Source organism: Hydra vulgaris, chromosome 03, assembly GCF_038396675.1.
Source record: "Hydra vulgaris chromosome 03, alternate assembly HydraT2T_AEP".
NCBI classification, from domain to species: domain Eukaryota; kingdom Metazoa; phylum Cnidaria; class Hydrozoa; order Anthoathecata; family Hydridae; genus Hydra; species Hydra vulgaris.
The window spans coordinates 45,642,626-45,705,000 of record NC_088922.1 but is presented as its reverse complement, the minus strand read 5'-3'; the positions used below and the strand labels follow the sequence as shown (position 1 = coordinate 45,705,000).

Below are 62,375 nucleotides of genomic sequence, written 5' to 3'. Positions count from 1 at the left end.
TCCTTATTTGCTCGATTGATATCTGTAATTATCTTTTTACATTTTAGTAATCGTTTTTAGTTTTAGTGTCACACAAAAATGGATTCCATGATCATAGCAAACTTGATGAAGCTGTTGTTAGAGCCGGCCGCATTTAGTGCAAAGACTTGCCCCATCCATAGTTTAACCAATGCTATATTGTTCAGGATCAATGCCTAAGGTCATTAATTGATAATTTTTTGCAAATGGGTTTTAGCATTGCATTCTTTTCCCATTTTGATCATACCAAGATTTTGATTTGTATTTGTTGGGTCCAAAAATATGGATGTTTGTAACTTTAATTTGTTTAAATGTTGCCTCATCACTCACAAAGGTAAACTTTTCTTCAATGAATTATATCAGCAGTCACATATGTCTTCAAAAATAAAGGTAAAAAATTATTTCGGCCGGAATTCCGACGTACTCCCAAGTATGACTTCAAATTTCAAGTTCGCTTCTTGAATTTCAACTTAAGTTGTTAAGAGATCAAACTCTACAATTGCGCAAAGATGTGAACGAAATAGCCAGTATTCTTAGCCAACATTTTCATTTTGTATTTGCTCTAGAAGAAAAATCCAGTTGAATTGCCATATTTTAAAATAGAATCAACTAAGTCATACAATCTAACAAACAAAGGCCTCTTTCCTGTTGTAATAGTATAACACCTTGAAAAGTTAAACGAAAATAAAGCGTTAGAAAAATGCATTACAGCATTATTATATCAACTCTTTTTAATTTTCATAAATAGTTACACGCAAACATGACTCTTACTTTTAAGGGCAGTAGTAAAATAAGATCCGACAAATTACTTTTAAGGGTGGTAGTAAAATCCGACAAATTACCGGCCAACACCTATAACGTCAGTTTTTTGCAGAATATTTGAAAGAATAATTTGTGATAAAATAATGCATGATATTGTACAAAACAATCTCGTAAAAATCAACATAGCTTTGTTCCTTTTTACATTTTGTATAAAGAATATACTTAAAACCAACTGATGAAATGAAGAGCAATCTAAGCAATAATACTTCAGTTGTTTATTTCGAGAAAAAACCTTTGATATGGTATCATACCTAAAATTAATGTACAAAGTTTAAAATTATGGTTTTTTAACAAAATTAACCAAATAGCTTTGCAATTTTTTATCTAACAAAAGAGTGGGTTTGGGTCAGCATACATCAGAGTGGAAAGAAGTTTTAAGCGGAGTTCCTCAGGATTCGGTTTGGTGCCAATTTTGTTTGTTATATATATATTAGTAACTTACAAGATAAATTAAGATTTCCATTAAAACCATATGCCAATGATTGTAAATCAATTGCTTTAATTCAAGATGATATTATATTTATGTAAGAATGGGAAGATGTATAAAGAATGGGAAGATGTATGAAGAATGGGAAGACGTATGGAGTAAGTGCTTTAATGAAGAAAAGAAGAACAGGGTTATGCTCTACGGGAAAAAATTCAAATGTTTTATGACAAATAAGATTTATACTAATGAGCGTATTGGACTAGTAAATTAAAATAGAAAGTGAAAGTAAACTACAAGAAACTGAATTAGAAAGTGATTTATGTATTTTCATGACAAATAAGTTAAAATGGCACATATAAGTAATAAAGCAGCAAATAATGCTAACAGAATTTTGGGTATGGTTTGTAGAGCTTTTAAAAATTTGGATGAAAATATTATATACGTCACTTGTAAGGCTAAATTTAGAATATTCTATTTTGGTTTGGAATTCTTACCAATAACAAGATAAAACTCATTTTGAAAAGGTACAAAAAAGAGCAACCAAAATGTTTCCTTTCTTAAAAAAATTGAAATATGAGAATAGACTTGAAGTATTTAATGTAGAATTGTTAAATACCTATTACAGATATTCACAATAGTAAATGGTTGCGACAATTTTTTGTTACAAAAACCTTTAACTTTAAAATAACATGTGATAACTAAAAATCTGGACAAAGTTTGTTAAATATAAAAATACAAAGGAAAAATTTTATATAATTGCAATCACTTCTATTTTGTTGCAAATTTAATTCTTAAAATTTATTATTAAAAAATGATTTATTTGAAATATTTAAAAATGAAAAAAAAAAGCTTATTACAAAGACTCCCTTAGAAAACGAGTGTACGCATTTTTGGATTTGCATCCGGGTGACAACAAAAGCTATATTGCAAATCATTTTCAAATGGAGAACATACCAAAATCTACTATTTATAATATACTTAAAAGAAAGGGGAATAATATAGGACCAGAAAGAAAAGTCGGAAGTGGTCGCAAAGTAATAAAGATGCCTGCAAAAGAGATAAAGCGCCTTAAAAAATCGATTGACCAAAAGGATTTTATTTCACAGCGTGGTCTTGCAAAACGATTTCAAGTATCACAACCGTACAAATGCAAAATTTTTCATCAAAAAACTAGCATTCGTTATTGTAAAAAAACTAAAACACCATAAAGAACACCAGCTCAAAAGGCAGCTGTTCGTTCAAGATGCCGCAGGTTGGTTTCGATTTTTTGGAAAAAAATTGTTATTATTGACGATGAATTGTATTTTTATTTGAGCAACACTAATATTTCTGGAAATGCTGGATTTTGCTCTTCTGACATAAATGCAGCATCAAATGATGTAAGGTTAAAAAGAAAAGACAAATTTGAGCCAAAATTACTTTTTTGGATTGCATTCTCTACAAAGGGAATCTCTCAGCAGTACATTGCTCCGTCAAGCCAAGCAGTCAATGAAGACGTGCATATTTCAAAATGTCTTGTTAGATTGGAGAAATTTATTGAAAAACATCATAAAAATGACCAAATTGTTTTTTAGCCTGATCTAGCTTAAACAACAATCTTAACAACAAAAACTGGCAAGCTGAAAACAAAATTAAAAGTTTAATTGATATTTTAATTAAGTTTTTAAAATGTAAATTTATCAATAATAAATTGATTTCAATAGTTGAACAAATTAATTTTGGTATTGCTTTTAACTTTGTTATTTTTATCAGCTGCAATTAGGGAACGATTTTCGTTAACCATATTCGCCCTTACCTTTGTATGTACCCAACGGAAGATTCTTTATTAAATTTAAATAAAATTCTAGTGTATTTTTGTTTATAAAAAATACAAACTATTATTAAATGTCTATATCTATGGTCCGAAAATAAAACTTTGAGTAATAACTCAAACAGTGTAAATTACTTATACATATATGTAATTACTTATACATATATGTAAAATGTTTCCACAATATTTTAGATGAAACTGCTAGGTTATCAATATCAGTTGTATGGTCAGGAAGTGTGTCAGTTAGAGTACTTATCTAAGTGTTGGTTCATGGCTGATCTTAACCGATTTTTATTAATATATTTAATTAATTATTTGATTTTAAATAATTAATGAGTGCATTCTAGCGTTAAGATGTATTTATATGATAAGATGCAATTTATATGCTATATGAATTAGTGTGTACATGGAGCACAATTTTTATATTTGTATCACTGTTTGGCGACTCTGTTCTATTTTTTTTGATTTTGGTGTTCTAGTTCAGCATCATCATCATCATCATCATCATCATCATCATCATCATCATCATCATCATCATCATCATCATCATCATCATCATCATCATCATCATCATCATCATCATCATCATCATCATCATCATCATCATCATTATCATCATTTTCATCTTCAACGGATTTTAATAAATCCGTAATCTCTTTTCATATTATTACCGAACGAAAAAAATAATAATTAGGCAAGCATTGCAATACTGGTTGGAAAGAGTTACTTTAAAATAAAGGAATCAACCATAAAAATCCACTCCTGGCCTATATATACTTATATATATTTGATAATTTATAGTATACTTTATATATAATGATATAAAGATTTATATTATATTTTATGTATACTGATATATATTGATCATAGAGCCTATAATACATGCAGTAAGAATAATTATATCAAAAAATTGATTTTCTTATAGAAGTGTTTGCTAAAAATGATAACTAAAAATTTAGATTGAAACAAATAGTTCAAAAATTTAAAACAAAAGCATCAAAACCTTTATCTGACGCAAAAAAACCTCTTTAATGATCTAAAAATACTTCGATACCGTAGATACCTAGGATAACCACAAAACTTATCGAAAATTATATCGAAATTTTGGTTATAGAGCTGTTTTTAAATTTAACTCTACACTAGAAACAGTATTAACTTGTAAAAATAAATCCATATTGCCACGCTTAAACAAACCAGATGTTTATAAACTAACCTGTAGTTGCAGTAAATCTTATGTAGGTGAAACTGATTTGAAAATGTCTAGTCATTTTTTACACCACCAAAAGTCAATTCATGACGGGAAATATAGTATTTCTGGAGTATCAAACCACAAAAAATTTCCTTAGGGAAATATTTAGTGGACTGATACCAAAATTTTTAGCAGTAAATTCTAATAAATTTGAAAGAAAAATGAGGAAATTTTGTAAATACAATACCTACAAACCACGCGAATCAATGGGAATGAATTTGGATGATGGTCAATATTTAAACACAGGTTTTTGGAAACCAACGGTAAGATTTATTCAGATCAAAACTTGACGCCAACACAATGTTTTCTTTTCACAAGTTTTTAAACACTTTTGTAATATTTAGTTTTATAATCATAGTAAGACCGTCTTATGGTCTCGAAATATTACTAATAAATAATAATAAAGTTGTTTTGAATGTCTCCATAAAAAAACTATTTTAAAAATATTTTAATAAGAAACATTCAAGATGTCTTTAAAACAATATACTTTTCACGATAAAAGTCTATATATAGTTTACCTAAAAAAGAAATATTTTTTTAAAAAACAATTTCAGAAATAAATTAAAAAAAGCTAATTGTAGCATGAAAATAAAATAAAATTAAAAAAAATTCACAAATAAAATAGAAGTATATTATAAAAAAAACATATCAAGTTAAATTATAGATTTTAAACATTTAAATTAAATCAATGAGATAAATTTTATATACTTTCATATTTTATTTACTTTCATATTTTATTTACTTTCATATTTTTATTGTTTTGCAACTTAAATACTTTGTTTTATAAACTATAAAAACAAAATATCATTTTTGTTTCACATGCAAAACAGTAGATTGTGCACCATCTACGTAAAGCCGTTTCATTAAGTAGGCAATTCCACGATATGCTCATAGTAATTAAAAAACTATGTACCATTCTAAAATGTAATAAAATTACAAGTTTTAGTACCAAAAATGAAATTGGGTAACTTTCAGCAAATACAGTATAGTTATAGGTATCAAAGCAAATAACAAAGATTTTGAATGTATTTTGTTATACACTCTAGGGTACTTCTAACTCAAATAGTTGTTAAAATATGTGTAAAAATAGTGAGTCTGCTGAAAACAATTGCCAATGCTGCAGTGGCTTTCATTAATCTATCCTTGTGGAACTTTAAAATATTTCTCTATATTTTAATAATTTAATTGTTGATTGAAGAAAACCTACTTTTTTTGGTTTTCACTTATTCAAAAAATAATTTTAAATCATATTTTTTCAATTTTTCAACCGAAAAAAAAAATCATTTTTGTGACAAGATTTAAAGTTGGTGAAATAAAATCAGCCTTAAATACTGCATCCATTTGCATCCCTGGTTGCTGCAAACGGATTCCCTTAGATCAAAAACCATTGACTAGATGTATAGACTGTTTTAAGATGTTTCTATCTTTTTCTATTCTATTTTTGCCAGATTATGACATATTTTGGCCCACTGCACTGTGGCGCCAATAGGACTTTTCGGTTTTTCACATTTGACACTATCAGGCGTGCACATTTAAGAATGCACTTGTTTATGTAAATTCAGTGTGTTTAAAAAAATTGTCGTGATTGGAGTCTGGGAGTAAAAATGTCCCCCAAAATTCTAAAGTTTACTAGCTCATTACCCTCCACTCTATTTCAGTTTGAAATTTGCACAACATCTAAGAGTGTTATAACTGAGACTCCAAAAAGTTCAGTTAGCGCTACTTTATAGTTTTGATGTCAGAAATGGATTCTCTGACCCAAAAATTCTATAAATAGATGTATAATATGAACTATATTTTTATGTTTGTTATTTTTGCTAACTTTTGGTATATTTTGGCCCACTGGGGAGGGATTATACTCTAAACATAGGTTATTCCATGTAAAGGCTATAATCTAAGTTATATGTCTTTGGACACCAGTCAAATATCCCATAAAAGTATTAATGAATAGAAAAACTTTCAAGATTTTCTGAACATCTGCTTTTTTGCACAAAAACGATGCAAAGAAGATAATCTTACGTTTTTATTACAGGTACCAATTACTCTAAGTTAATTGTAATAAAGTTTCTTAAACAGTTCTTCATCAAAAACACATTTTCAGGACTTTCCACATTTTTCACTGTTTCTTCTGTTTTATTTCATCTATGTATGTAAGCTAAAACAGAAAAAACAATGACGCGTATATTACTTTCACATAACTTTGAGAAAATTTTAAAAAATGACGCAAAATATTGATAATGAACGCCGAAAACCACAAAAATGTGCATTCTTTTGAGTTTATATTACCACTTGTCATTTTATTCAAGATGCCACTCAATCAATGTCATTGCTAAAGAGCCACTCTAAAGAATTAGAACTAGATAAAAACTTGTAAACACAAATAATTGCAGTAGAACGTTTTTTTTTCTAATTAACTTAGAAAAAAAACTAAAACTTTGATATTGATATAGATAAACTTTCCTTAATCCACATGACAAATTCCTTTCTGAAACATACTTGCGCAAATAGTTATTAAAGAAATCGCCGTTACATTCTGTTTATAGTAGAAACCGGTCGTTTGCTAGTTTTTAACCGCTACAAGTTTAATTTGTTTTTTATTATAATCTAAAATTGTGTAAAAATTGATAGATTTTTGACATTTTATTTAAAAATTATAAAAATTCCAATTTAAATAAGGTTAATAAAAGTTAATGTTGTTAGAATAGATTTAAGTTGTTAGCATAGATTGAAGCAGTCTTTTAATATCAATGATCTCCAATTAATTGTTGAATAAAACAACTTTTTCAACACATTTAAAGAAAGGACATTCTTTTAATTAATAAACAATAAAAATAATTTATTGATTGTATTTTATGCTTACTGAAAATACTATAGTTTAATTTTTATATTAAGGGAATAAAAATCTTAGAGATTGTCAAGGCAACTAATTTTTGCTTTATTGTTTGTTTATAGAAGAAGATACTAACCTCGAATCTTCATAAAACCTGGGTCTCTTGTCTCAAACTATTACTTTATATATATATGATGTATGTATGTATGTATGTATGTATGTATGTATGTATGTATGTATGTATGTATGTATGTATGTATGTATGTATGTATGTATGTATGTATGTATGTATGTATGTATGTATGTATGTATGTATGTATGTATGTATGTATGTATGTAATTTCATTATTCTCATTTTTTTCCGCTCGGTAAAACTAAAAAAAAAAATTTGTACGTAAAAACTATTTAAAAGTAATCTCTTTTTTTTGTTGTTGTTGTTGATTAGGTGTTCCCAGAAGTCCTAACAGTCTTATCGCGGAGCACCTCGAGAGAGCATTTAACTAGAGGTTCTCGCCTCCTTTCCCTACCAATGTCACTTTTTGGGCTAAACCGGCGTCGAACCTCGGACCTCTGGGTTCTAAGCCAGAGCATTAACCACTGCGCCGCGGCTGCTTTTCGTTTAGAAAAGAACTAAAAAGGAGAAAAGAATTAATTTATAATCATAGAAACTAAGTAAGTAATAAGAAAAAAATGTAAAATCGTAGGTGATACTCACTAAAAAAAAAAAAAGACTGAAACCTCTATCATAGGGTGGGATATGAGGTATACCATTAGTCATTAGTTTGGCCCGTAGGAAAAAAAATTATATTTAGGGGGGGGGGGGGGGGGGAGGGGGAGGGGAAGGGGGGCATTGCTAGATTAGGAGGCCCGGAAATAGCTTTAGGGAAATTTTCTTTTTTTAGTTATTTTTCAGTAAATTTTTTAAAAATAATTGGGGAGGGGGTCAAATGCCCCTGCTGCCTCTTCGGTTGCTACGGGGCTCTTGTAAAGCATACAACACCTACATATTTTAATGTAAGTACTTACTGTAGTTACTGTAAGCATATAACACCCTAAACATTTTACTGTAAGCACTTATTGTAGATGATGTAAGGATATAACATCCTTCAAATTTTATTGTAAGTACTTACTGTAGTTACTGTTAGCATATATAACACCATACACGTTTATATTTTTTTAACCAATAATCTCTGATTATAAAAAATAATTTAATACTTTTTAGTTCATTTTCTCTAAAAGTATAGAAGCGATTAGTTTATTTTTTTTTTTTTCCTCTCTCTAGATATTGATTTTGTTTTTAATCATTGAAATATTGAAAATGATGAATGCAATCAATAATTATTATTCTAAGAAATATTTTAAGAAAACATTACTTTGTTGCTTAGTTAAAAAACTTTATTAGTAATTATTTGTTATACTAAAACCATTAAAATGTTTTTAAACTTTTTTTTCAATACTTTCATTTATTATTCAACTTTTTGAACTTCTTCATCAAATGCCTTTCTGCGGTTCTCTGCGACTGTAACATTAAATAATATTGAAGCATCTTAACAAACATAATTGACAAGCCATTATAATAATTGAGAAGCCATTATGTGATCTTGGTGCACCATAATAACCATAACACAAATTTATTACGTAAAAATAGAGAAAATCGTAAGTTCTATTCAAATAAATAAGTAAATATTATCACTTGTTATAAATTACAGAGGACTAAGTCCATATACTAATAAATTGTTAGATATTTAATGCAGAGATAAATCTTATTGTCGTTAAACGCTAAAAATCCATAACGGAGAATTGAGTCTCATTATCTCCAGGCAGTGTCCTAGAAGCGCGACAAGCTACTCCGTACGATTTATTACCAACTTTTTGCTTCAACCCCAATAACCAGGGAGGTTCTTTGGTCGATTTTGGATACTTGATTGAGAAGTATGAATAAAAGGAATGCGGAAGGACTTCCTCAATAAAATAAATATCAGGACTTATATTTGTCTAAAGTAAAATAAGATAACATGTAACATATTATTCACGTAGCATATTAACAACGATCATAATTATGCTGATATGAACTTTTTTAATAGTCTAAAACTATTTGTTTTTTTAATAATTTACTTGTTTATTCCAATTTATTCTGTATAGTATAATTTAAAATCCAACAAAATTTAACATTACCTTTGTTTTTACTTTTCCATCAGAGTTAATCGATATATACTTTCCTGTCAAAACGCTTTTTATCCTTTTTATTTGCGGGGCTATTACTTGCATTTCTAATACACCTGTAAAAATTTCAAAAATGCACAAAGTATACATCTTGAACGCTATTTTATTAAATTTATATTTTAAAACAATTTTGACAAAAATGTTTGAGCTAGTAAGAAAAGGGAGTAGTCAGAATAAGCAAGTCAATCATTTTAAACAAAATCTTATAACAATTTTATTTTTATCAAAACTTACTGTAATTTGTTTCTATTGTATTGCCAGCCACTTTTCCCGAATTTAGTACTTCTAAGTAATAACCTGTCCTACTTTTTAATCTGACTTTACGGAAGTTTGTTGGTTTCAAAGAAGTATAATCACGATGGGTAGTTGGTGGAAGAATTTCGACCAGTTCGTCAACATTTTTGTGAAAAAAAGATGAAAACTTTTCTGCGTGTTTTATGCGTTTTTTAATATGTCGGCCTGTTATTGTTACAACTTCATTTGAACGTATCTCCTGACCCGTTATACTTAAAACTATAAGCAAAACTACTATAGACATTTTAATTTTTGATGTTTTCATCTTTCAGTTTACATTTAAATTGCACTTATAAAAAAGCTGATTATTTTTTTAGAAGAAGTGGATTCGTTTGTCGCTCCTCTTAATCTGTAACCACGATTTATTTATTTACTTATAACTTCCTTATACAAGCAAATGACTTCAACCACATCAAGTATAAGGTAGCATGGTTTAAAAAATGTATGCGACATTTAAACAAACTTTCAAAACAGTGTACATCAAGTGTAAGTTAAACACGTTGTAATTAGACCAAAAAACAATAATAACAACAAAAGCTTCATTAAAACAAATTTAATATCTTCATTAATAATAAAAGGAAATAATTTATATGTTAAAAAAAAGTAATTCTTATTTATAGTAATATATATATATATATATAAAAGATATATATATATATATATATATATATATATATATATATATATATATATATATATATATATATATATATATATATATATATATATATACATATATATATAATATATAATACATATATAAATGTTTTTTAGTCACCATAATAAAGTTTTTCTTCTGTCTTTTCCATTAATCAACTTAACGTATTAGTTACCGCATACAATGTTGCACAAAATGTTATAATCAATTGTTTGTAATTATTATATAATGATTTAATAAAATTGATTAAAGTTATATATATTATTGTTATCATTATAACATTTTTTTTTAAATATTTTGTTTTTGTAGTTCTTAAAATACATTAAAACTTTTAAAATAATATTATTAACATTACCATTACTAATAAAATGAGCTAGAGTGTCTGTGGAAAAAGGTTAAGCGCAACTTCTTAATAAAGTTAGTTTTAAAATAAAATTTGGATTTACAAACTTCCAAGTTTTGCTGTTTTTAATTTATCAAAAAATATATTTTTCATTCTACAATAGAATAAAGCAAGTCTCAAAAATTCCCCCAATTTTATTTTCATTCCCAGAATTACAAATGGATGGCGATCTATTTTAGTCATGAGTTGCGCAAGATTTTGTTTTTGTTTCCGTTGTCCATATTTAAAATGACATAATGACATAAGATGGTTACAAAGACAATCTTTAAATGAAGAAAAAAAACTTGTTTACGATTCAAATTATCCGTTAAATCTAAAGTGTCCGAAGCTTTGACAGGGAAAAAAATGAAAAATGAAAAACTAAATGGGCTCCAACTAATAAACAACTATTTCCTTTTTATAAATTTTATCACTAATTATTGTGTCTGTCGTGTATTTGATTACAAAAAACTATTATCAATAAATGTTTAAAACAACAAATTTAAAATGTATTTTCCGTGGCTTGACAGTTTTTTGCCGTTTCACGTTTCAGAATCACATCTAGATTGGTGTAAAATGTTTCCTAAATGTAAAACGGTTTAATATGAAAACTTTAATCTTGTTTATTGAGTAAACAAAAGGTTTTATAGGTTTTTTCTCATAGTAAAAAACAAAAAATGGTTAGATGTTTTCCAATATAACAGTATTGTGTAAGAATGCAGTTTATAACTTTTACTTTTTAAAAGCTGCAAACTATATTATAAATAAATTGCTAAAATTATTTATAAGTCTACTCATAATGCTAACTGCACCTTTAAATCAAATTGTAAATATTTATTTTCCAATAAAATAAAATAGTAGCTAGGAGGTATCTCTCTTTAAAAGAAGGAGGAGAAAAGAAGGAGGAGACATGAAATTTTAACTCTACAACCAAGTTTACCGACATACAATTTCCAACACTCAATCTGCAACAAACTCATTGAACATACAAGTTCCAACACTCAAGCTGCAACAACTTATTGATCATAGATACAAAACAAAACATTCAAAGCAGAAATACTATATTCCAAAAATGTCTTTGAGTCAATCCTAATTCTCAATATCTAGAAGAGGACCACAATTGTGGAACTCATTTCTCACAAATGAGATTAAAACGATAAACTCTTTTTAGCATTTTAAATGCGTTGTTAAACAACAGTTACTTGAACATTACTATATATATATATTCTATTAAACACCCAATAATTACATAAATTATAGGTAAAAAAAAAACAAATAAAGAAAATGCTATGTGTCTTCTTGTACTGTTCTTGGAATGTTTTCTTCCATCAAAGTTCGAAATATAAGTCTTTGTTCCTTTAAATTCCATAATTGGACCGATTGTTTTAAAATTGCGGCGATATTGGCATCTAACACTTCCTTAGGGCGTGCAGTTTTAATTTTATTGCCCTCGATCATACATTGCAACATATGAATACCAAATTGCTTGCATATTAGCCATATCTCACCAACAAATAAACTTTGGTTATTTATACACGGCAACTGAGTCATTATAATGGAGTAACATATGGGGTCATTAAGTAGCCTGATAAATAAGTTTAATTTGCTATGAATAAGAATGTTCGATACAGAGTCTACTTTGAAAAAAGAATGGAGGTAATTTTTACTATCCTCAGAAATATTAAAAAATGATTTTAAGACAGATCGTCCAACTTTATCAATATTCTGTAGAAACTTATTGTTGCAACCACCCAGTTCTAGTCCGTATAATAGCGTTGGAATAGCTAGGGAATTAAATAAATAAATAATCGTAGCAGGCTGGCAGAAGCGAATTCCGTTTCTTATAAGAGCTTTTGCAACAGATAAAAATTGCGTTATCCTTTCATTTATATTCGTTTTTTGGAGTGTTGCCGTCATATTTTTGTTCTTATTATCCCAAAGGAAACCAAGATGTTTTAAATTGCTTTGAAACTTAATAGGAGCGTCGTTAACATAAATCACGTTATTGATGATCGAGCTTACTCCAGATATTAAAAATTCAGTTTTTTCTGCATTTAGTTTGATGAAGTTTGATATGACTTACTTTTGGACGATGTTAATAAGATTTTGAAGACCAGATATAGTTGAACTTGGCAAAATTATATCATCCGCATACGCATTGACACCAGTGTATACCCCATTTATTGAAGTTCCTACTTTGGATTCTGAGACAATTTTCTCTAAAAGATTTTCAGTATAAATATTGTAAAGATGAGGCGAAAGTATGGACCCTTGTCGAACTCCCTGAGACAACCTAAACTCTTCTGATGTGCATCCAAAATATGATACATTAGCAGTACCTGCCCGATATAACGATGAAATGGTATGAACTACCGATAGTGGGATTTTTTTCTGATAATATAGTTTCTCAAATAGTATTTCCCAGTTACAACTATCAAAAGCTTTGTTAGCGTCTAAACTGCATATATATACAGGTGAATAAATATACAGGTGAATCTTATGTGTATAGTGTTTTATTGTTTCACTCAGAAGAAATTCTGCGTGAAGGGTAGAGCTATTTTTTTTAAACCCAAATTGATGTGAATGACTCTCTGTGATATCTGGACATATGTGTACAATAAGATATTCGAGAAGTTTCGTAAAAATAGGTAGAATGCTGATTCCTCTGTAGTTATTTGGATTTTCCGGTGATGTTTTATAAGACTTAACTAATGGAATAATTGTGGCTGTTGATAAACATTGGGGAACCTTTCCATTTGTTAACATGCTGTTATAAAAAGAAGCGAGTAACATTAGAAGATTGTTACTGCGAGAGTTTTTAAGATGTTCAGCACTTATTCTAAAACAATCGTTGGATTTATTATTTTTAAGATTTAAAATACATTTTTCAATATCAGCTGTTGAAATAAACTTTGAATTAGGCTCTTTACTTATATGTGGAATTTGTTAAGGATTAAATTCGTTATTTGTACATTGCGGCGTATTAAGTATTTTTTGAAAATGATGGCTAAATTCTTCAACGATTTCATTTTTGTTTTGCAATTTATTAATTGTAAAGAGCCGAGTATTATTCTTGTTTTTTATTTTGCGAATATTGTCCCAAAACTTTTGAGGATTAGTGTTGCGTAGGTATTCGATATTTTTAGTTTTTTTGTAGATTTTTTTGTTATGTGCTGCTTTAACAGCTTTACGGAAGTTTTTTCGGGAATAGATATATCTTTTGTAGACTACGCATTCTACTGACTTGTTATAATCGGATTTTTGCAATTGCTTATAGTGAAAGGATAGGTTATCTTTACATCTTTTAAGCTCTGGTGTCCACCAAGGTTTTGCTATAGATAGATTATGATTATAAAAATCAATAAACTTTTCATTCTTCCATGCATGTTTTGGAACTGAATCATACTTTTCCATTGTATTATTTATTTCGTTAGATAAGCTGCTACCTCTAAGGTTGATACTTGTGGATACCGGAAGGTGATCACTATTATTAAACGCTGAAGAGGGAATGACTTGACAATTTGTAAAACATAGTTCTGTATCTTTTAAAGATGCTATATAGTCAATGTAAGAAGAATTTAAAAGAGTTTTATGTTGATAGGTGTAGGTAGGACCAGCACCATTGACTATATCGACAAAAACCAACTCGTTTGATTTAATAAAGTTTGTGAGATGTTTTGAAAGATTGTTTCGTGTTTTGTTGTTACGAAATTCTAAATCATATATTTTATAAGGAAATGACTGAAAGTCTCCAGATATAATACATTCTGCTTCATCTTCATAATTGTTCATGATTGAAGTAATTGTATGTAATTGAGAAAAATATTTATCGTACGATTAATTATTGTTACAACAGCATGAAAGATAAACCCCAATAAAAATTAAATGACGCTTGTTTATTGTGCCTTTTATTGCAAGAATGTTTTTATCCTCATGTATTATATGAAAAGACGACATACCTTTTTTAATAAAGAATGCGTTTCTTCCATACGGTCTACCGTGTGTATTTTTTTCTGCCGCATGAAAGATAACATTATGTGTTAGTAATGCAACATTATCTAACAGAAAACTCTCGATGTTTAGCAGCCAGTGCTCCGAAATAAAAATAATATCGAAATACTTTAATAATTTAGAGATATAATACGAGTTCGATTTAAAACTTTGACAGTTAAACGCACAGAGTGTTATTATTGTATTAGTTAAATTTAATTCTTTTTCTCCCATTATGATTTATAATTTGATTGTTGCATGAATGATGTAGAGTGATTTAAGAATTGTGGCAATTGTTTTTCAATACTTTGATGTGTTTTTTTGATTGTTAGTGTTTCACGGTGCATTCTAAATGGTTTGACAATAATGTTATTATCCCAAACATCGGGTTTAAGTACCATTCTTTTTTCGCTACTTTTAATTTTCACTTTGAAGGGTCGGTTGTACATGTTTTCTCTGTTAGATGTCTAAAGGCGTAATACCAATATCTTTATTCATGTAGTTCGAAAGATCTTCTTCAGATAAGGAATTACAAACACCGCCTACAAATATATAAGACTCTCGAATAATACGTTGCCCTACAATCGAGCTTCTGTTGTTAACAACTTTTTTTCCAAAGACGGGTTTTATCCTCTGCTTATCTATTTGGCTATTTATAACTCTATTATTTTTTCCAATCACTTTGAAATCTTGATAGTCTGCTATAAATTCGTTTTCTTTTCGCGGTTCAGGCTTAAGCAATTTAACCACGGTTGCGTAGGAATCTCTACTTTTATTTCTACAATCAACTTTCAAACTAGAATCCTCTGCAATGGAACATACAGGAACATCTTGCAGTGTATTTATTTGGTTTGCGGAATGATAATTTATTGAATTTGAAACAATAGATTTTAAAACTTCTTATGGTTTACTGTTACCTGCGTTAATAGATTGTGACGCACATTGATTTTTCACAATTTCGCTATTTGTTTTTTGTAATGCGTCGTGTTTTTCCTGTAATAAATGCAAATCTGCCATGATTTTTTTATTTTCCGATTGTAATGCCTTTAAGCGATCGATAATGTCTTTTAAGATCGATGTCATATTTATATCTGGTGATTGATAAATTTGTGGACTAACTTGTTTGGAGAAAGAAAGCAATTTATTGAAGTCCTTATGGAGTTGATTTTCCGCTATAGTAGTTGACATCAGATAAATATCATCAAGACACGTTATTATCTTATACCGCTTTCTAAAATTTTTTTCACTGGGTCTTCTGCGTCTAGAATAATGTTTAGCAACGAGAACTGCTCCATGTCAAAACGCTCTAATATTTCTGTAAACAATTCGACTCTTAATTTAAAAACTTCAGCCTCTTTAAACTGCGAAAGCCCATTGATAATGACTTCCTTTGGATGGGAACAAATTTCCTCTACATTTATTATATAGTTCTCTACAATATTGTTACTCGACTGTATTGTTAAAAACCACACTCCAATTTGTCTTGGTGCCATATAACATAAAGTTTAAATACATCAAAAATAAAAACTTGTTTTTTGTATTTTTTTCTTATTACACAGGGACTAAAAAGTTTCAGTATGTGTTTTTTTCCGTCTTACTGAAACAATCTCTTATTTTTTAAAAAAACTTTCACACGTCTTGAAATTTTTTTTTTTTTTTTCCCTTTACACAACAGCTGGAAATGGTTATGGTTATATTTATAAAAATGAATTTAATTGTATTTATATTTATAAAGATACATTTACTTGGCTATTTTACTTATACGAGTTCTTATATTTAATTCTTACATTTAAATATCTTATAATTTGTGTTTATCTTATATTTAATTGATATTGATTGTAAAACATAATTGAAATTAACGGGGCAAGATGATAAGACCATCGTCTTCTGCTTGCTCCAGTCAATTTGTTACGTTAACAGTTTTGTAAAAAAAAAAATTTTATATTGACGAAAAAGATTATATGATAATAACAAATGTATAAAACCTTGAAAAAATTTTTTGTTTCTCTGTACTTCAGCGTAAAGACTTGCGTAGATAACTATTTTTATTTTTTACCATTTAATTGGGAAGTTGACACTTTCTTCCTTACTAATGATGCATATATGGCCAGAGCCAGCTTTTAACCACGGACCTCAAGTTCTGAGGTAAGAACTCTAAACATAACGCTATGACTGCTGTAATACTTTCTTTAAAGTTGGCTCAGGTAAGTAAGATGAGCAGGTTCCTAAGATGGTATAACCTCATTTACGGGTAGACTATTGATTTTTTCGCGAACTTTTTTGGTTAGGGATATTCATACAAGTTCGACAGTGTTATTTATTTTAATTTCTTGGTTGTATAGTTAAAATTTTTTGATTGTTTCATTGTTAAAAAAATTTACCATATAACCCCGTTTTAATTTTATTATTCAATATTTTGTAATTACATCAGAACGAAACAAGATCATCAAAGATTTATTACACCCTCAATATTTTATGCTTATCTACTACTAATTCCATAGGTTATATGAGATAATACATAAGCTGTTGTCATGCTATTTAAATTATGATAGTACTTGGTAAAGTTGCTAAAGATGATACGTTTTTAGAGGCTCAAGATGAGAAGGGGCTTTTTATTAAGAAAAGCGCGTCTTTTTAAAGTTGTTCTCCTCGGAGCTTTATTTTGGTATTTCAAGAGCGATATTTTTTCAAAAATTAGTACTGTAAACTTTTTTAGAGATTTATTATTGTTTGTTTTTTTGTGGTTGAGATATTTGCTTGTTATTGAAGTATAGTCCTTAAAGATAAAATTTTATTTAATTTTTTTGTTATTTTTTAGTTTTTTTTAGTTTCATTAAAAAAAAGCTTATCTTAAGAAACTGGTTTCCTAAGATGAGATGATTGGGTGTGTTGAAAATAACGCAATTTTTGGTATAAAGATTTTTTAATGAATTATTCATTTATATTCTTTAAGAGGAAAGATTAAATTATGATAATCATCAAAAATAAATATAAATATTATAATACTTCAGCTTCAAAAAATAATAGACTGTTTACATGCTCAACATACGCAACCTTCCCCTACAAAAATGATTTTTCAATAAGAAATTTATAATACAATAATGATTTTTTTTTTGTGGAAAAAATAACCAGATTTATATTAATATCTAAACAAAGATTTTGCATTTTGTGATAACACCAAAAAAAAAATCTTTTTGTAGATTCCCCAATCACGGCGTTAATTTTTGTTCAAAAATCTCCAGATTACCTATTAGCGCGTGTTTTCACACTTACAGTCATAGTAAGTAGAAAACATGTAAAAATAACAGTAACATTTTAATAGACCAATCAATATCAAAAGTTTTTTGCGAGTGGATTCTATTGGTGCAGACATTTTGCGCTAAACTTGAATTTTATTTATAAGAAAACAAAGCGTATGTTTATGTACCTCATCCTACCATTATTTTAATTATATCTTGAGATTATACTTTCACATTGATAACATAACATCAAATTAATATTTGCAGAAAAAATATTACAAAAATTTCACACTCCAATTATAATTGTACTTCCAAATAAAAATTATTAAAAAACTAATCTATATGTAAAGTAATTTTTTAAACTTAAAATCTTGTAATACACCAAAATTAAACAAACTCCAAAAATAATTTAAAGAAATTATGAAATATAAGTAATCTAATTAGTAAATAAAATAAAGGGAAAATTCTTTTCAGAAAATGCTACTATGAAAATTGTTTTAAATTGGTTTGTAGTTGAAGGTTCTTTTGATTTCGTTACAGGAAAGTAAGTCGCCAAATACAGCCTACCAATACCTAAAAAAAAATTACTACTGTCCTATCAATTTATCATACATGTTCAATTTTTATTCAATTTGTAAACTCTATTTCATAAATCTACACACACTGTAATTTGCATAGCTTGTTGAACAGCCTAGCTTTAGATATGTTGTATTAAATAACAAAATAGGATTAAATAGCTAACCTTAACTTAATCTTAAACCAATAGAATAATTTATTCTTAAACCAATATAATAACTTAACTTTAAACCAATACAACTACTATATACATCTACAGCTTAATTTATTCACAAAAAAAAAAAAAAAAAAAAGCATAACATTAAGAAAGGTGTCATCTTATTGATATTTTTATAACAGGTAATATTTATAAAAACTAATGGAAATAAATTATTTTCATATTTTGAATATCTTATCTTATGAAGGTTATCTTATGAATATCTTATGAAGGTTATATAAAAATATCTTGAAATGATATAAATAAAATCTGAGCCTAAAAACATATATTAACTAATTTAAACTAATATTATTTCTGAAATCGAGATATAATCAAAATGCAAAAACATTTTCAGAAATAAAATGAAACCAAAAAATTTGTTGCTTGTACATTCTTTTTGATATTTGCCAGCACAAATTTTTTAATAAAAAGCCATAAAACTGAGCAGCATCATTACATTTGTGATACCTATTTTAAAATTCACAATAAATGAAGTAATCTTTTCGTGACATACAAATCCAAAGTCCTTTTGGGACTCCGCATCACTGCTTGGATTATGGCTTTACTTAGATAACCTTAACACAAACATCAAGGTTTTTAATAATCTGATACCTTGTATCAGATTACTATAACCTCATACAAAGTATATCTGATACCTTGTATTAAACGTTTATTAACTTTAAAAAACAAGCTACAAATTTTTTTTGTTTTTGAACATGCAACATATAAATGAGAGAAACACAGTTTTTTAAGATATACACCAACATTTGTATGAAAAATTATTAATATAAAGCATTCAAATCTGCAAAAATAGAAAATTTGTAAACACTTCAGTTCGTTACTTATATAATGCAACATATTCAAATAGTCATTTGAATATACTAATTATAATTCCTAAAATACTTTTTGTAGCTGTTTATACTTTTTATTCACAATAGTACCAGCCTTTACATTCCTGAAGGTCTTTCAATAACAAAACTGTTGTAACCAATAATAAACTTTAATAATAAAAATGTTTATCAATTTAATAATAACTTAATAATAAGTTAATAATATGTAACTATTATACATCCAAGTTATATATATATATATATATATATATATATATATAAAAGTAAAAATAATATATATATATATATATATATATATATATATTATTTTTACTTATATATATATATATATATATATATATATATATATATATATATATATATATATATATATATATATATATATATATATATATATATATATATATATATATATATATAAGTAAAAATAATATATATATATATATATTATTTTTACTTTTATATATATATATATATATATATATATATATATATATACATATATATATATATATATATATATATATATATTTATATATATATATATATTTTTTATATATATATATATATTTTATATATATATATGTATATATATATATATACATATATATATATATATATATATATATATATATATATATATATATATATATATATATATACATATATATATATATATATATGTATATATATATATATATATATATATAGTTTATATATATATATATGTATATATATATATATATATATACATACATATATATATATATATATATATATATATATATATATATATATATATATATATATATATATATATATATATATATATATATGTATATATATATGTATATATATATATATATATATATATATATATATATATATATATATATATATATATATATATATATATATAAAAATAATAAATAATATAAACAATTATGAAAGTCTAATAATAAAAAGATAAAACTTGGAACTTCAAAAACTTTAAAGCATTTTTTTTTTCTCACCTGCTTACCTCAGCCAAATAAAATAAAAAATTATTTGTAAACATTTTTTCATACTGTTTTATATATATACTATTTATACCTACTAAAAAATATTAGTTTTAAAAAATATATTTTATCAACTATAAAATGTCAAGTGACAAATTAATAAAAAATTGTATAACATTTACATTTTAACATTCAAGATAAAGTCTTAAAAAAAGTTTTTTTTTTTTTTTTATTCAAATAATAAAAAAACATTTTTAAAAATGGCTGCCAATTCTGAAAATTAGTCAAAAAGTCACATAAAAACATCAGAGAAAAACTCCAACTTATCTTTTACTTCATATACAGGGCCGTAGGAACAAAAACTGAATGGGGGGTGGCAGAACTTCCCCGAAATAGTTTGTTTGTTTTTTTTTGTCGTTTTTTCAGTCAATTTCTTAAAATTAAATATTTGAAAAATTATTGGCGAGCAAATACCCCTGCTGCCCACCCGGCCTGATTTATAAAAAAAATTCCGCAAATGGTCCTTAATGTGTTAGGTCCATATTTAGTTAGAGATTTTAAAGTTAATTCATTATTTTAGGTTTTAAGACTTTTTGCAAATCAAAAATGTCAATTTTTAGAAGAAAAAATAAGATATCTCAAGATATATTTATTAACTTTTAAAATCTCTAGTTAAAAAAAGATATTAATGCAAGTATCAATTTCAAATGTAAAACTGTGTGTATAGAAGAGATATTATAGTGGTTTATCGACCATCTTTTAGAAAACTTTTTTATTATGATTAAAAAAATACGAAGAATGTGTAAAAGTACATATATTCTTCCATGAACAAAAAATATGACTCATATTTTAACATATTAACACATTAAAACATTCAACTTTTGACCAATTAAGCCATGATCCTTGGTTACTTAACTGCATATTTTAGTGTAGACTGAACCAAGCGTAAAAATATTCCAGTCTACACGACATTTAGTTTTAATAGTCGCGCGAACGGTTCACACTGAAAGATTTTTGGCCAAAAATTAACGCCGTGAATTAGTGCAATAGAGTAAAACCAATTTTTAATAATAAACCCAAATTTTATTGATTAGTGTGTCAAATTTGGTAAAACCAAATTTTTTTTTTTTAATTTAAATAGGTAATAAAAAACTGCATGAGAAAATATAAATATATATTTTACAAAATAATCAAATTGTCGTAATTATTATATGTAAAGAAAAAAAAACTGTGCGGTTTTTAGCGACATTCTGAAAAAACCGCACTTTTGAGAAAACATTAGATTTTTATAAATTTTAACTTTTTTTATTATTATTTTTAACACAACTTATATTTAAGAAACTTTATTAAAATTTTTCACATTTTTTGCAACAACAAAAAAAAATTCAGTTCCAACTACATATTTTTTTTGGTAAACATGTTTCTTTGCACATCCGTTCCCGACACATCGAGTTCTCACCTTGTACGTTTCTGTGTGTAATTTTAAGTGAAAATAAGCGAGTTTACTGGAAACCAGCGATTGCATGCAAGCGTGTAAAACATTTACCACTCTTGCACAACAGTTTGAGCAACAGTGGAAAAATTTTTTAATCTAAATTCTTACATTTTGAGTCTTTGCTATACTTAGTAAGAATTTCTTTCCACGCTTGTTTGACATGATAATAAACGTATCGTACTCCATCCAACCTGATTTTAAAATTGAATATTTGGTGCCAAATGAAATGGTTTTTTTTTTTTAGATGATATTTTAAAGTGAGTGAGTTAAGTGGAATTGAGTGAGTGATGATTATACTGAGAAATATCATAATAATTGGTTTTTAATAAGTAAGTGATGATTGTATTAAAAAATAACATTGTAATTCATTTTCAATTAAACCAGAAATAACACTTATTTTAACAAGTGAATTAGATAAAGATAGGCGCCTTTTATTTCACTTTTGGCTGCATAAAAATTTTGATATCAGAATGGAAGTTAAATTTCCAATAAGATAAAGCTAAAATTATTATATATATATTTTTTTTTTATTTACACTTTGCCGATAAAAAAAAAAATTTACAGTCGTAACTTATTAAAAAATAATTACATGACCCGGGGCTAGAAGAAGACAAATTTAGTCTTATCATTAAGCCCAATAAAATGCGTCATTACTAGAAAAAATATAGTTTGACAATAAAATATAGTTTCAATGTATATATCTCTGATATATATTATAAAAGAAAATTTAAATAAATCGCATATCGTTTAAAATTTATAGTTTTTCAAAAAATAAGATATAACAATTGCTTTGTAAAATAAAAGAAACAAAGTTTATTAAAATATTAAATGACAAAAATAACATTTAAGAATTGGTTTGAAAAATAAGAAGATATGATTTTATATAAAAACATTTTATTGGTAGAGCATTTTATAGTTTAACTTATTTAATTATATTTATAATACTTTTCATTGCCAATTAAGTAAAAGCAAATAATCAGTATAAAATAAAAGTAAAAGATTAATAAATAACGCAAAAATAAAAAATTAATTTCTCAAAAAGGAAGATTATCATTTAAAATGTTAAAAATATATGTACAATTATTGATTAATTATGTATTAATAATCTAAAGTAATTAATTAATTAACTATTAATTATTGATTTCTAATATAAAGAAGTTTTATTAGAAAAAATTTAATTCATTTTCAGTTAACAAAAGTAATTGCTTAAGTTTTGTTTTGAATTGGTTTAGAGAATAATTAGTTTTCATTTCATTATTTAATATTATGCTCCACAACTTTGGTCCTCGGTTTACAATAGAGAATTTAGTAGCGGAATAATAAGTTTTGGATTGAATGTAGTTGTATTTTGAAAATCTAGTAGGGTATATGTGATTTATTTTTTCAAAAATTGAATAAAATAAGATTGGTAATATATTTTTATCAAGTTTGAACATGAAAACAAGAACTTGATAGAGGTTTAGTTTATATACATTTAGGATATTGAGTTCTTTAAATAGTGTTTGTGTGTGTGAGAAGCGATCTACGTTTGAAATTATCCTTATAGCCTGTTTTTGTTTGCTAAGCAATTTTTTTATTTTCGTCGCGTTAGTGCTACACCAAGCAATGTTCGCATAACTTAAGTAGCAATGAATAAAAGAAAAGTAAATGTTTTTTAAACAAGATTGATGCAATAACTGCTTTGCTTTGTACATTATACCTAAATTTTTTGATATTTTATCTTCAACTACACCTATATGTTCCCTCCAGGTTACATTTTCGTCTAGAAACACGCCTAAAAACTTTATTGATTGCTCTCTCTTTATTAATTGATTGTCAATAAAAAGGTCCGGAAGTTCTAAGGGAATATCTGATTTTTTATGTAGGCGATGGAATAAAGTGTATTTTGTTTTAGTAATATTTAAAGATAACTTGTTTGATTTAAACCATTGGGTTAGTTTGTCTAGTTCTTTGTTTAATGTTTGGAATAATATATTGATGTCTTTATTGGAATAAAACAAGCTGGTATCATCTGCAAATAAAATTGTATTTATAATGTTAGAAAATTTATTTAAATCGTTTATATAAACAAGAAATAGAAGTGGCCCTAAAATATAAAATAGAAGTGGCCCTAAAATATTAGTTTCGGTTTAGGCGCTATTTTGTTCGCAACGATAAAAAATATATAAAAATTTTGGATTCCCCGTTAAATAAAAAAGGAAATAAAAAAAGGGTATAAAAAAAGGAAATAAAAAAAGGGTATAAAAAGGAAAACATGGAATTGAATCGGCATATAATTTTATAAATTCGAATAAAGAAGATGGTTCTGTATTTAAATCTATTTTTATTTTTTTCATAGTAATATCTATTCAGTTTTTATTTGATCATTTCGATCAGTGTGCGGAATGAAATAGTGTGCGGTTTGACCCGGTTTTACTCTATAACTTTTAGCTTAGATTTAATTTAAGTATTACATTATTTTATTTTATTGTTTTTTTGTTGTTTTTTTTAAGTTTTTTTTTTTTGTTTTTTTTTATTTATTTATTTTTTATTTTCTATTTTATTCTTTTAGAGCTCTTTTTTTAAAAATTAAGAATAAGTCATTTTGTTGACCTTTAAAAAAATTAAGAATAAGTCATTTTGTTGGCCTTTAAAAAAATTAAGAATAAGTCATTTTGTTGGCCTTTAAAAAAATTAAGAATAAGTCATTTTGTTGGCCTTTAAAAAAATTAAGAATAAGTCATTTTGTTGACCTTTAAAAAAATTAAGAATAAGTCATTTTGTTGGCCTTTAAAAAAATTAAGAATAAGTCATTTTGTTGACCTTTAAAAAAATTAAGAATAAGTCATTTTGTTGGCCTTTAAAAAAATTAAGAATAAGTCATTTTGTTGACCTTTAAAAAAATTAAGAATAAGTCATTTTGTTGACCTTTAAAAAAATTAAGAATAAGTCATTTTGTTGGCCTTTAAAAAAATTAAGAATAAGTCATTTTGTTGACCTTTAAAAAAATTAAGAATAAGTCATTTTGTTGGCCTTTAAAAAAATTAAGAATAAGTCATTTTGTTGACCTTTAAAAAAATTAAGAATAAGTCATTTTGTTGACCTTTAAAAAAATTAAGAATAAGTCATTTTGTTGACCTTTAAAAAAATTAAGAATAAGTCATTTTGTTGACCTTTAAAAAAATTAAGAATAAGTCATTTTGTTGACCTTTAAAAAAATTAAGAATAAGTCATTTTGTTGGCCTTTAAAAAAATTAAGAATAAGTCATTTTGTTGACCTTTAAAAAAATTAAGAATAAGTCATTTTGTTGGCCTTTAAAAAAATTAAGAATAAGTCATTTTGTTGGCCTTTAAAAAAATTAAGAATAAGTCATTTTGTTGACCTTTAAAAAAATTAAGAATAAGTCATTTTGTTGGCCTTTAAAAAAATTAAGAATAAGTCATTTTGTTGGCCTTTAAAAAAATTAAGAATAAGTCATTTTGTTGGCCTTTAAAAAAATTAAGAATAAGTCATTTTGTTGGCCTTTAAAAAAATTAAGAATAAGTCATTTTGTTGGCCTTTAAAAAAATTAAGAATAAGTCATTTTGTTGGCCTTTAAAAAAATTAAGAATAAGTCATTTTGTTGGCCTTTAAAAAAATTAAGAATAAGTCATTTTGTTGGCCTTTAAAAAAATTAAGAATAAGTCATTTTGTTGACCTTTAAAAAAATTAAGAATAAGTCATTTTGTTGGCCTTTAAAAAAATTAAGAATAAGTCATTTTGTTGGCCTTTAAAAAAATTAAGAATAAGTCATTTTGTTGACCTTTAAAAAAATTAAGAATAAGTCATTTTGTTGGCCTTTAAAAAAATTAAGAATAAGTCATTTTGTTGGCCTTTAAAAAAATTAAGAATAAGTCATTTTGTTGGCCTTTAAAAAAATTAAGAATAAGTCATTTTGTTGGCCTTTAAAAAAATTAAGAATAAGTCATTTTGTTGACCTTTAAAAAAATTAAGAATAAGTCATTTTGTTGGCCTTTAAAAAAATTAAGAATAAGTCATTTTGTTGGCCTTTAAAAAAATTAAGAATAAGTCATTTTGTTGGCCTTTAAAAAAATTAAGAATAAGTCATTTTGTTGGCCTTTAAAAAAATTAAGAATAAGTCATTTTGTTGGCCTTTAAAAAAATTAAGAATAAGTCATTTTGTTGACCTTTAAAAAAATTAAGAATAAGTCATTTTGTTGGCCTTTAAAAAAATTAAGAATAAGTCATTTTGTTGGCCTTTAAAAAAATTAAGAATAAGTCATTTTGTTGGCCTTTAAAAAAATTAAGAATAAGTCATTTTGTTGGCCTTTAAAAAAATTAAGAATAAGTCATTTTGTTGGCCTTTAAAAAAATTAAGAATAAGTCATTTTGTTGACCTTTAAAAAAATTAAGAATAAGTCATTTTGTTGGCCTTTAAAAAAATTAAGAATAAGTCATTTTGTTGGCCTTTAAAAAAATTAAGAATAAGTCATTTTGTTGGCCTTTAAAAAAATTAAGAATAAGTCATTTTGTTGGCCTTTAAAAAAATTAAGAATAAGTCATTTTGTTGACCTTTAAAAAAATTAAGAATAAGTCATTTTGTTGGCCTTTAAAAAAATTAAGAATAAGTCATTTTGTTGGCCTTTAAAAAAATTAAGAATAAGTCATTTTGTTGACCTTTAAAAAAATTAAGAATAAGTCATTTTGTTGGCCTTTAAAAAAATTAAGAATAAGTCATTTTGTTGGCCTTTAAAAAAATTAAGAATAAGTCATTTTGTTGACCTTTAAAAAAATTAAGAATAAGTCATTTTGTTGGCCTTTAAAAAAATTAAGAATAAGTCATTTTGTTGGCCTTTAAAAAAATTAAGAATAAGTCATTTTGTTGACCTTTAAAAAAATTAAGAATAAGTCATTTTGTTGATCTTTAAAAAAATTAAGAATAAGTCATTTTGTTGACCTTTAAATGATGATAGTCCGTCTAAATCTTTTAAAGTTTTTTTTTAAATCACCTGAATTTTTAAGAGAAGAAAACAGACTACCAGAAACTTGCTGAGATTAATTCTTCTTGGAACATTCAAGCTGATAAGATAATGTACAAATATTTTATTGAAATACTAGTTTCGCAGCACCAACATTTTATTTAGCAGATGGCTTACCTAAAAAGTCTCATTCAGCTGCACCTTTATCCATTCAAAAGTGAAAAAATTACTGCTAGTCTTTAGACCCATCTACTGTTTCCTTCGTCAGTCCCTCAATCTATCTATTATTTCTTTTAGATTAGTTTAAGCAAGCACTATGAAGGAGGAGATGACTTAAAAGCTTGTACAGTATCCAAAACTAAAATAAAAGCTTCTCAAGTTTACCAAACCAACTTTACTGGTTGATTATGTAGGAGCTGAGCTATGTCAGTTTGTCAACCAAAAAACTTTATAAATGGTTTTAAAACTTACAATCAATATTCTTTAAGAAATCTCATATTTGATAAAATTAATATATAAATCTCATATTTATTAAAATTAGTACAAAGGTAATAAAGTTACAAGAAATATTTTTTTTTCTTTAAAAGGCAAGCAAATCGGTACTATTAAAACCAAAGTTTTAAAAATATTTGAAAAAAAAAGTTTAATAAATGTCATCATCAAGTAGCGGATCTCCTATTAGGCTAAGTAGGTTGCAGCCTACAGCCCCCAAGAGAAATGAGGCCCCCAATAAGAAAAATCCCAGCACCAAATTACAAACTAATGTCCTCCTGCGCTGCGCTAAGAAATAAGATAATAAAAATAATCCAAAATTTCCACCACTGAAAATATTTTAGACAAAAGGTATGCAATATACTTTTTAATGCTAAAATTCATTTTTAAGCAATCTAAGCACATCCATATTTTTTGTAATCAAATATTTTCTTGTATTTCTTTGAAATTCATTCTGAAGGTTTGGGGCTTATAAATATTAAATGTAATAATGTTTTTGACTACCACTTAATTAAAAATGTGCAGAATCTAAGCAAAAAGAAAAGTTAAAAGAAAAGGCTACTAAAACTAAAAATATTATTACAATATTTTAGAACGGGTAGTAGCAGCCAAAATTTTTTTTTTCTGAAAAAGGTTAGCCACTACGAGGTCTTTTGGGGCTCTCAACACAATGAAAATTTTATAAATATCATGGAACCGATTTCAGAATTCAATCTTTTCTCAAAAGAACATCTAACTAAGTGTCAAACTGGTGAAAAGTTCTGATTTGATAAAAGTTCTAAAAAGGAGAATGTAAATTAGAGGCAAAAGATTTATATAAAAGATTTACAAAACAGGAAACAGCAGTTTTAACTGTAATATGGAAAATAATCTTAGAGTGATTTAATAATGCTAACAAAGTACAATAAACTTTTGTAGGAGTCTATCTAAACCATGGTTTAGATATATGTGAAGGATTCACTTTACATAATTCACTAGAATTGTTTGAAAATCTTTAAGTGAAGATTACGATTTGAAATTAAATAACTTTGAGAACAAAGCAGCCAAATGAATCCATAAGTCAAAGGAAAATTTAGTGGTACACTTAATAGAGTAAGAACAAAAATATATTCGAATGGAGAAAAAAAAAGAGATCTTTTTATCGTAAGATATAAATTTCGAGACATAAGAATCTCAAAAATTAAAAAAGAAAGGAAATAAAATTTAGAATACGTTATATACGAAGTATAATATTATAATATATAATTTTAATATGGAAAAAAATACATCTAATCTTTTACATAAAGCTTATGTTAAAAAGCTAACTAATAAATAAATTTATATATTTTACCTCACGGAGGTAATCCACTTCAGTAGTGTGGTAGCCCTTTTTGAATTGGTGAGACAACATTGCAATATGACGGTTACAATAAAAGATTTGGCATCTAAATTTAAACTTTTTAAAGTTGATTAAATTAAAGGAATGAAAGAATTAAAAAATGACGTAAGTTTATCAGAAATTGAAAATGCAATATTAAAAGAAAAAGTATCAGAGCTTGATACTAAACTAAACGACCACTTGAAATTCAACATCAACTTTAGCAAATTCTTGGAATATGTTGCTGCAAATAAAACCAAAATCAAACGTGTCTGATCTGAATGTTTACAAATCAATAAGTGTAAAGTTAAGTGAAATGAAAATTAAAGAAGAAAATATGATAATACTTGGGTTGGAATTTTCTAAAGAAGAAATTTCAGTTAAAATTACAGAAGATTGAGAAAATGTTAATGAACATTTCACAAAAATTGTTAAAGTTCATTGGCATAAATCAAAAAATGAGAAAACAGCACCAGTGCTAGTGAAGTTGAAAACTCCTGATGATCGAATTAAAGTGATAGGATTAGTTAAAATTTAAGAATAGACAAACAGTTCAAAAATATATTTAAATAAATATATTTTTGAACTGTTTGTCTATTTTTAAATTTCAATAAAGAGTAATATTACTCTTTATTTAACCATAACGTTACGTGATCTTGTCAAAACACTTTTAGTTCAAAGAAATAATTTGAACAATTAAATTAGAAAAAGAAGGCACTAATGATTTTAAGCATGGGATTCGAGACAATAAATTTGTTATAAAATCAATTAAGCATGTACATTAATATTAATTTAAGCACAGTAATTATCATATAAACATAATGCTTTGTCAATCAGAGAACCTTTATACGCTTTTGGTAGCCTTAACAGTAAAAAGTATAGTGACTATATAAAAGATATACAAAACATTAATAGTCTTAAAGTGTGGTCAACAAATGCGACGTCACTAATCAACAAAATTGATAAAGTCAGAGCACAACTTGCAACATACAAACCGGACGTTTTTTTTGTTTCAGAGACTTGGTTTAAGCAAACGTCAGATGTAAATATAATAAACGTCAGTTGTAAATATAATAAATGTCAAATGTAAATATAATAAATTATAACAAGTATCGGCGTGATAGAGATAATATAGAGGAGGGCGGTGGAGGTTGTATTTATATTCAAAGCTCAATTGATTCTTCTGAAGTTAATATTGACCAACCTAACTCTACAAATGTTGAAAAAGTATGGGTATACTTGAAAATTAGCTAAGAAAAATTGCTATATGGATACATTTATAACCATTCTGCACCTTTTCAATATGTAGTTGAGAACTTGAAAGTTGTAAGAAAAGTATGATGTAATTGAGAAGATGAAAGCTGTAATTAAGAAAAGTAAGATGCAATCGAGAAGGTGAAAGTTGTAGTTAGGAAACGTTACATGTAATTGAAAAGATAAAATTTTAATTAAGAAACGTCAGATGTAATTAAGAAAATGAAAGTTGTAAATAAGAAATCGTAAAATGTAATCAAAAACATGATAGTTGTAATTAAGGAAGGTATAAAGAATACAAAGTTCTTTGTATTTTTAATTTTGTAGTCCTAATATACTTTGTAATTTAAGGCCGGAAATAATAATATAATATCAATAAAGTATAAAAAGTCATGAAAAAAGCATTTGAGTTTTAGGCGGTGATTGGAAAAGTTTTAATGGGTTTCAATTAAAACTTTCTTTTATTTTTGTTAGTGAAAAATTTAATTGACATTTGAGATGAATAAAAAATAAAACATAAACAATTTGTTTACATAAAAATATAAAATTTAAATAGAACTTAAACAAAGTCATTGAAGATCATTGCAATATTCAGTTAAACACCAATTTGGATGTCTTCCATATTTAAAATCGATCACCTCCTATTATTGTATTTTTTGCCGCAGTAACAATTCTTTCTAAATACTGCATTCATTGTTCCATAATCCCAGCACCGAATACAGGTGGAATGTGAATCACATTTTTAACGTTAATTTTTTTTTGGACTGGATAGTTTCTATTGGGTTTAAAGTTAGACTGTAGGGTCCTAATAGTAATAACTGAACCGGTGAATTTTCAAACACCCTTTCAAACCGAATGTGGCATGGAGCATTGCCTGTTAAGACGACCAAATCCTCTAAACAATTCCCGGATATAACCCACTGGTTAAACATAACCAACATCCACTCGTTACAAAAATCTGCTTTAAATGATCCTCTGCGAGTTTCCATCATGACGACATTTGTTTTTGATATAGCTGCAATCAAGTGTATGTTTGTACCTCTTGTAGATGACCATTTATGATGTGTTCGTTGATGTTCCTAACATATTCAGCTCTTTTTTTTTTGTTCTCATTACTATTCGTCTTAATACCCTTGTTTTAATGGCCACCAATGTCAACTGACAGTCACTTTCAACCCATGTTTGTATTTTTTCGATTTGATCATCGGTTAATTTTCTGGTCTATAACCACCTCTTCCAAAAAAATTTAAATTTTTGCTACGAACCTAATTGTATGCTGTCTTATATTTGACACCTAAAGTTTGCGCCAGAGTCACCCAATCGTCATTTCGCTCAGCACATTCAATAACTCTTCTTCTATAAACTCGATGAAGATAAAACGTAACTGGACAAGTTGGTTCTGGTTGTTCCAGAAGTGGTTGTAAACAAATTTGGTGTAATAAATGCTTGCACGGGTTCAATTTAATTAAAGGCTTTCTGTTCATAATGATTGTATTGACGATCTTTCAATTCCATTACTGTATTACTATATTGCTGGTGCATATAAATGCTAAATTTGATACTACTAACTTATTAAAATGCATGTCCAAGAAAATCTTTTATAATGACCTTTAAGCTTACATTGTGAATTCGCAGTTATAAATAATGTATTCTCATTTACATATTACGATTTCTTAACTACAACTTTTGTTTTTCTAATTGCATGTTGCGATTTCTTATTTACATGTTGGGTTTCTCAATTACATTTTAAAATTTCCTAATTTGATGTTGTGTTTTTTACATATTGGGATTTCTAGATTACATTTTGTGTTTCTTAATTACATATTACGATTTCTAAACTACATGTTGTATTTCACAATTACATCTTACTCTTCTTTATACAACTTTCAAGATCTTAATTACATCTTGAAAAGGTGTAGATTGTCTGATGAAATCAATAACTCGATTATAACTACAGTTTGTAATGCCAAAAATCCAATAAATAGACGCGTATTTTCGGGCTTGCTAATTTCAGGTGATTTCAACTTTGAGAAGATTATATGGAGTCATGAGAATGCATACTCATCTGGTGATAATGAAAACCAATCTAATAACTTTTTAAATTGTTTAAAAAATGGTTCTAGAACCAACTTTTTTTAAATCCTCAAATGAAATTACTAATAATCTTAATAATTGTCAATGATGACAACAAAGTTTTGGACCACCACAAGGAGTTAAAAAACATGCTCACCATCTGTTAAATTTTAATTTTATTTTAGCAAACAAAATTATATCTAATCCAATTGTAATCAATAACTGATTCAATTATATAAGAAGTGACTATATGAGAGGTGACTATTTAGAATTTAATCAATACATGCTACTTGTTGATTGGAACGAAAAAAAATCACAAAAACCTATCAACAATTGCTATATAAACTTTTTGGGTCACTATCATTTATCTTGTAAGCCATATATACTAAAAGCTCATAGACGAAAAAACAAAAAAATTCCCTGGTTAATCTGTGAGTTGAAGCAAGCAATAAAAAGCTTTTTCATATTGTTAAATTTACTTTAGGAGTGAATATAACAATATGAAAAAGCTTGTTAAAAAAATCAAATATGCAATTGAAAGTTTTAAAAAGTCAATTGCCGATTAAGCAAAAAGTAATCCAAAAGTATTGTATAAATATATATTTAAAAATTAATTCAACAATTAAAAGCCACATTAAAACAGTTGAAAATAAAGATGGCACCATTGTCATTGATAAAATACAACTTGAATGTATGATTAACTATTTTAATTCTGTTTATAGCTCTGAAAATTGGAAGGCACTACCAGAATTAAAAACTAGATGCTATGTTACTATGTTAGAAGAAATATATGTTTCTAAAAAACTGGTAAGAAACTATATACTAAAAACAGACACTAGAAAATCAATGGTTCCTTACTAAGTTTATAGATAAAAGGAAATAAACTTAAACCTTCTAACTATCTTCAAATATCTTTAACTTCAATCCACTGCAAAATCTTAGAACGAATTGTAGCTGAAGAATAAATTATTTAAATTTCAATAAGCTTTTGATTATTCATCAACATGATTTTAGAGAAGGTAGTAGCTGTTCATCAAATCTTTCAGAAAAGGTAGGAGCAGTACATCGAATTTTTTAAAAAAGGCAGGAGCTGAACATCAAACCTTTTAGAAAAATTAGGAGCTGTACATCAAATTTTTTAGTGTATTTAGACATTGTAACCAATTGTACACACGAAGGAAAATCACTAGACGTATTATATACAGATTTCCCAACTTATTCAATTTATTATAATTGATCCAATTTATTAAATTGGATCAATTCATTTTTGTCTGAAAGACGATAATGAATAGTACGATAACAATTCCTTGTTACAAAATGTTGTAAGTTGCGTAGTTCAAGAATCGGTATTAGGTTCATTATTGTTTTTGAGTAATATAAACAAGTTTATACTAAATTGATACCTGCTTGAAATTAGATACCTATCATTTAAAGAAATATTAATCAAACTGAATCTAACAACATCGCCCGAAAAAAAAAAGTGGTGACGTAATTCAAATTTATAAATTTTTCCATCATAGTGAAGACATCTCATGGTTACATCCACCTAAGCTTTTAATATCATTATTGTTGTCAGGACCAGCCACAAATACAAGAGGGAATTCCGTTAGAGTGTGGAATTATTTTTTATAACTTTAAGTGTAAGTTTGTGAATCATGTCTTTTAAGCCACCAGGGAATAGTGATTGTGAAATTTATATATATGATTTCTATTTGCAAGAGTTTGTATGATTTGCACTGTAATGGTCATCCTAACCATCGCCACTTGGAGCACTTTTTCGAACAGCTTCCATTTGAAAAATGTTGAAAGGAAAGAATTTATTGTAAAAAGTAAATTTAAATAAGGAGCGTTTGTCATTGTACGAATGTTACATTATTGTAAAAATTCTCGATGACAACGAGCAAACTCACAAAATGCCATCTTGTTGTGGCAAAGAAGATATGCAATGATTGAATCAAAAAAAATGTGTATCCAAATAGAGAGAGAGCGTCGCAAGAAAAGTATTAAAAAATTATAAAAATACTCCGGAGGATGTGTAGAGAAGAAGCTACCCAAACAATATTCGAACAAAAAGCGCCCCATATAAACAAAAACTAGAACAACAATTTTGGATAACAAGCCATTTTAAAAGGAAAATTGTCATGAAAAATATAAATCTATATGCTTCAGTATTGTGTGTAAGAAATGGTTACTGTGCGTTTCTAGGGTCTAGTAAATGACAAGTGCTAAAATTTGATTGGGTCGGGTTTGTGACGTGGGCTGAATAAACATTGATACATCCTGAAGCATATTTTTTATTTGTAATTCATGTCATATTTATTATATATATTCATGTATCCTTATCATCATCATCATCATCATCATCATCATCATCATCATCATCATCATCATCATCATCATCATCATCATCATCATCATCATCATCATCATCATCATCGTCATCGTCATCATCATCATCATCATCGACATCATTAACATCAATCATCATCTGCATCAGCATCAGCATTATTAAGCTTCAGCCTTTCTCTTTGATGCTGTTTCTCTAATATAAAACAATCTTGAGCATCTTCTTTCTTTAACTAAAGCTTGTTCATACCATATGTAATGCACTCTCTCCATGTTTTCTTTCTTCTACGTCTACCATTTTCTCCTAATGCTGCTACCTCTTTGTACATGCTGATACTCCAATCACTTTAATTTTTTTATCTTCTTATTTAGATTATGGTTCTTTTTCTTGTCTTGTTAGAGTCATTAGAGTCATCAATCCAGATCATCATATTGATCATCTCATTTGACAAATACTACACCATTTAAACATTATAGTTTATGTAAATCCGTCAGAGGTAATGTATGCTAACATCTAAATAAATAGCAAATACAGATATTTATAACCGTATATATTGATATTATGTATGCATAAATACACTGTTTACCTAACCTCCTAGATTCAAGCAGGTTCCATACTTGCTTACCATACATAAAAAATATGAAAAAAATAAATACGGTATAATATATCAATTGCACAAGAAGATGAAAAAGCTTCCATAGCTTGTATTCCTTCCTTTTGGATTTAAGTCTCATTCTACTTCACGTTTTTCCTCTTCTTGTGCAGTTGCAATATTAAACCGTATTTATTTTTTTATAAGAACTCTTAAGAAAAAATGTTTTGTTATTGCAAGAAGTCAATAAAAAATGATACTTTTGGAAAATCTTTAACAGTGCCATTAATAGTAATCGACCAAATTGAATTTTACATTTGTTGTTTATTTTGACGACTTTTTTCCATCTTATATAATAATAATAAATTGATAGTTATAAATAAATAATAATAAACAATAATAAATTGATAGTTATATATAAATTATAAATAAAAAAAAATAAAATTGCTCGCAGAAAAATCTATAAAAGTAACAAAAAGCATTCACATAATATCTTTGTTCACTTTTTATTTAAACCATTAAAACCAAAGAGCATGAGGCAATAAGTATGTAAATTTTGCCCCCAGAATATCGCCTCTTAATATCAAAGTTTCGCTTTTTAACCAATTTTTTATTAAATAACATCTTGAAATCTACCGGAATGACACAAAAAAATTATAAAAATTACGGAAAAAATCTGTAAATTTCGAGTAAAATCGGTTTTATTCACACAAAAAAAAAATCAATCAAATATATTTGATTGTTGGAACTATAGTTCCAATAATCATTTTTTTATAAGTCTTTATTTTAGGCGACTTTGTTTTGCTCAAAATATTTAATCCTGATGATTTTTTTTTATATTTGTGTAATTTATTTCGTCGTGAAAAAATGTTTACATTGCATATACGTATATCGAAATTAATAGCTGGAGCAAGAAGTAGGCACTTTTTTTCTTATTGCCGAACCCCATGTATATATATATATATATATATTTATATTTATATATATATATATATATATAATAGAAAATAAAGAATAACTATGAAAATAAAGAAATTCAAAAAAAAAAAAGAGCAGCCGTGGTGCAATGGCAGCGCACATGCCTCAGAAATAAAGGATTCATGGTTCAAACCCCACATCTGAGCAAGTTTTGCGACATCGGTTTGGAAAGAGGCGTGAACTTTCTATTAAATGCTCATCCGCGGTGCTTTGCGATAAGACCGTAAGGACTTCTTGGGGCACCTAAATAAAATACAATAAAAAATAGCAACTAATTAAGAAGTGTTAAAATACTTACAACCACTAAAATGTTAAAGAACATTTAGACAAAAACTTTTGATTAAAATAATATAAAATTTCATAATTAACATAATCACTAGATGAATTTTTAACATCACTTAAATTTCATTGATATAAAGATTTTAACTAATTGAGCTTACTTTAAAAGAAATATTTAAAGATAAAGGATAAAGATAAAGATAAAGATTAAGATTCCTGAACAGTGTAGTCTTGTTTTTGTTGACAAAATCTGGGAATTTTTTCCACATAAGGTCCGCGGTATTTAACTGAATAGAAGGTTAATTTTAAATTAAATTTGAGGAGAACAAAGTTGTTATCTAAAAACTTTGTTGAATGCTTATGATTAATTTTATCAAAATAAGTTTGAAAGATTTTTGGGGACAATCCCATTTTTGTTTTAAACATAAATAATAAAACTTAGTGTAAATTAAGTTTATACACATTTAAAGCACCGAGCGTAAGTAAAAGTGGTTCGCAAGGAGTATTTCTATAGGCTCCAAACACTGCATGTCTTGTTTATTGTAGATTTTTTTAAGTTTTGTATAGCCAGTACTAGCCCACATAATATTAAAGTAAGACAAATAACTAGGAATAAAGGCAAAATATAATTTTTTCAGGGATGTTACATTTAAAAAAGGTTTAGCCTTAAACATCATTGCGAAACTTTTTTAGAGCAGTGGTACTTAACCGGTGCTCCGCGGAGCAATGGTGCTCCGCGCGGTAGCTGCAAGTGCTCCGCGAAATTATGAAACTCAAAATTTAATGTTTACTCACTTATTAAATTACACTGTAATGATTACAGTTTAGGTAAGAAGCTACAATAATTTGGTTTTATTACCTACCTACCTACATTGAATGCAAAACTTTGAAAATAAAAATAAAAAGTGCAGTTTACAGGAAACAAAATAATAATAAGGTTAGTTCGTATTTTATTCCAATCAAAAGAAAATAAAAGTACATTTACATTTAATTAATACATATTGAGTAATAGAAAAAAACAATTAAATTTAAGAAAGAACGAAATAAAACTTCTTGAGATTGTTGACAATAATTACATTTTATTTGTTACTATAAAAAGTATCATATTAAGGCAGTTTTATTAATATAAGATTCTATAAATAATTTTTTTTTAACTAAATCAACGAATAATTTTACAAACAACGAAGACTTTAAGCTACGCTTTTTTTTTACTTTAAAATTTATTTTTTGAGCAAAAGTTGTTTACTTTGCAATCACTGATTTTAATAGTCGTTATACTGTTACGACCATTATAATCGGCGACTTCTGAGCGAAAAACATTCGCGCATTCGTTTTTATTTTTAAATTTAATATTTATGATAAAAATCGTTATTAAACGGAATCTAAAAGGTGTTTTAAAAACTAAAAAATTTTTAAAAATTATGAAAAAATAATAATATTAAATAAATAATGAAAATATTTATTTAAATTAATAATAAAAAATTAGTTTATTGTAACGTTTTAACAGCTGTAATCGAGCTATGTAATTAAAAATAAAATTTACTAAAAAACATCTTAAAAATTTGATCGGACATTGTCCAACCAAATTTAAATTTAATCAGACATTTTGTCCGGGACTTAACAAAAAATTAAAATAATCCCTGTATTAATTCCCAAATCATTTTTGGTTTTCACAGTAATACCCCATAATGGACAAATTTCATATCAAACGAAAAGCGAATGATTCGGAAGAACAAAATTCTAAAAATAGACCGAGTACAAGTGGAGGCGGTAGTAATGCTCTTGCTGCACATGTTGTGTCTGATACAAATGATAGGATTAAAAGAAAAAAAATTAATCGACAGTATTCTGAAGAATATTTAAGTTTTGGATTTATGTACATTTGTGAGGAAGAATATCACATTCCACACTGTATTGTATGTGGAGGAAAATTATCCAACAGCGCGATGGTTCCTAACAAGTTGAAATGTCACTTTTCTACAAATCACGCTAACCTTGCTACAAAAACTAAAGATTATTTCAAACGGTTGTTAGATACGCAAGCTTAACAAGCAAAATATTTTGAAAAAACTGTGAAAAAAAATTTCCGATAAGGCACAATTGGCGTCATATAAGGTTGCTGAAATGATTGCTGTTCTCGATGTCGGATGATATCGAGAAAACAGTTGTCGATAAGTTTTCCAAACGGCATTTTGCTCTGCAAATTGACGAGTTCATTGACATAAGTGGAAAAGCTCATATGCTAGAGTTCGTTCGTTTCGTTTATGAAAACGAAATACTAAATCAATTTCTATGCTGTCTTGAGCTTACCGAACGTTCGACAGGATAAGATATCTTTGATTCTATTTCTTCCTATTTTAAACAATTCAAATATCATGGGAGTTGTGTGTGGGAATTTGTACGGACGGTGCTCCATCAATGGTAGGCTCATTAAAAAGGTTTGTAACTCGCGCCAAGAAAAGAAACGCCAATATTATATCTACTCACTGTTTTTTGCATAGAGAATTTCCGTTGTTCAAAACATTACCAGTAGCATTAAAACCTGTGCTAGACAAAGTTATAAATATGATAAACTTCATAAAATTGAGACCTTTGAAAATACGCGTCTTTAAAAGTCTTTGCATCTCTATGGAAGCCAAGTACGAATCTTTGCTTTTGCGTACTGAAGTGAGATGGTTATCCAGAGGAAAAGTGTTACGTCGTTTTTTAGAACTGAAGTATGAATTGATAATCTTTTTTCAAAAAGAAAATATGGATGATTTTGTGGAAAATCTTCAAAATGACATTTGATGTGCTAAATTGGCATATTTAGCTGATATTTTTGATTATTTAAATTGTGTTAATTCCAGCCTTCAAGGAAGAAAAGAAAAAATTTTTAACATCAACCGACAAATTGACAACCTTTCGGAAAAAAGTTATTTTTTGGAAAAATTGTGTGTTCGAGAAGAAGAAAGTAGATATCTTTCCTTCTCTTAATGATAACACTACCGACGAAATTATTTCAGCAGTAACGTATCATTTAACTTTATTAGAAGAAATGATTGAATTTTATTTTCCATCAATAAACGTAGAAACATATGACTGGATACGTAATCCCTTTGCCAAGGTTGATGCATCAAATAATAAGTTGTCATACCAAGAAGAAGAAGAATTAATGAACCTATCATCGGATCGCACACTTAAAATGAAATTTTCCGAAACGGTTTTTGAGGAATTTTGGATCTTTGTGCAAGAAGAATACTCAGCTATATCCATAAAGGCACTTAAAATCTTGTTGCAATTTTCAACATCATATTTGTGTGAACTCGGTTTCTCGGTAGCCACCATCATAAAAATTAAAAAACGAGCAACTAATTTGGATGAAGAATCGAGGGTAGCTATTTCTAAAATTAGGCCTAACGTCACTGAAATTTGTAAAAACCGTCAAGCTCAGGTTTCACATTAAATCTTTTTATTTTTCTGAATTAAATTTTGCTCAGTGTTATTTTTTTACTTATTAAATTTATGCTTATTAACAATTTATTTGTCATATTATTATTTTTAACTGTTACCCAGCGGGCACACGACGTTGGAATAACGTTGAAATAACGTTGATCGACGTCCATCAACGTCAATCAACGTTGTTTCAACGTTATTCCAACGTCGTGTGCCTGCTGGGTTATGTTATAATCTTTTATTTTCAATAAAAGTCATACGTATGTGTAATTGTTTGTTTCTTTTTTACTCCTTGATTTCAGTGCTCCCCAAATTTTTGTCATGATCATAAGTGCTCCCCGACTTCAAAAAGGTTAAGAACCACTGTTTTAGAGTATCGTTTCAATACTATTTATACTTGAATACCACAGTAAATTTTCATCAAGTTTTACTCCTAAAAAGTTTACGTATGTTTTCCTTTTAATATGAGTATTATAATTTATTATTAATTATAAGATTTGGTAGTTTAAGAGGAATGTTTTCTCATTTATTTACTTTATGGAAAAGTATAAATATATATTTTTTGAAAGCTTGTTACTTACGAACCATTCATTAACTTTACATAACTGTTCATTAACTATTTTAAAAAGTGTTTTAATATCTCTGTGAGAACAAAAAAGATTGTAATCATCAGCAAACGAAATTAGGTCTAAAAGATTTGTTGCTAAGTATAAGTCGTTTATATACGATAGAAATAAGAGTGGTCCTAAAATAGAGCCATGAAAAACCCCGCAAGTTATGGAATATGAACCAGTGTTATTTTGATCATAGTATAAAAATTGCTATAGGTTTGTCAGATACCCTATGAACCAAAGTAAGTTGTCGTTTTTTTACTCCGTAGTTTTCAAGTTTTTTTATTAGCATACCGTATCAAAAGCTTTCGACAGATCAATGAAAACTCCTAATGTAAAACAGTCATTATCAAAGGCGTTAGGTATTTGATTGAAAAGTCCAACTACTGCATGCTCAGAGGCATTTTTTTTAAACCAATTTCTCGCAATACAGCATGTCGTTCTCATTTAGATGATTATATAACCTATTATACATTATTTTCTCAAGCAATTTTGAAAAATAAGGTAATATAGATATAGACCTGTAGTTCAAAATATTTGACTTATCTCCAGATTTAAAAATTGGTGTTATACGGGCAATTTTTAGTTTGTCAGGAACAATACCTGTCCTAAATAAAAGATCAAAAACATGAAATAAAAAGGGTTCAATCAAATATTTGACAATATCAACGATCAAAGCCTTCATTTTCTTTACTTTTGGGACTGCTAAATGCAGCTCTCAGCACGCTATGTTTTAAACTAGTTTCGTCCATAAGTTTATCATAAGTTTTTAATTATGAATAAAAAGGAGTGGAGTTAGGTGGAATAAAGCTTTTTTGAGTATCCATGATCGTTTTTGAGTATATATGATGAATCAATGTTTGTAGATTTTCTTCATACTCTTTCTTCTCACAAAAGCTATCTTGTTTTTGGAAAGAAAAACTTAAACAAAAAGTTGAGAAACATTTTTAATGAAGCAATTGTTGACGTCAGTATAGAAAAAAAATGATTCTACTTGGTTCGAGGTGTTGAAGCATTCACTTTTGTCAATCGTCAACTCTATTAATCAAACAAAGTATGGAGATGTTATCGATTACTAAATCTGATTTAAAACTCAAAAAAGAAGAGGTTATTATTCTTTTTAAAACAATGCATAATTCAAAAACTTCAAAATTGGCTTTTTTACCATTTCATGGATAAAACATCTTTGATCGACTATGTCTCAGAATAATTGTATTTACAAAAGAAGAATTTATTGAAATAATCAAATCACTTGATTCAATGAGAAATTCAATCCATCGTACTAAAATCATGGCTTTGGCAATATATCTATTCTTCCTCAAAACTAGGATAATTTGACATTATAAATGCTTTTAATTAGGATCATAAATTTGATAATGTCGGTTACTTCAGCAAGTCAGTGAGTCACTTACAATTGATCTTGTTCAAAATAATCTAGACATGAACCACATCCAATGAAATTAATTATTAAAAAACAAAAATTTTATTGCTAAAGAGATTTTTCATATAATTGATGATCAATTGATATCAATAACAGATGAAACTTTGATATCAATAACAGGTGGAACTTACTGCTATTGTCAAAAGAGTAGCAATAACGTAATAGTTCAGCGACAAATATAAAAATGTCTAAATACTTGGACACTGTATGATTCACGCAGAAATACTTGGTAAAGTTATTCGTGATATGATCTTCTAACGAGTAACTTCTTAGGCGTTTATGGCATTTTCGAAGCAACAATAAATGACGCGGCTATATATAGTGAAATTCTAATCAACGACCAAAGCTTAAGCTCTTTAATTCGACCAAACAACGTCATTATATCGGATGCTTAAATTGATATGGAATCCCAGGATATTAAAGATTTTCCGTAAATTACAATACACACATATACAACAATAGGAGAAAAACTCTTTTTCAGATGATTTCTTACAGATAATACCACCATCAAAGAAGGTCAGAACTTTTTAATGAACAAATAAAAACAAAAACCTAAAATGGTTCTTTTCAAAAGTGTTTAAATGGTATTAAATGTATGATAAAGTCTAGTTCAACAGTTCTCGTTATTAATAACACAATAAATTATTTTCTTTTATCTCTTTGGACTTCAGTTCAACGCGCACCAAACTTGATGAACCATTTGCAAAGAAGCTCTTTAAAAAAATCTATATATGATGTAATTCAGCTAATAAATAAAAGTAAATAGGATGAAGTTCATATTCTGTATGATTTTACCAACTATATGTGTGAATGGAATCTTTCTAATAGATTGTTTTGGATCTGAATATGAGTTTTTCATTAAGTACTTAGCTAGATTACAATCTCATGAAGCCACGAATGAATGCAAATACTGTAAAACTACTAAGAACCAGTGAGACTAGTAAAAAAATTTTAATGGGATATTAGCGGTGTTGTACTAAACATGCAAAAGTTAAGACTGTTTGGATTGTGGCAGTATTACGAGTATTAAAAACCATTTTTTTAAGAAACCTCTTTTTATTCGTAGAAACAGCTTTTGCAGTTGATGACCTCACAGACGAGCTTTTTCTAGAGAACAGAAAAACCTATCGTTTTTTGTGCCCTACATTTTGTAAAAATAACTAAAAATAAAGTTCTTAACCCATATAGTCGTTTTTACTATTTAATGTAAGCTTCTATTGAGAAACACGCATAAATTATAATTTAAAATTTCAATATATAATTTAAGATAAATTTAAAATTTATTTAAAATTAAAAATAAGTTTAAAATTTAAAATTTTAATTTATGATAATTTAAAAATTTAAAATTATTCATCGGTATGTTTTTCAACCGAAATTTTGCTTTTTACTGAATTTATAAAAAATGCCAAAACCAAAATTTCGGCATTAGTTCAAATTGAACTTTTGGCCGAAACCGATACCGAAACAGAGCATTGGTCGATCACTAATCGTTAACTAAAGTAAGTTTAAAATTCCATCTCTAATTCATGGTTCTGATCTTATTACTTCTCCATACAAAAAAGGCAGAGTTATTTGCAAAGAGTTTGACTCTAGATCTAATGGCCTCTAGTTTGACTCTAGAATCTAATGGCCATACTGTTCATGCCTTTCCAGTTAAACAGATTAACCTATTGTTAGAAATTCAAATCATCCTAGTTTCCAATGCTAAAGTCAATTCTCTATAAAACTCTTCTACCGCTTGTGGTTCAGGCAGCATTTCCATCATAGTCTAAAAAAAGTGTTTTCTAGAACTCTCTTCAATTTTTCGCTAAACTATTAATAAACGATAAATAAGTGGTTTCAATTTCTTTTTCATAATCTAGAAAACACATTAACCTCTCCAACTGTCCTAAGATTAGCCTTTTCTCTCTATTATTAGATTCTTTATATACAACCCTCTCACTCTCAGACAAGGACCAAAAGCACATTATAAATGCAGTTGGACCTGCTTTATCTACCAATCTTGAGCAACTCTCATATCGTCGCAAGGTTGCATCTCTTTCTTTCTTTCTACAAATACTATTATGGTTGCTACAACCATAATATTATTTGCATATCATCTCTAGTTCGATCAACCAAAACTTATTTTCACTCGACTTATTATTCAGCGAAGTCGCGTACTGTATTTGTCCATTCATGCAATTAAAATTTGTGTTCATCTAGTTTTTTTTTTGTTTTGTTTTTTCTTCATTTAACTGTTTCCATGTTCCTATCTTTTGTTTATCTATGTTTTTAAACCTTAACTTTTGTTTTCTATTTACTCATAACTAAATGGTGATTGTTTGCAACCTTGTGGGAAATGAATTGTACTTTCTTTGGTTATCATTTTCTTATAATCCATTTATTTACCCATAAAATATAAAAATTTACAATAATATTTATAAACTCACATAAATAAGGTTAGGTGTCACTCATATAGTTAAAAACTAGTCAATGGAGTGACACCTGAAGAAAAAAAAAAGATAAAAAAATAAAACACAGAAAGAATTATAAATAAGAAAAAAAAAAAAAAGAAAAAAAGAGAAAAAAAGAAAGGAAAATAAAGCACTAATAAATAAAGATGATATTAATAATTGCAATAACAATATAATAAAAATAACAATATTGATAATAATGTGAATAAAAAAACAAATAGTAACTATATCATGATAACTTTACTAAAAATTATAACTAATGGTAAAAATAATTATAGTAAAGTTTATAACTACGACAGAAATTAATAAAACAAACATAACAATTGCAAAAATTAGGACAATAACCATAAAAACTACTACTACAATTGAATCACTATCACTATCATTATAAATAATATTAATAAGATTTAAATTAAAGATAAATTAATAATAATAGTAATATTAGTAGAGTTAAAAAAGACAGTATAAAATAAAAGTAATAATAGTTTTATAAATACAGTAATATAAAAGAAGCAATAATAATAAAAGATAAAATTAATATTCATTAAATATATACTCAAATATAAATTTCTTAATTTGGTTTCGATTGAGAAGAAGAATGTTAGTAATAAAAGGGTATTTAGTTAAAATCTTTTTTTTTATAAATGGTATTATTTGGTTCCAGTGAGAAATACATTGATTTTTAATAGAGATCTTGCCATATTTGATAGTGCTGAAAAAGGAAGTGTGCAAGTTAAAATTTTCAGTATTTCGAGTGTAATATTTGTATGTGTCACTTGTTTTAATAAAAAAAATTATTGAACGAATTTGGTAGCTTATTTTGAAGAAAATCAATCACAAAGAGACAATTATAAAGCTTTACAAGATCTTGAAATTTTAGAATTTTTAATTCAGAAAACCTATTTTCGATATTAGTTCGTAAGAGAGAAAATGTCATAATCTTTAAGGAAGTGCGTTGTAAACTGTTTATACGATGTAATAGAAAACTACTTTTTTGACCCCAAACAGTGCAGCAATAACTTAGATGTGAGAAGAACAAGGAATAGTAAATTGATGTTAAAACATGTTGGAGAACATAGTGTCGTATTAATGACAGCATACTATTGGCACGTGAGAGTTTTTTATTTAATTAAATTAGTTGATAGTACCATGATAGGTTTTTGTCAAGAAATATCCCGAGGTATTTTATATATTTAGATGGGAAAAGTCTTTTACCATTAATTCTAATTTTCACATTATTACTATCAATCTTTTTTTTTAGAGGGTGAAAAATAATAAATTCAGTTTTATTGATGTTTAGGAAAGGACGGGTATGTTTAACCAATGACACAAATGAAGGAGATCTGAATTAACTTTTTAACAAAGCTGCGCGAGTGATTTATTTATGCATAGAAGATTAGTCTCGTCAGCGAAATGATGAACAATCGAATTATTTATAGAGTGAGGCAGATCGTTAATATATATTAAAAAAATTAAAGGTCCTAGAACAGAACCCTTAGATTATTTAATAATTAAGTTAGTTTTAATAAATTTTAATAATTAGAAATTAGTTTTAATAAATTTGTAATATATAGAGTATTATAAACTTTTTCCTAGCCCCGGCTATCAACCCCTGCTAAAACTTATAGTTTTGCTGGAAACGGAACCGGGTTTGCAAAAAGTACCATTTTTAGCCGGGACTAGGCTTGGGGCCCCGGTCATTTATTAGTAGAGTTGGAAAGCGTCTTTTTTTATGGAAAAATACAATTTAAACTCATCAGCAAAAATCATGTTTGCGAAGAATCAGCAGCTAAGATGCTGTCTGAAGACAATATTGCAGAAAAAGGCAACCCCATAAATGAAGATATTCACATTATATATATATATATATATATATATATATATATATATATATATATATATATATATATATATATATATATATATATATATATATATATATATATATATATATATATATATATATATATATATATATATATATGTATATATATATATATATTATATATATATATATTATATTATATATATTATATATATATATATATATTTCCGAATTCAGACACTTAGATTTCCAAATTCAGACACTTAGATGAACTATTAGGTGGGCAATGTCGAATGCTGACCTTTAATTTACAAAAGAAAAGTCAGAGCTATTGCCAGAGCTGCTTAAATATTGATATATGCTACTAATATATCAATTTACTATAAAATATATATTACTATAACAACCCTCGGAATTAGGGTAAACCTGATGCCTGATGCCGACGTCAAAAAGATTGAGGTCGGCATAACACTACTCACGAATGAATTGAGAAAGTATTGAAAAATCTTCTCCAGAAGAACAAAAATTTCCAGTTGTGTATATTCAAAATGGCTGAAAACAAATTAATGAAATGGTCACCAGGTGCAACAAAAAGGTCCATCAAAATATAAAATATTTTAAATTAGATTACCCATCAAAATATAAAATATTTTAATAGGCAATCTAGTTATGACATTAAAAACATTTTTTAGAAAAGCGTAGAATACTAAATTGTAAAAGCAAAACATCTCGTAGATCATATAGGTAATTTTCCTTGCATAAATGACTCTACAAAAGCTGCCAACCACAAACTTTATAAAGCAATATACCATAAACTTCTATGTATTTTCACTATGGAAGAAATAAAGGAATCGGTCGATTCCTGCATTATCGACAGAGCTAGTGACTGCTCAACAATGCTGCATCATCTAAATGTGGATGAAAGCAAGATTCTGAAGTGTTCAGCGCATTTAATTCTTGGCGTAGATTGAGAATCTGAACAATTTTTTATAAATACAGAAAAGAAGATTGGTTTGCACAATCTAATACAGATTACTGCCGGTGAGATGGCAACAATCAATGACAACAATAAATTAGCAATATGGCTATTGCTAATTTATTGTTGCTAAACCACGTTGCACGTTCTATTTCTCTCTATTATGAATATAACTAGTGGATGGATGCAGAAGGAATTGACCATATTGTATTCAAGGGCTTCAAAACAAACTGATTTGGCTGGATAGCAGAAGTATCAAGTTTTAGACCAAAAAAAAGTCAGTTATGAGTTTTTTCCAACCTATTTTTGATGTCAATCCCCAAAACTGGTAATTTCTGTTTCAATATACATTCACAACGATTGGTTTGGATGTGGTACCATATTGATTGCTTACTTGGAATTGACGACCAAACTCCGCAATTAGCGCACCATCAAAATTGGACTGGAGTCAGAGAGTTTTTTAAATAACTACCAGAAGTTGTCAAGAAGAAAGAGTAACTGAAAAGTTTGGACAACAGGAATGGTATTAACTGTATTTGGAGCACCATAATCTGTAAATAGTGAAAGAAAATATTTGTCACTTTTAAAAGTTCCTGGATTGAATTGCTCAATGCCAGCTAATTTAAATTCCATCAGTATATTAGTTAGTAGGAAAGCTTTTTTATTTGGTTTGCAAACTGTTGAAACATTTTCGTAAATGGTCAACTGTCACGTGCGACATAGTAGAATCTTTTCAACGGGAAAACAGTTATATCAATTGGCTGCAATTTACGGGTGCAACTTTGAGAAAAACATAGCATTGTAACTCTTTAAATTTTGTCAAATTAAAAAAAATAATTCTTTAAATGTCAAATTAAAAAAATTAAAAGGTTTAGCAAAAACGGAAAAAAGTAACAAAACTGGAGGTTTGTGAAAACAGTTTAAATATCTCATAAAATGTTTTATTCATTTTATAAAAATGTCTGAATTTATCATACTAGCGAATCTCACGCATTCCGCAAGACTTTCCTTAATCATTTAATAATAAAATTTTACTCTACGAAAAAGAAATGAAAGAATAGAATTTCCAATTGCAATTGAAGTACAACATGCTGTACCATAGTCCAGGAGCAACCCACAGTTTATTTACCACATTTTTATCAGAAAATTTGACAACTTAGATGTAACAATAAAGTTGCACTCTCTAAGAAAAAGTTTGTGAGATGGTTCATATTGGGGGCGTTTCATACCCAGGACACCGTTAATTTAGCCCAAAAGAGCCATCAATTTACCACAAAATTATCAGAGCCACAAATTTCACAAATTTTCAAATTTTTCACAAAATTACAAAAGTTGGGGCAAAGTTTGGGTTAGACTTTCCTCAAAGCTGTAAATTGGGCTATCAATTTACCTCTAAATTATCCAAGTTTTTACAAAAGATCCTTATATTATAGTGGTACTCAAATAACCAAATCTAACATGTATTTCTGGGGCAAAATAGAGGTCAGAACGCATGTTTAAAACATGGTATCAAGAAACAATAATTTATTAAAATTGTTTAAATCGAACACGGATGGCGCAAAAAAAAAACGTGCATTTTGACATTATTTTAAAAAGGTGGTTTAATTAAGTAAAATTTGATACGAAAAAGTCGATTAAGAAATATATTTTATGCGAAATAAATTTCGGTTCAAATTTTTTTTTATAAAAGTTTGTTAAAAATTATCGATATATATCGATATATATCGATATATAGAACTTTTTCTGATTTGATAAAATAGTAAACATCCATATTTAAAGAAAATAATCTTTGTTACAACTTCAATAAAATGCAGTAGAAGCAGCCATCGTTTAAAAATGACATCGCCAACCTAAAAATAAAAAGTATATATTTTAATTAACTAGAAAGAATATAAAATAGTTATGCTATATGCTTATCTAATATTTATATCCTAATACATTGTAATAGTTATACATTTACAATAGTACAAATATTTACCTTAATTTTTTAATTTTTAAATAACTTTATTTAGCAATTATCAGATATCAGATTATTCTTCTTCGTCATTAGAAAAACATGATTCCGATTCTTCTTCATCCTCATAAAATTCGATATCAAATCATCAAGTCCGGATAAGGTTATTAGTGTCCGGATGAGGTTTACTTATTAGTGTGTCACTTTTAATTATTATTATTAAAGTCGACCAAAATAAAATTTTGACCAAAGATGTTTATCAAATAAATCTTCATTGTTATAATTATCTAAGTTGTCATCATCTGGATTGTCAATTACATCCACCCAATTAGAAAGCCAGGACCGGCTCAACAGCGTGGCCAAGCACCACTGGGCCACAGGCGCCGCTTCCAAGGGGGCGCCAAAAAAATAGAAAATTCAAAATTCAAAAATAAAAAAAATTAAAAATAAATATAAATTAAAAATAAAATAGTTTTTAGATTAAGATTTTAATGTTACAAAAATTTTTTTTAAAGAAAATTTTCCATAATTGTGTGAACTCTAAATAACCAGTTTATACAGTACTACTGGTATAATCCACATTAAACAAGTTTTTGCTTATGAAGCTAACTCAATTCAATGTATGTTACATTTTTTACTCTTTACAAATTTAAGTGAACAAAAAAATGTTTCAAAAGAGGATATAAAAACAATCATCATGTTTGGAAAGAAAAAATTATCAGGAGCTCAAAACCTAAAAAGAAAACAAGAAAATGATGTTTTTCTCTCAAAGTATAAGGGAAGTTTGGAGAAGTATTTAAAAACTTGCTCAAAAGTTGTGTCAGTACCATCTATTAATTCCAAAAGTATTCAAAACATTCATGTAAGAAAATCGAACATTTAACAATTCATCATATATTAAATTTGACAAGAATATCATTAAAAATTTGAGTAATATTTAAAAATTTGATTACAGTGTGAGCCATCAACTAGCCAAAATGATCTCAATTGTAATCACTCTGAAGCAAGCAACCAAATGGATGCCGTCATTGAGTCTACAACATGCGCAGTTGAACCAGAAATCTTCAATAATTACTTAGATGTAGCAAGCTGGCCTAAAAATGCTGTATCGTTGACAGATCTACAGGTCAAAATTGGTTCAATTCAAATAATGGATTTTGACTTTCCTTTCACTAGTCGGAAACTAGTCTTTCCTTTCGGAAGCTACCAAATGGGGAAAGTATAAACGTGAGTGGCTAGAAAAAAGATTACTAAGGCTTCTGGTGAAGACGTATCAAAATGGAAAAACTTAAATAACAGATTGAATGCTCACGAGACAAGTTTAGATCATTTGAATTGTTATATGACCTGGCATGATTTTGTTAAAAGGTTCAAAGGATCATCTACAATTGATGCAGTTCAGCAGAGACAAATGGACAAAACTACAAAACACTGGCGGCATGTCTTAGAGCGACTTTTTTCCATTATAAAATTTCATGGGTCCCAAAATGTAGCTTTGCGAGGGACTTCAGATAAACTTTATGATGACAATAATGACTGCTTTTTGAAAATAGTGGAACTACTTGCTAAGTTTGATCCTGTGATGAAAGAGCATATCAGGAGAATAAAAAGAAAAGAAATTTACTGTTATTACTTGGGTAAAAATATTCAAAACGAAGTTATTCAAATTTTATCTAAAGCAGTCAAAGAAAAATAGTAGTTAATTTGAAGGCAAGCAAATACTACTCAATTATTGCTGACTGTCAAAGGTTTAACTTTGAAAGGACTTTGTGAAACCAGATGGGCAAGTTGAATTGATACATTAAAACCATTAAGACATCAACTGAGAGAGATAATACAAGCTTTAGAAAGCTTCTGGAATATCGAATTACCTGTATCTTCAGTAACAGCAACTAAAAACAAATTTAAGTCCAGAGTACTACTCCAGAAAATTGACTTTAAATTTGTTTGCTGCTTTATCACTTGGTATGATGTGCTGATTCAGATTGAGATAACAAGCAAATCTCTTCAAGAAGTCAATTTAAATATTCCTCAGGCTGTTTCATTAGTTTCTAACACTTTGGAGTATGTTAAAGATTATAGAATGGATGAACATCTTCAAAAGATTTTAGAAACTGCAAGAAAATTGTCTGTTGAGCAAGATATTGAGCCCGAATTTGAAAAAAAGCGTGGTCGTACCAAAAAAAGAATGTTTGCTTATGAAAATCAAGAGGAATCAATGACTGAAGAGAACAATTTTAAGATTAACTTCTTCAACAGCATTTTAGATCACGCTATTGGATCTTTGCAGGATCAATTTGAAATGCTTATGCAACATAATATTCAGTTCAACTTTCTTTACAGTTTAAATGCCAAGGAAATTACTGAAGATGAACTGGAACTGACTTGTTTGAAGAGATGAAATATTTGCGAAATCATTATATGGGAAACTACTCTCCAAGAAATATTTTAGGCTTTATTTGTTCAAACAGTTTGAATGCAGCTTTGGGAAACTTATTTGTCTCTCTCAGAATACTTTAAACTCTACCTGTATCTGTTGCAACAGCAGAGAGAAGCTTTTCCATGATGAAGTTAATTAAAACGTATATTCGCTCAACAATGACACAAGATATAATGGATGATCTGGCAATGTTATCAATAGAACAAGCAATTGCAAAAGAATTTGCTTAGTAGATATGATTAAATCGTTTGTTATTGTAAAAGCAAGAAAGGTTAAATTGTAAATAAATATTGAAAGTTCACCACGAAACTCCATAATAGGATTTATTTTTTTATACGATAGGGGAAGGGGGGAGGAGAATACGGGAGCGGCGCCAATTGAAAAATGGTCACAGAAGCCATATACCCTTGAACCAGCCCTGTAGGAAGCATTTCACCCTCAAACCTTTTTATTTGGTATTTTCTGCCTTTAAGAACCCATCCTGAATTTTTTGGTAAATGAAGAGGAAGAGAGACTTTGTAGAACTTATCCATACTCCTGCTAAGTAATTAGTTCTCTTGATTTTTTCACGTAATACACCAGAACTAGACGGTAGGTAACTCCAACACATTTTTTTGATGCATGAAATTATGGAGCCATTACCTTTCGGTTCCATTACCTTTCGGTTTCATTACCTTTCGGTTCCATTACCGTTCGGTTTATATTTCTTTAAAATAGCTCTAAACGTACTTCATCACCATAAGTAATTCGCTTTTTTTTTCCATAAACAGACTCATAGTACCCATTCTACCAAATATTTCCTGCAAGATGAGATTTTTAATTTGATGAGAATTTTGAGATTAAGAATTTTAATTGATTGAACCTTACCTTTACAATTGAAGCAAGCTGTATAGTCACATCCTGAGAATGGGTGGTTTGCTGGAAGAGATTTGCATAACTTTTTTCCTAATTTTGTATACAACTAATTAACACTAATGTACCTTAAACTATTATTTGTGTACAAATCACCTTTTAGCCACCCCATTACATCCTGGTTGATATTAGAAAACATTCTAAGAAAATTATTAATACATCTGTACCAGACGTCCAAAGAACAACATTGGATGGTCCAGTAATCAATTTTAAGTGAAAGATCATTCTGAAATCGGCCTTTTTATGTTTTATAATTCAAGTACTGTTCAGCTTTTATCATTTTCCTTTGTGTGATGTAAGGCAGAAACATTGGTCTTTATTTTTGATAAACAATATCTTAGTACCTAGTATTGAGATAAGCAAATCATCTTCTCAACTTTTGGTTAAAAAGTTTACCATAGATTCTTTGAAATGATTATTTCAAAGTGCAGAAAGCCAGTTACAGGGTCTTATTTGTGATGAGCCAGTAAAATGATATGGGAAGTTTCTTTCAGATGGTCTACTGTCCCACTCGCAGTCTATAATAAAAGGCCATACAGTCTTATCAAATACAAAGTGAATTTCATTACCTTTTTTGAGAAAATTTGACTAAAGCACTTTGATATTATACCAAAAGAGGAGGGTAAATCAAAAAGTAAATGAAGAAAGAATACAGCCAATACGTCTATACTAGAAGGATTAACGGTTTTGATGCATGATTCGAACTCATAAAGTAATTTAACTTTTGGAGTTTTCATCATTATTTCATCGCCATGACAAAATGTGAGAGGAGCAGGTGTTAGAGTATATATTAACACTTCTGTCATTTCAACTTTTCTTTCAAGCGAGAGACATAAAATACTGCCAAACAGGACCTGCATCATGCTTACCTCAGCTAATTAGCTGCTTTTTCTATTAATTTTATACGTTCCACTTTCTGTCGCCAATATATGAACTTTTATCCTACTTATGGGCTCTTTAAATCTTTTACGATCTTTCATTCATTCTTCAATTTTTTTTGTGCCTTGCTTCCTATGCTTACAACATTTAACAAGAAATGACTAGTGTCTTTGTGTGCAGCTTTTTCAGATCCGATGTTAAGCAGGAAATCCTTGATTATGTTGTTAGAAAAATGATTCATTGTGTCTTAAATCATACTCAACGTTTGACATAGATCTTTAGAAGTTTCTTTAGAATTCAACTTGATTGTAAATCTTGTAACACAATGTCCTTTTTTGTCATCTCTAAGTCTTTAAATAAATGTGAAATAATTCTTGTGCGGATAAAATGACTTTGTTTTCATCTTCGCCTTGCAGATATCAAATTTGTAAGAGCAGAACTTTCTTTTCTTTGGGAAGCTGAGTTTGCATTTATTGTTTGTTCTAAGGTGAGGTAAAATGGAAGCCTAGAAAAAGATTTCATTGATCTCTTCAGAGAAAATAGAACATTTTTCGAACTCTTTATGTACTTCTGGATGTTTATCTTTTATCTTGAAAAGATTACCATGGTACCGCCCTAACCAACAGGCATAATTAGGGTGATTGAATGCAAAAAAGTAAAACTTGAACTTTATCAATTGCATTTTTGTCATCTAAAGTTTAAAGTTTAAAATGCAAAACCTCCATTTCCAACAAAAGCAGCTGATGCATGCGTTTATTTCACTTTCAACCTTTTCCTGAAAGAAGTGACTTTAGTGAACCTATTTGAATAGCACCACATTCGTTTAAAATATATGGTCCACCAGATTCAGCAATATATTTTCCAAATTCAGAAAATGCAGTCATTTTGATGTGAAAAGCACCTCAGGCAATAAAGACATTGTCAAAGCGTGAAGATTCTATATCTTAAAGCCGCATTGCAATTTTGCGTTGTCATAGGTAACAGAGATTGACTTTTTTTTGCATTCCTTTGCAGCGCATTGAGTTTGAATTCGAGTTATAGCAACAACTGCTACCGAAGTTGGTGATTGATTTATATATATATATATATATATATATATATATATATATATATATATATATATATATATATATATATATATATATATATATATATATATATATATATATATATATATATATATATATGTATATATATAAATTAGTAAAAAAATATATCTATTTTTTTCTTCAAAGTAAGAAATTAGATAAGTGCTTTCGCTTATTTATTATTGCTCTTTCTTTTAAGAGCATTGAGCACTTTTTTTGTAGAATTCACTCACAATATATATATATATATATATATATATATATATATATATATATATATATATATATATATATATATATATATATATATATATATATATATATGCAAAATTTTTAATCTTTCCCTAAAAAACGGCATTTTTCCTGACCAACTAAAATTAGCAAAAATAATTCCGATATACAAAGGCAGTGATGATTCAATAAAATCCAACTACAGACCAATTTCCATACTTTCTTGTTTTTCCAAAATACTAGAGCGTATTATGCACAACAGACTGTACAATTATCTTGAAAAAAACAACATTCTTTATCATAAACGGTTTGGATTTCGCAACAACCATTCCACGGAGCATGCAGTAATTGATCTTGCCAACCAAATTTTAAATGGTTTTGATAACGACAGTTACACACTCAGAATTTTTCTAGATCTATTAAAAGCATTTGATACTGTCAACCACAAGATTCTAATTTATAAACTACACAATTATGGAGTAGCTCACTCCAATTTAAAGTGGCTGCAATGTTATTTACAAAATCGTAAACAAGAAGTACCATATGACTTAACATGTTCCCCATTTGAATCAATAAATTGCGGAGTTCCCCAAGGATCAATACTTGGACCCCTGCTGTTTTTAATTTATATTAATGATACTTATTTGTCTTCAAAAATACTTAATTATATTATTTTTGCTAATGACACAAATGTTTTCTTTTCTGACACAAATTTAAAAAATATTTTTTATATTGTAAACACAGAATTAATATATCTTAATGAGTGGTTTGAAGAAAATAAACTTTCATTAAATATTGAAAAAACGAAATATATTTTGTTTGCTAAGTCATCTAAATCCGAGAACCTTCCACTCAAATTACCTGAACTAACAATTAACAATATTAAAATAAAAAGAGTTTTGTCAATGAAAATACTAGGAATAATTTTTGATGAGAATTTAAATTGGAAAAGCCAAATAAAACTAGTCGAGAACAAAGTTTCAAAGACCCTGGGGATTATGTACAAGGCAAAACATCTTTTAAATAATTTATGTTTAAAAAATTTATACTTTTCATTTATACATAGTTATATTAACTATTGTAATATTGCCTGGGCAAACAATCATTTATCTTTCCTAAAAATTATTTATACAAAACAAAAGCAAGCAAGTAGATTAGTTTTGGGCGCAAGTAGATACGAAAGTGCCGAGCCGTTACTCAAGGAAATAAATGCTCTAAATGTATACAAACTGAATATATACTATAACTTGTTATTTATGTTTAAACTTCAAAATGAAATGATTCCAAAATATTTTTTTAAAAGTTTCACTCGAATTAATCATAAATATGAAACAAGACATTCAATGAGTAATTACTACATCCCACTAACATCACTCAAAAAATCTGACTTCTCGACTATATGCCGGGGACCACGCTTGTGGAATTCGGTTCTTGACGAAAATATGAAAAAAATAAAATCTATTGCTACATTTAAAAGAACTATAAAAAAACACTTACTAAATTTAAACATTACGTACATTCTCTCATTTTTTTAAAAAAATTGAAATGATTTTGTATTTTTAATTTTTTATGTACTTTATTTAATTTTAATATTGTATTGAATATGTATATGCATATTAAGCAAATTAAAAAATTTTTTTTTTTTGTTCATTGTCTTTAATATGTATACGAATATGTACAGATTTGTAATTTTTTATTTGTTATTTTATATTTTAACTTTATTTTAAATTTCTTCTTTTTTTAAATTTAAGTTCTTTTTTTAACTTTAAGTTCTTTTTTAACCTTCTAAAATTTCTAACCAAATTTTTTTTTTTTTTTTTTTAAACTTATTAATTTCACTCTTTTATATATTATTGGAAGATGTAAAATTTAATTATATTTTTTTGTATTTCACAAAGGGGCTTGATGATAAGTCATTTTGACTTCTACTTGCCCTAGTCAGCTTGTAATTATATATAAGGTAAGTATGGGTATTAAGGCCCACCTAAAAAAATGAAAATGTAAAGAAATGCTGATTTTTTTTTGCTGCCAGTGATAAAACCAGATAACTCTAATATTTTAATGTCGAAAAAAAGTTTCACAATTTATTTTTCCCTAAGTTTGGATTAGTGGGCCTTATTACCCGCCGGGCCTTAATACCCACACTTACCTTACTTGTTTAAATATATAGATAACATTGTAAAATGTGTAAAATGACGAAAATAAAACTAAATATATATATATATATATATATATATATATATATATATATATATATATATATATATTACATATACATATATATATATATTACATATATATATATATTACATATATATATATATATATATATATATATATATATATATATATATATATATATATATATATATATATGTATATATATATATATATATATATATATATATATATATATATATATATATATATATATTACATACAGTATCGGACAAAACGAGTGCAACCAAATAATGCTAATTTAGTTTCTTTATATAAAAGTGCTGCATTTTTTCAATTTAGCGAAATAACTATGTAACTGTTTAAAGACAAAGTTCTTCAAGTTTTATTCATCACAAAGTTCATTATTTGTACACGAAAATTAATAAATTATTCAAAAGTATTAAAAAAAGTTGATTTCCTTCAGGACAAAACAAGTGCAACTCGACAAAATGTTGACCAAGCTGTATTTCGCTATCAATATTTCGTGGCGAATCCTTTGTTGTCGATCACAGCCTTGCATCTTCGAGGCATAGATTCGATCAGGTGATCAATGAAAATTTGTGGAATCGCTGCCCTGGCCTTTTGGATTTGTTCAAACAGTTGATCCTTATTACGAACACCTTCACGATTAATTCTGCGGTTGACGATCTCCCACAGGTTCTCGATAGGGTTGAGATCCGGAGATTGAGGCGGCCAACCCATCATCGATAGGTGGTTGTCTTGAAACCACTGCTTTTCTACTTTTGCAGTGTGTTTCGGATCGTTGTCTTGCTGAAAAACCCATTTTATATTCCATATTCCATTCAGCATGAGGTAACATAATGTCTTTCAGGATATTTTATACATGAAACGGTCCATTATTCCATCGGTTCGATATATTGGACCTGGACCGTTAGCAGAAAAACACCCCCAGACCATTACATTGCCTCCACCATGTTTCACGGTCTTATGGCAGTAACGTAAATCGAGACGTTTTCCGGCCGGTCGACGTACACGGCAAATGCCATCGCTCCCAATGATGTTGAACTTCGATTCATCACTGAACAGGACAGTTTGCCATTTCTGCACATTCCAGTCAATATGAGATGTAGCAAGCAGGAGTCTTTTCTTCTGGTTTTTTAGTGAAACCAGCGGTTTCTTTGCAGGGCGTCGAGAAAACAATCTGGCTTCAACAGCACGTCGTCTGATTGTTCGGTCCGATACTGCAGCTCTAATTGCTTTTGTATCTCGACTGATGATATCCAGGGATCCTTATTGACGGATCTGACGATCATAGAATCCTCTCTAAAATGGTCCAGTTCAGTTGCACCCGAACTGGACTATTTTTCTTTTAAGCTGTTTTTCTGGTGTTCAATACATCTCGATATCACCTTCTTTTTAGTTTCACCAATGTATATCGAACCGCATTAACATTTAAGCTGGTATACGCCAGGGTTTGTGTTTAGAGGTAGTCTAGTTTTATTGTTGCAAAAATTATTTTTTAAATTGGGAGTTGATGTGAAAATAACCTTTATGTTTTGTTTTCGAAATTCTTTACGAAGTTTTGGACCAACAATTGGTATCCAAGGTAGTTTTATAAAGGGTTGGGTATCTAATGGTTGACATGTGGTGTTTTTTGAACCGTTTTTTAAATAGTCTTTAGTAATATTATTTAGAATGTTCTTGTCGTGGCCATTTTCAACAAATATGTTTATTAGAAAATCAATTTCTTTTCGAAGGTGTTTTTGAGAGCAAATTCTTTTTGCACGACATAAAAATCCTTTGAAAACGCCAATAATAATGTTAGGATTAATGTTCGAGTTAGGTTTAAGTTGAACATTTGTAATAGCTTCTTTTCGAAAACTAAACTACCACTAAACACAAACCCTGGCGTATACCAGCTTAAATGTTCATGCGGTTCGATATACATTGGTGAAACTTAAAAGAAGGTGATATCGAGATGTATTGAACACCAGAAAAACAGCTTAAAAGAAAAATGGTCCAGTTCCGGTGCAACTGAACATTCCAAAACATGCCATGGTAAGTTTGATTGATTGCACCCCAAAACATTATCTGTAGCCCCAGAATATCGAACTCGGAAAATCAGAGAGTCACTCGAAATAAGCAAAGCTAGGGTTCGTCAGGAGTTGAGAAATGGCGATGTGGTTCTCAATCGGGATGACGGTGATAACGTGACAACTAAAACCTGGGGGCCATTTTTTAATAAAATCTGCTGACGTCAGTTATTTGAGAAAATTTTTTGTATTATATTTTGGCTTTTTAGTGTTATCTTTTTAACGGTTTGTTTTTACTATAACGATTTCTTTGTAACTATTTTATTTATTATACCTGATGACGCTGATCACGATAGATCAGCGAAATATCGAAATAATTATATATTATTAAAAAATATATATATATTTAAAAAAAAGTTTATACGCAGCCGTATTTATTGAATTCTACCGTTATTTTAACGTATAACAAGAAAATGACTTTCAAAGATACATATATATATATTACATATATATATGTAAATTATGTTAGTGTATTTTACAAATAGAGTGCTCAATGTTCTTAAAGAACAGAGCAATAATAAATTAGTAAAAAACACTTATCTAACTTTTATCTTCTAGATAAAAGTTAAGATAAAGTAAAGTAAAAGATAAGGAAGATAAAAGTTAGATAAGTGTTTTTTACTAATTTATATATATATATATATATATATATATATATATATATATATATATATATATATATATATATAAATATATATATATATATATATATATATATATATATATATATATATATATATATATATATATATATATGTAATATATATTAAAAAATGTGAATATTTATAACGTTTATAAAATGTTTCATGACAAAAGTTTTGTCAACAAATCATAAAATATGTTGTTTCCAACTTGAAAAGAAGTTAAATTCTATTTAGTAATGTTACACAAAAGCTATATTAAAATATTGTCTTTACATTGCAAAATGCATGTAGACCAAAACCATTTTTTATTTGAAGACTGAAGTATTATAGTATTAGCACACTTGTTATGATACCATTTGACTGGACAATGAAAATTTTAAAAAATAGTTGACTTTATTCAATTTTCTTGTTGCAATTTTTGTCAACGTAACTTCTTCAAAAACTGTTTTAAGTTTATCTTTAAACGTATAACAAAATTTCTCAGATACAGAGTTTATTATAGGTCATGTTTCCATTACTCCAATAGACAATATTTTGTTTTGGTTACAATCGTTTGTTGTTGTATTTGATAGTAATATTGGTGATTAGTTTTGATCTTTATTAAATGGATAATTTTGGTCATCTTTCCACAACTCTAAGATGTTTCTATATTTATAGAGAATTTCATTTAAAAAATACCCATTCCGTAACAATTTTATTTTTCAATTTCATCTGGATTTGCACTTAGGATAATCAACATCAATTTACAAACCTGCGACAGTAATGGAAAGATTTATTTGTTGTAGAGACTTTACATTCAAAAAATGATTCAATATTTTGCGATACTTTTCATTTTAAGATTATAATCTGTTAAAATATAGCAAACAATTTTAGAGTATTAAATTATTTGATTTATAAATGCTTGTGTAGGGTCATCAATATTTACATTGTACCCCATTTTATAAACAGGTTCAGTATCAGTGTCGGATCCAAGATTTTGAAGGAGGGGGTGGCTACATTATAAAAAAATACTTGATTTTAACTTACAAAATTTTATAATTTTCTCCATATTTTCGAAATAATTATTTGTCATCCAAAGCACATTATCTATTCATTGAAACATAATATACAAACATAAACTACTAAACACAGTCATAAAAAAGAGATTGTGCTTGCACCCTACGAGGATGTAGTGCAATGAAGTTATTTACAATTGTTTCTGTTGAAACACAGTCGTGTAAATTGTTATTATGCATCCCAATCACACACAAATCTGACAACCTATCAGTTGTCATAGTTGTTCATAAATATGAATGAATGCGGCGTACACAAGAGAATGAACGCTCCGCTTCACAATTGCCAATTAGCAAAGTTGCCAGAATGAGGAATAACTCACGAATATTGGGAAAGAATTTGGAGTCAACATGTTGGTGAAGTAGTTGCATGATTGTCATTCCACAAAAATTGTTCTCAACACATAAATGTTTCCACTGCTGCAACTCATTATTCAGACCATATGAGTTTGGAAGAATTCCATACCATTTATCCGCTTGTTGCTTTGACAATGTTTCCAACTCTTCATTGTCTTTGGTGATAGTAACGTCTGGAATCAAAGAACATGATTCATAATGATTTCAGATGGTTTCCAACAATTGTCCAAGAAGTTAACTTTTTCTGAATCACTCATTTTTCTAAGAATATTTTCATCAAGAATTGAAGCAATGTCAGTGCAACTATCTAAATTTAATGGCTGTTGCATACACTCACACTGACACTCACAAAGTTGGCAGTATCATTGACTTGAAGGGCTGCAGCATTAACATTTGAAGAAGAAATGTGTGCAAAACTAAGACACTGCTGTTTAATACGTTTTCTAGGTGGACCACTGGACATACTAAAAAAATAAAAAAAGATTTTTAAGTAAGAACTATTATTCCTTTGTTAAAATTTTGTTATTACATTATAAAAATGTAAATATTAAATAAAAAGTAAAATCAACAATACATAGATAATCGTTTTTACATTTTATTATCTAAAAAAATATCAGCTTAAAAACATGCTGCAAAATGAAAACTAATTTAAAATTATTCTACAATTTAATGCTTAAAATTGCATAGAAAAATAGCTAAAAACCATGAAATAGTAACATATATTTAATAAATCATATTTGTAGCCTTCTCCAGATTCAAATACTTCTTTCAACGTTTTACGACTTCAATTTCAATAGAATATGCTCAATAAAGCGTTACGAAAAAAAATAAAGTCATTAAAGCGCAAAACAATTAATAAGTTTAAGTAAAAAAAGCCGGCTTATTCAGAGCATAAACAGTTAGCTCTTTTAAAAAATTTCATGGTTAAATACATAACCTTAAGTTTAACATTTTTTACCAATACTTTAATCAAATGTTATATTAGGAAACGAAGGGCAAATATATATATATATATATAGCAATGCAGCATATATCATTTATCAAACAATACAATACAATTTATTTTAAAATTAAACCCACCAAAAATTACTTTTCATTTTCAAAATTTTTAGTGCATTCTTACGACACTATTCTTTTTAGTAGAACCACTTGGCGTTAATAAACCATTTTATGCTTGCTATGAAAGTTAACTTGGTTTCAAGTTCTTCAACAGTATGATAACTTATGCTGTGCCTTAATCTGCTTAACAATTCGATGACTTTTCTACTACCGGTAAGACTTTTTACAGAAAGACTTACTTAAATGTTTAGACGGTTTATTCTTGCCTGATGTAACAGCAAATATAACGTCTTGGCTAATAATTCGCCGTATCTTTCCCGCCAAATTTCTGTTTCTTAAATCTGAACCACCAGTC

General features: G+C 27.7%; 2 protein-coding genes and 1 long non-coding RNA gene across 3 annotated transcripts; 1 reads left to right on the top strand and 2 right to left on the bottom strand.

The window, feature by feature from the left end:
- Positions 1-8,801: 8,801 nt before the first annotated feature.
- On the bottom strand, positions 8,802-10,161 carry LOC101239906 (fibroblast growth factor 3). Its single transcript, XM_065793404.1, has 3 exons — positions 9,614-10,161; positions 9,332-9,435; positions 8,802-9,151 (listed from the first exon to the last, which is right to left on the bottom strand). The coding sequence occupies exons 1-3, from the start codon at positions 9,936-9,938 to the stop codon at positions 8,936-8,938; spliced, it is 645 nt and encodes a 214-aa protein (XP_065649476.1). The 5' UTR covers positions 9,939-10,161; the 3' UTR covers positions 8,802-8,935.
- A 7,960-nt stretch (positions 10,162-18,121) lies between these two features.
- LOC136077748 (uncharacterized) lies at positions 18,122-20,755 on the bottom strand. Its single transcript, XR_010637248.1, has 2 exons — positions 20,579-20,755; positions 18,122-18,515 (listed from the first exon to the last, which is right to left on the bottom strand). It is a non-coding gene; the product is annotated as an uncharacterized LOC136077748 (long non-coding RNA).
- A 17,322-nt stretch (positions 20,756-38,077) lies between these two features.
- On the top strand, positions 38,078-39,834 carry LOC136078716 (zinc finger BED domain-containing protein 5-like). The gene is made up of 2 exons (XM_065794506.1): positions 38,078-38,300; positions 39,239-39,834. The coding sequence occupies exons 1-2, from the start codon at positions 38,078-38,080 to the stop codon at positions 39,832-39,834; spliced, it is 819 nt and encodes a 272-aa protein (XP_065650578.1).
- The last annotated feature ends 22,541 nt before the right edge of the window (positions 39,835-62,375 follow it).

Bases quoted from the DNA above. Each gene is read 5' to 3' on its own strand.
- LOC101239906 (XM_065793404.1), bottom strand. From the start codon at position 9,938: ATGAAAACATCAAAAATTAAAATGTCTATAGTAGTTTTGCTTATAGTT. The intron at 9,436-9,613 runs GTAAGTTTTGAT...AAATTTTTACAG, and splicing joins TACAATAGAAACAAATTACA to GTGTATTAGAAATGCAAGTA. The intron at 9,152-9,331 runs GTAATGTTAAAT...ATTTTACTTTAG, and splicing joins ATGGAAAAGTAAAAACAAAG to ACAAATATAAGTCCTGATAT.
- LOC136078716 (XM_065794506.1), top strand. From the start codon at position 38,078: ATGGACAAATTTCATATCAAACGAAAAGCGAATGATTCGGAAGAACAA. The intron at 38,301-39,238 runs GTATTGTATGTG...TGTTAATTCCAG, and splicing joins AGAATATCACATTCCACACT to CCTTCAAGGAAGAAAAGAAA.